This window comes from Myotis nattereri (genome assembly GCF_964212035.1).
Source record: "Myotis nattereri genome assembly, chromosome: X".
Taxonomy (NCBI): Eukaryota; Metazoa; Chordata; class Mammalia; order Chiroptera; family Vespertilionidae; genus Myotis; species Myotis nattereri.
The window spans coordinates 25,572,847-25,644,935 of NC_138078.1; the positions used below are offsets into that span (position 1 = coordinate 25,572,847).

The following is a 72,089-nucleotide window of genomic DNA, read 5'->3' on the forward strand; positions in this document are numbered from 1 at the left end:
TTTTTTATTGATTTCAAAGATAGGAGGGGAGAATGATAGACATAGAAACATTGATGAAAGAAAAATATCAACAAGCTTCCTCCTGCACGCTCCCTACTGGGAATCAAGCCTGCAATCAGGGCATGCTTCCTGACAGGGAATCAAACCCTGACCTCCTGGTTCATGGATCGATGCTCAACTACTCAGCTACACAGGCAAGGTAGGAATTTCTAATTATTATTATACTTGTATAGAGTAAAATGTATTCAGAATTATAAGAGCCTTGAATTTTACCCAGGACAGAATTAGAACCCTAAAGAGATTAATTTAGAGCAGGGTTCTGCCTTCTAGAGATAGTTTTGGGAAAATGTAGTACAGTTTTGTTTTTCATAATAATTGGGGTACACTACTTATAATCCTTCACTATGCATAACTGGCCCACACCCCACACAAATTTATAGTACTGTACTTGCCATTCATGAAAGTGAAAAACATGGTAATAAATATCTATACAACCTGATTCTTTTTTTCAGATAAACAAAATTTTGACATGGTTTTAATAGTCTGAATTTCCCTACAATCACTACTATGAAAATTGAAAGAAAGTTGTACATTGTTTTGTTTAGAATTTTACCAAGTTGCTTGCTATTTCAGAAATGCACATCACTCAGAGTGATGCTTCTGACATGTCTGAGTTGCCAACACAGCACACTTCTCAGTCTGCATTTGTAGCTACTGAATATGGTGATTCCCTTTATAAGTGAAAGCAAGTAACTTCTTCATTATCTTTTTGGTGTAATTGACCTGAGTACCAGCATACTGAAATACATATAGTTTGCATTATAAAATTACTTTACCTTTAATTATCATTACCATTACAGTAAAAAAATTATAATTTTGAATTAAAGATAGTAAAGGAAATATTGTAAGATTTTTTTCCTGAAGAGGTGATATTGATTTGATGAAACTAAGAAAGTAGAATTGTCCCAAACAGTTCAGAAAGATTTTACAAGATGAATTTCACAGCATCCTTCTAGAGAAAAAAAATTTAATTTCTCATCAAAATAATTTCTGATAAAGTTTAATTTTTGATAAAATTTTAGCAACTTCTGTCTCTAAAAGATATTTAGAACTTCTGGGACCTAAGTTACCCATCTGACTGTCTGACTAGCCCAATTATTTCTTTTTCATGTGTCAAACCCAGTGGTTCTCAATCAAGGGCAATTTTTCCCAAGAGAATTTGACAATAACTTGAGAAATATTTGGTTGTCACAACAAGTGGGTGCTACTGGCATCTTGTGGGTAGAGGCCAGGGTGGCTGAAAATATTCTACATTGTACAGGATGGCCCTTGACAACAAAAGAATTATCCAGTCCCAAATGTCAACAGTGCCAAGGTTGAAAAGTCCTGCTCTAACCGTTCTTTTTCCCCCCACAATATGATAACCCAAAAAGAGAATATTGAAATGGTTCACTCTAGGCCTCTTCCCTTAATGCAGGCTTGAACTAAACTTGGCAGGAGATTATTTTTAATTTATTTGAAAAGTTGGTGTTTTTCCATACTATTTAAAGTAGCTAGCCCCGGGGAGGCTATACAAAACAAGATAAAAAATGCTGTAGAATTGTATAGCTCCTAGTTATTCCTATGGCCTTTTTTTTATGTTCAGGGAGAAAGAACCATTACAAAATATAAGTGGTTCTAAAGGAGTTAATAAACAAGAAAGTATAACAAGTTACGTGAAAAAAATAAGGAATGGGAAGTGATGGAAATAAATAGACAAAGTACAGAAGGCATTGGAGAAGGAGAATCATCTAAATTTCTAAACCAAGTAAATATGGGAAGATTTGAAAATATTATTAAAATTCCAAGTTTCATATTGGTAATGACAATGCCACAAGGTTTAAAAAGAAAGATTTGGTTATCCTCTGTTGATCAAATTCATATGATGATTAGTTATCTAAAATAATACATAAAACAAAGCATTTGCCTTTACTTTAAATATCCAGGCTAATGTCGCCTCATTGGTGCCAAACAGGACTATCTACAGGATGGTTTTTAATAAGGAGGCCAGCATCACACAGCCCCCCTGCACCCCCCAGAGAGTGGAGATATAAAGAGAAAAAAAGATAGCAGCTTTTATCTTGGGTTATGATAATGTTCATATGCTATTCAACTATGAAAACAAAGTTGGTCAAATTTAAAAATAAATATGAGAAAAGCAAAGTGAAAGTTGGGAAATTGTTTAGACATTCTTATGAGAGGAAAATTACCTTCCTAAAACATCTTTCCATTTAGTTTACTCAGACATATAAGCATTCTTTGCTAATTGCAAGTGCATGTATTGTAATAGTCAATTCCTGAGTTGCACCCTAAATTTGTTTTGAATCTTCATTGTTTTCATATGGCTATAAAACACACAATTAACATTTATGTTGATAATAGAGTCCAATGCATGAAATTCAGCACAGGTAGGGTCCCTACTCCTGGCCAGCAATCAGGGCCGATGGGGGCATTCTGGCTGCTGGCCAGGGCTTTCCTTTGTTCCATGCCACCCCCTGGTGGTCAGCGCATGTCTTAGTGAGCGATTGAACTCCCAGTCTGCAGTCGAACTCCTGATGGGACACTTTGCATATTAGCCTTTTATATACATAGATCTACTAGACCAGTGATGGCAAACCTATGACACGTGTGTCAGAGTTGACATGTGAACTCATCTTTTTGGTTGATTTTTCTTTGTTAGATGGCATTTAAATATATAAAATAAATATCAAAAATATAAGTCTTTGTTTTACTATGTTTGCAAATATCGAAAAATTTCTATGTGTGACACGGCACCAGAGTTAAGTTAGGGGTTTTCAAAATGCTGGCACACCGAGCTCAAAAGGTTCGCCATCACTGTACCAGACCATAAGTCCAATGTTTATGCAATACTGAGAGACCGGTCATGTAATTCCAATAGTAAAGCTTCTCTTAATACACAAGGAGCACCCTCCCACACACACACACTCACCTATCATGTCCTAAACTGCCCACCTGACCATTGTGAAACGTTAGTGTTCTTATATCAATTTTAAAATATTACAGGAGGTATATTAAATTCTTGAATAATTTACTGGGCTTCAAAATCAAAGCTTTTGTGCTAAATCTTATGATTTTTTTTTCATTTTTAGAATCATGATACTCCAATAAAGAAAATTCTGGCATTTAATTTCAGAAAAGCTGTCAAGGACAGAATAAGCAAGCTAAAATAAATTAAAATGAATAAAGACATGACCATTGAATACAATGGCTGATCCCGGATTGTAAAACAATTGCTATAAATTATATTATTAGGCCAATTTCCATAAAGTATATAGAATGTAGATTTGATAATATATAAATTTGAAATTTTTTGACATTTATTGTGGTATTGTAGAACCTCCTAGGACCTAAAAAATGCACACTGAAATATTTAGGAATACAGAACTATAATTTTTGTAACTAACACTAAAATGATATATTAGAGTTCTCCAGCGAAACAGAACCAATAGGAAATTTTATGTATTGTAATATATATTTATACAATAATTTAATGTACATATATTATGTATGACTAGAGGCCTGGTGCACAAAAATTTGTACACTTGGGGGGGATGGGGGTCCCTCAGACCGGCCTGTGCCCTCTCGCAGTCTGGGACCCCTCCGGAGATAACGACCTACTGGTTTAGGCCTGCTCCCGGGTGGCAGAGGGCAGGCCCAATCCCTAGGTGCAGTCCCTGGTCGGGCTCAGAGCAGGGCTGATTGGGGAGTTGGGGCGCCGCCCTCTGTCATGCACAGAGCAGGGCGGATGGGGAGGTTGCGATGCCACCCTCAGTCATGCTCAGGGTAGGGCCGATTGGGGGGTTGGGGCACCGCCTCTTGTCACACTCAAGGCAGGGTCGATGGGGAGGTTGCGGCGCCACCCCCGTCACGCACAGAGCAGGGCCAATCAGGGGGGTTGGGATTCCATACCCTGCCATGCACAGAGCAGTTCGATAAGGGGGTGGGGAGCTCCCCACTGTCACTCACAGAGTAGGGCCTATAGGGGAGTTGGGCACCGCCCCCTGTCACACACAAAGCAGGGCGGATCAGGGGGTTGGGGCACTGCACCCTGTCACACTCAAGGCAAGGCTGATGGGGAGGTTATGGCTCTACCCTGTCACACACAGAGCAGGGCCCGTGGGGGGTGGTTGGGGGGCCGCCCTCTATCACTCACAGAGCAGGGCCGATCTGGGGGTTGGGGAGCTCCCCCCTATTAGGCACAGAGCAGGGCTGATCAGGAGGTTGGGGTGCCTTCCCCTGTCACGAACAGAGCAGGGTGGATAGGGAGGTTGTGGCCCCGCCCCCTGTCACACACAGAGCCACAGAGCGATCAGGGGGTTTGGGCGCTGCCCCCTGTCATGCTGATCCTGGTGCCGGGAGGCATATTACCCTTTTACTATATAGGATAGAGGCCTGGTGCATGGGTGGGGGCTGGCTGGTTTGCCCTGAAGGGTGTCCTGGATCAGGATGGGGGTCCCCACTGGGGTGCCTGTCCAGCCTGGATGAGGGGATGATGGCTGTTTGCACCTGGTCACACACCCTTCAGGGTGGGGGTCCCCACTGGGGTGCCTGGCCAGTCTGGGTGAGGGGCTGAGGGCTGTTTTCAGGCTGGTGGGTGACTGAAGCTCCCAAGTGCTCCTTTTTTTTTTTTTTTTATTCTGGGCCAGCTTTGGCTCTGAGGCTTGGCTCCAGCTCTCAGGCCTCAGCTGCTGAAAGCAGGTATCTGGTTTGTTTGGGTTCTATAATTGAAACACTGTTTCAACTCCAGCTATGAGATCCCGGCTGGCTGAAAGCAGGTATCTGGGGTTTTGTTTAGCTTCTATATTTGTAACATTGTTTCAAACTGCAAGCTCAGAGGCCGGCAGTGTCAGGCGGGGAACGTTGGAGTCCTCCGTCACGGAAGCAAGCAAGCCTCATGTTAGTTTCAAGCTGCCTGGCTGCCGGCCACCATCTTGGCTGGCAGTTAATTTGCATATCGCCCTGATTGGCCAATGAGAAGGATAGCGGTCGTATGCCAATTACCATGTTTCTCTTTTATTAGATAGGCTATCTATATCTATCTATCTATCTATCTATCTATCTATCTATCTATCTATCTAGATATATAAAAGCCTAAGTGATCGTCCGACTGTTTGACCGTCTGACTGGTAGCTATGACAGGTAAAGACCACCAGGGGGGCAGGTGCTCTGACTGGTAGCTATGATGTGCACTGACTCACCAGGGGGAAGATGCTCAATGCAGGAGCTGCCAAGCTGGGGTGACTTGGCAGCTGCAGTTCTTGGGTGACACACCTGGAATCAGAGAGGAGGTAGCCCAATTCCAGGGTGTGTCACCCGAGAACCACCCTCACACAATCTGGGACCCCTTGGGAGATGTTGGAGAGCTGGTTTCAATCCGATCCTTACAGGCCAGGCCGAGGGACCCCACTGGTGCACAAAGTCGTGCACCAGGCCTCTAGTAATAATAATAATAATAATAATATATATATATATAATAATTATATATATATACATATATATATAGTTTGTGTGTGTGTTTTTAAAATTATAATTTTATTGATTTAAGAGAGGAAGGGAAAAGGAGAGAGAGATAGAAATTTCAATGATGAGAGAGAATCATTGATTGATTGCCTCCTGCACATCCCCTACTGGGGATTGAGCTTGTAACCTGGGCATGTGCCCTGACCAAGAATCGCACCATGACCTCCTAGTTCATAGGTCGACACTCAATTACTAAGCCAAGCTAGCCAAGCAAGCTTTGAAAATTATTTATATGAAGATATTTAAGAATTGGCTCACACCATAACACTCATTACGGAGGCTGAAAAGTCCCATGATCTGCCATCTGCAAGCTGGAGACCCAGCAAAGCTGATAGTATAATTTAAAGCCTGTGTCTGAAGGTCTGTGAACCAGAAGAGCCAGTGATGTAAATCCCAGTCAAAGAGGAGGAGAAAAAGCAATGTCCCTGCTCAACCAGGCAGGCAGAAAGTAAAAAGGAGTGAATTCTTCTTTCTTCTGTCTTTTTGTTCTGTCCAGATCTTCAGTGGCCTGTATGATGTCAACCCACACTGGGGAGAGCAATCTACTTTACTGAGTCAAATTCAAATGCTAATATTATCTGGAAAGACCTTCACAGGCACACCTAGAAATAATGTTTAATCTGGGCACTCCTTGGCTTAGACAAATGAATGGATATAATTAACCATCACAAATGATTAGCAATAATAACAATTTTAATATTATTTTTATTATGGATGTTACTATGTATGATAATAATAATAGTATATGTAGCGAACTGTGTGGTGCTTCGCCAAAGCCTTGTCTTCATTGTCAAGGCATCCTCATCTGAGATGCTGAGAATATGAGCTGCCAAATCATGTAACCCTGTAACTCACAGGGAACTGAATTTAGCATCAAGGAAATGTACAAGATTAGAACCCCACCTCCCTCTCAGGAAGCATTCCTTAATCAATGACTGGATTATATGGTGATAAAAATAGCCTTTCCTCCTTTCCTCAATTTATGACAATGTTGAGGGCACATCTAGCTCCAGAGGTCTTTATAATATTAACTGAGGTTTCAACTAAGGTTCCCCTTTGTTCATTTGTCACTTTGTTCCTCTATTCAGTCCTTCTTTCTATATCAGTGATGGCGAACCTATGACACGTGTGTCAGAGGTGACACGCGAACTCACTTTTTTGGTTGATTTTTCTTTTTTAAATGGCATTTAAATATATAAAATAAATATCAAAAATATAAGTCTTTGTTTTACTATGGTTGCAAATATAAAAAAAATTCTCTATGTGACATGGCACCAGAGTTAAGTTAGGGTTTTTCAAAATGCTGACACGCCGAGCTCAAAAGGTTCGCCATCACTGTTCTATATTTACTTGCAGGAGCATGTTCCCAACAGGGGTATCTACCAAAAGATATATTAACAGATATTTTGCTCATAATTATCCTTACCATAGGCTCTTTCCTGGGAACTTTCCTGGGTACTAGGACATTTAGTACCAAGTACGGTCCTAGGAAGCTAACTCTAACAAGGGATTGTAAGAATATGTTACATGCTGGCCAGCAGGCAAGCAGATAAAAACACTACTAGAAGGTAGAGTTTAGCTGTTATGGTTATCCTCTAACATGCTGTAAAAGTATAATTGTTAAAATGTTTACCAATGGTAAACATAAATAGTATATTGGCAGAACAGAACACCCATGCAGGTGAAATATCTGCTGCTTAAGAGGTGTGAGAAAAATTTTCCATAAATATTATGAAATTGAGTAGCTGCGATTGTGTACTAATGATTCCTGGAAAAGAGATAACAACAGGCTTAGAGAGACTAGTCACCAATTCAAGGAAAATTGTGAAAAACAGAATAACTTTGAAGGTATTTAAGAAGAAGAATTTATTACAGCCAAAGAACAGACAGAGCAGACTAGTCTCTGGACTAATTCTATGAGTCATGAAGCATCAGAGGTTGAATTTTCACCCTCAGCAGGTTTTATATGCCAAAGTAAGGCCCTAATAGGAAAGATGGGGGTAGCAAATGAGCCTGACAATTATTCCACTCTTCCTTTCTAGAAATGTGTGCACCCCCTCCCCTTTCTTAATTTAAGACGATGCAAAGACCTCAAATGATTTCCTTCCTAAGGCACTTACCTTTCCACATTCTTTCCTGGAAACTGCAATATAGCAAGAGTCATATTCCAACATAATTTGTCTAGAAATGTTCTGGGCTTGTGCAAAGAAGAGAGGAATTATTTGTTGAAGGAACTGGCTAATATATGCTAGAAGCAACAAGGAGAATGTGTATGGACTAGATACTGAGGATTTTACATCAAGGAGAAGAACATGAAGTTGGTTAATGTGAATTTTATAAATATGTACTAGTAAACTCTATCTTGTGATAAAGGATTTCAATACCCTAGTAAGGACTCCCAGTAAAGGTATCAACATGCTGCAAACATGGCTCTTGGTATCTTGGAAAAAGTGAAGGGTTCCACTAAGCAAAGTAAAAATGCCTGAAGTTCTGTGACAGAGAGTGAGACAAAGGATCAAAATGCTCAGAGAAATGGGCAGGTTAGATAAATATCCTAAGGTTGGAAAACCCACCAGATGACTAAATGTCAAGGGAAAGCCTAAAGTACACTCCATTTTCCAAAGTGATAAAGAATGAACCTGTAGGAGAGGGAAGACCATCACTGAGGAATTCAGTATTGGCTGTCCTAAAGGGCAGAGATGATGATAGAAGATTCTGCTGTAGAACTGACCTCTCTGATAGCAATAGTAAAGATAGAAATCCAACATATCAGGCCAGACTGAGGTCCTTACCTGTCACAAGTGGGTACAGTTATTTCAATAACCAAGTGGCTTCCAAGAGTACTAAGGAAATATTTGATGGAATATGACAGTCCTAGTGTAATGATATATAAACAGCCAACACGATTATTGGTTAGTATACATAACCAAATAAAATCCAAGATGGATTATCAGGAGGCTGAGGGTGTCTGTTCTTCCAAAAATGTCACATTCCCTTGCATTTTCTGGAGCTGAACTAATGATCAGATTTGACTGTTACTGCTGAAGGAGAGACTATGCCTCTATGTGAAAGGATCCTGCACCATCCTAATAAGTATATTCATCACAATTTTCTTAGTCTTTCTGTAATGCTACCTATGACTACGTAGTAAGGTAATTGTGCATTGGGCAAGAAATATATCAAAATATTTCAAGGATAGTTGGAAATAGGATGATATTCAAGTACCCAAAGGGCCACCATTGGACAACTCTATATTAGTTATCTATTGCTGCCTACTAAATCACCCCAAAATACAATGGCTTAAAATAATAATAATCATTTATTAACTCTGGATTAAGAATTCACAAACAGCTTACATAAATAGCTTTGCTGAGGGTTTCTTATGAAGTTTCAGTTAAGTTTTAGCTCAAGATGCAGTCATTTCAAGGCAAATTGGATCTGGAGGGTACACTTGTAAGGTGAGTAACTCGCATGACAGGCATATTGTTGCTAGGCATTGGTGAAGATTTCAATTATTCCATATGTGGATCTACTCCAATATTGCTTCAGTGTCCTTTTGATATACTAGCTGGCTTTGGGTGAGTGATCCAAGTGAGTAATGGCAATGTCTTTTATGTCCTGACTCCCAGTAGCCACATCCTGCTGAGCTTTGTCACCTTCCAGCAAAATCTGGGAAAGAGTGAGTTGTGAGGCTCTGGGACAGGGGCTCTTATTCCCTTGCACAACCAACCAGAGAAGGGCTCTCTCTTCACACAGCCAAGTCTGGGTCTGTTGGGGCCTGATATACTCTGATGGCCTCACAATGAAGACTCATTGAGATCCCACCCCAACTCAGTGGTATGCGAACACCCAGTGGGTAACAGATAGATTTGGTTTACTGGGAACATTTGCTTAGTGGACTCAGACCCAGAACTGAAACTGAGTTTGAACCTGTATCTATCTCATAAATAATATTCAGCCCCACTGGTGACTCACTGGGAATCGAACCCATGCAACTCAAGTACCAGCAGAGACTTTTCTAGTGACTGAGCCTAACAATAAGCTGGCAGATGGAGGCAGGTGTAAGTGGATCTCGGGGTGCCTTGGGAATTTACTAACCTGCTCATGGGCATAAATTTTGTAAAAGCTGGCCTTGGTGTGCATCTTGGTCTTTCTCGTGCACACCCAGACCCAGCAGAGGCAGCCACAAACTGTGGATCACTTGTAGTTCCAATTCACTTACCCAGGGCCAGTCACAGGCAGAATATGACATTAGCCAGCACCAGAGTTCCTCCCAAGAGGTTTAGAACAAACACACCCAGTGGCTAGCTACAGAAAACATCAGAGAAGGATACAATAAGCTTCATAAAAGACATATCCAAATGGAAATCTCCACAGGCACCAGACTCTGCTGAGGCAAATTCTGCTTCATGTGGTCAGCACATGCAAAGCAGGTCTCATGCCATGATAAGGTTTAAGCCTCACAATCAACCAATCTGAGGGTTGATCCCATTCACAAATAGGCCAATAGTAATCGAGACTCAATTACAATAGGAAGGCCCACATAACCCACAGAAGGGACATTCCTGGAACACCCAGCTCAGGTGATCAAGAAGATGGCACCACTGGACCCCACATGACACCTGCTACATAAAATCAGTCCACCAAGTCTGGTCATCATATCAGATCTATCTAATACATAGAAAGAAACACAAAGCAGCAGCCAAAATAGGAAAACATGCCTCAAATTAAAGAACAGAAGAACTCTCCGGAAAAAAAAAAAGAGCTAAATGAAATGGAGATAAGCAATTTATGAGGATGTTTAAGGAACATATTGAGAATGTCAACAAAGAGATAGCAAGCATAAAAAAGGACATAGAAACCATAAAAAAGACCCCATCAGAAATTAAGAGTATAATATCAGAAATGAACAATACACTAGAAGTAATCAACAGCAGATTAGATAAAGCAGAGGATCCAATCAGCAATTTGGAAGACAAGCTGGCAGAAAACACCAAATCAGAGGGGTAGGAGTAGTGGGGCTTGGCGAGGAAGGTGAAGGGATGAAGAAAAAAACCTCAGGTACAGAAAACAGTATGGTGATTACCAGAGTGAAAGGGGCATGATTGGGAATAGAAGAAGGTATAGGGGGTATAAATGGTGATTGAAAGGTGGTTAAAAGAGACTTGACTTGTGGTGATGAACACACAATACACTATAAAGATGATATATTGTGGAATCGTACAACTGAAACATATAATTTTGTTAACAAATGTCAGCCCATTAAATTCAATAATTAAAAAAAAATTTTTTTCTCCAATTGCAGTTCAGTTTGGGTGTGTGCCGGGGTCCAACCCCAGCAGGTCCAGGGGTCCCCAAAGGTGTGGACGGAGTCGGCGAAGAAGGAATGACACGGAGACAGCGTTCGGTTGATCAGCAGCCTAGCCAGGATCTCCAGCCAAGTTCTGGTCTCTCTCCAGAGAGGTTCTGCTGTTAATTGTTTTGTTACATCTGTATTTATACCAGTTAATTTTAATCCTGTCAATTTCTATTACAAAGATTAGGGCGTTTCTTATCTCCATTCCAGGGAGTAAAGATTATGTAGCTTAAGCATGATTGTTTGTAGTTGAAGTGATTAACTACCTGCCTGGCACTTAGTTAAGGAGTTTCATCCCCTCCCTAACTTCAGGGAAAAATTCCTACCTGGGGAAACAACCTTTCTAGGAGAGGCATCCCCTCCCTGACTTCAGGGAAAAGTTCCTACCTGGGGAAACAACCTTTCTCGGAGAGGTGACCTTGGTTAAAACACACAGCGCTAAGGGGAGCAAACATATTAAGAACAGTATGCTATATACGCCAGGTCCCTTGAAACATATGCTGTGCAGATGTTTCTTTCCTGCAGCGACTGTGTCAAGCAGCAAGGATGGACCGGCTTCCGGCAGGTGTGTTTTGCTTCCCTGTCTTCTAATTTGCTAATTTGGTCCTCCGCTTCTCCCAGTCTACTGTTGAAACTTTCCACTGTGTTTTTTTATTGTAGCTACATCACTCTATTTCTTCTTGATTCTTACATAAGTTGTTGATTTTTTCATCCATCCAGTTTATGAACTGTATTACCATTATTCTGAATTATTTTTCTGACATATTGCATGCCTACATTTGACTTAGTTGCTTTTCTGGTGATTCCTCCTTTTATTTCCTTTGGGGGTTTCTTTGTCTCCCCATTTTTGCTCTCACCAAAGGATCTAGGTGTCGAGTCATTCAGGGGCTGCACCTTGGGTGGCAGTGGCTCCTTGGGTGGTGCTGCTCCATGTGTGGTTGCATCAGTGGCTACTCCTCAGTTGGCGGCAGCTCCTCGGGTGGGTGCTGTTCACAGCAGTGGTGGCTCTTCTGGCTGGCCGGGGTAGGTTGCTCATGCAGCTGCTGCTCCTCAGATGGGGGCGGGCTGCTCACAAGGCTGTTGCTCCTCAGACTGGGGAGGGCTGCTCACACTGCTGGTGCTCCTGGGTCAGGGAAGGCTACTCTTGAACTGCTGCTCCTTGGATGGGGGCAGGCTGCTCACGAAGCTGCTGTTCCTCAGATGGGGAAGGGGCGCTCACATAGCTGCCACTCCTTGAATTTGGGCAGTCTCCTCATGTGGCTGTTGCTCCTCATATGTGGGCAGGCTGACCACAAGGCTGCTGGTCCTTGGATGGGGGTGGGCTACACGCAAGCCTGTTGCTCCTCAGATGGTGGGTGGGCTCCTCACACTGCTGCTGCTCCTTGGACAAGAGTGGGCTGCTCACATGGCTGCTGCTTGTGTGGTCACATTTCCCTGGGCTGAAGTGTTGGTCCAGTCAGAAGGGAGCATGCTTCAGGACTCACAGGAGCCTGCACCCAAGGTGGCTGTAGTCTCCGTGACCATGGGACCACAGCCAAGGCAAAAGGTCCTTGGCATGGGTGTCTGTAGAGTCCTGTGTGTTATCTGAGAACACCAAAAATAAACTAAAAATGGATAAAGGTCTTAAACATAAGATGGGAAACCATAAAAATATTAGAGGAATCCATAGGCAGCAAAATCTCAGACATATGCCAAAGCAATATCTTCACTGATACAGCTCCTAGGGCAATGGAAACTAAAGAGAAAATAAACAAATGGGACTACATCAAAATAAAAAGCTTTTGTACAGCAAAAAAAAACCACATCAACAAAACAACAAGAAAGCCCACTGTATGGGAAAACATATTTTCCAATGTGATCACTGATAAGGGTTTAATCTCCAACATTTATAGGGACCTCATATAACTTAACAAAAGGAAGATAAACAATCTAATTAAAAAATGGGGGTATGGGAGGCCAGGGGAAGGTCAAGGGGGGAAAAGGGAGACATATGTAATACTCTTTGTGATACTTTAAGCAATAAAACAAAATTTAAAAAAATGGGCAACAGACATAAGTAGATACCTTACAAAAAAAGACATAAGGAAGGCCAAGAGACATATCAAAACATGCTCAAAGTCACTAATCATCTGAGAGATGCAAATCAAAACGATAATGCAGCACCATCTCACACCTGTCAGAATGGCAATCATCAACAAATCAACAGATGACAAGTGCTGGCAAGAATGCAGAGAAAAAGGAACCCTCATGAACTGTTGGTGGGAATGCAGACTGGTGCAGCCACTGTGGAGAACAGTATGGAGTTTCCTCAAAAAACTAAAAATGGAACTGCCATTTAACCCAGTGACCCCACTTCTAGAAATATATCCCAAGAAATTAGAAACATCAATCAGAAAGGATATATGCACGCCTATGTTCATAGCAGTGCAATTTACCATAGCTAAGATTTGGAAACAGCCTAAGTACCTATCAGCAGATGAGTGGATTAAAAAACTGTGGTACATCTACACAATGGAATACTACCCTGTGGTAAAAAAGAAGGAATTCTTACCATCTACAACAGCATGGGTGGAACTGGAGAGCATTATGCTAAGTGAAATAAGCTAGTCAGAGAAAGATAAATATCACATGATCTCACTCATTTGTGGAATATAATGAACAACATAAACTGATGAACAAAAACTGACCCAGAGACAGAGAAGCATTGATCAGATCGTCAAACCTCAGAGGGAAGGTAGGGGAGGGTGGAGGTAATGGGAGAGATCAACCAAAAGACTTGTATGCATGCATATAAGCTTAACCAATGAACACAGATATCAGGGGTGTGAGGACATGAGTGGGAGGGTGGCGGGGCCATGGGGGGATAAGGACACATATGCAATACCTTAATCAATAAAAAAAGAAAAGTTAAAAAAGTCATATATCATTACTTCCACTTTATTATTTTTGTTAGAAGCAATTTACTAAGTCTAGCCCACATTCAAAGGGAGAGGAATTATATTGCACCTTTTGATTGGAGGAGTGTCAAGTAAAACGTGGACATATTTTAAAACTGCCACAGACCTTTCAGAAAGGGATACTATGGGAGAGAGGTAATTAAAGGAATCCATGTGCCTACTTGATGATCATTTACCTGCCTCTTAATTACATGACTAAAATGAACTTGTATATCTATTCTTCAATACTTGAAGTAAGACCTACTGTAGTGAAAAAGGCCAAGTGAATGCCTCTGATATAATGAACCATATCAGCCAATATGATCTATCAAAAATACCTCATCCCAAGTGGAAATGGCTGAAATAAGTGGTACATTCAAAGACAAATTAATTAGCATAGCCCCTACAAATACTGGATTAGTCGTGGAGGAAAACAAATAGGAGACCCAATTGAAGATGTTGGGCTGGACATGGCATCTTTGTCAGAGAAGATTATTATGGAATGTAGAATGTGCTTTGGGGCTCCTACTCTAGTGAATACATCCCTATCATAAAGGCAGATCAGAAATGGTTCATATTCAATTAAAACTAGCATGAGTTTATATTAATGGTCTTTTCCCAGGTGTCAGTTTAACTATAATTCCCTAAGTAATAATAACAATCCTATCTAATAATAGACAAACATGGTAATTGACCATACCTTCGCTACACCTCCCATTGGCTAATCAGCATGATATGCAAATTAACCACCAACAAATATGGCAGCTAATTTTCATATTGCAGGCAGGGTGGGACAGTGCAAGCCACCAGCGCGCTGCCATCCAGGAAAGCCCCACCCCAAAAGCCCCAGAAGCCACCTGATATGGTAGTAACTCTATCAGTAAGCACTCTGAAAGTCAGTGGCATAAATGCACCAATTAAAAGACAGATTAAAAGGGTGAATCAAAAACAAAACCCACTTTAAATATAAAGACACGTATAGATTAAAAGTAAATGAATTAAGCTGCAGCTTGTTTTGCTCAGTGGATAGAGCATTGACCTGTGGACTGAAGGGTCCCAGGTTTGATTCCAGTTAAGGGCATGTACCTCAGTTGCTGACTAGATCCGCAGTTCCTATCAAAGCATGTGCAGGAGTCAACCAATCAATGTGTCTCTCCCTTTCCCTTCACTCTCTCTAAAATTCAATGGGAAAATATCCTTGGGTGAAGATTAACAAAAATAAAGTAAATGGATTAAGTAACATTAAAGAGATTATAAGAAGAATATATTCCAAATTTATTAGTTGTATAATGGTTATGTTTAAATTATTAACACCTAAGAAATTGTGTGAAGGGTACATATAATATGCTGTAGTATTTTATAGTGTTTTTATACATGTATGAGGTCATTTCAAATTAAAATATTGAAAAATTAAAAATTAATAAAATATTAATTAAAATGTATCTGCATTATGTGAGAAATCTAATTGCTTCTAGCATAATTTATTAAATTGTGGTATAATTTACAATGGTTCAACTAAAAAATATCTTAATTCTAAGTGATATAATAGAAAATATATAATAGTGCAGTTATAAGCACTTATCTGAAAATAAAAATTCAAAGAAGTGAATTTAAAGAAGGGATTTGCCAAAGAAAATATATGCACAACCCATGGACACAGACAACAGTATGGTGATGGCCAGAGAGAAGTGGGGGGCAAGAGCTGGTTAGAGGTGGCAAAAGGGGGGAAATAGGGACATCCTATATCCTATCTAATAATAGACAAACATGATAATTGACCGTACCTTTGCTACTCTTCCCATTGGCTAATCAGGGTGATATGCAAATTAACTGCCAACAAAGATGGTGGTTAACCGCCAACAAATTAACTATGTATGCAGTTAATTTGAATACGTAGGCGCAATGCTGGGAGGTGAAAGGGGAAGGATGGAAGAAGCTGCCTGCCACTGATGGTGATTGGAAACCCAGACGGCAGGCAAGAGCCGGGTGGAAGGGCAAAGGCGGCCCTGGGGGTTTTCAGAGAAGTACCTGTATTTTTCTTTTCAAAGTACCTGTATTTTTAATAATTTCTTGACATGGTAAAAGAATTTTACATTACAATCCAAGGGTGGTGGGGTGAGGAGAAGGAGGAGCAGAACAATCCAACAAACAAAAAGGGAAACAGAAATTCACGGTGGAAGGGATTTGAAGGGTGGGTAGGAACATTGCCCAACTAAAATGCAGGGAGTACGCCTGAGCGAGAGGTGGTCTGGCGGGGGTGGAAGGGACTGGTGATCGGTGTTAAAGGTGGCTCCTGGCGCCACTCCCCTGTCCTGTCCAGCAGTGCGCAGGCGCGGAGGGCTCCCTTGTCAGTTGGCACCGCGTGCGGGTTGCTTGCTCTGTGGCGGCGGCTGGTCTTCGGCATCATGAGCGGCTTCAGCAGCGAGGAGCGCGCCGCACCCTTCTCCCTCGAGTACTGAGTCTTCTTCAAAAATGAAAAGGGACAATATATATCTCCATTTCATGATATTCCAATTTATGCAGATAAGGATGTGTTCAACATGGTAGTTGAAGTACCACGCTGGTCTAATGCAAAAATGGAGATTGCTACAAAGGACCCTTTAAACCCAATTAAACAAGATGTGAAAAAAGGAAAACTCTTATGTTGCAAATGTGTTCCCTTATAAACGATATATCTGGAACTATGGTGCCATCCCTCAGACTTGGGAAGACCCTGGACACAATGACAAACACACTGGTTGTTGTGGCGACAATGACCCAATTGATGTCTGTGAAACTGGAAGCAAGGTCTGTGCAAGAGGTGAAATAATCCGGGTGAAAGTTCTGGGCATATTGGCTATGATTGACGAAGGGGAAACTGACTGGAAAGTGATTGCCATCAATGCGGATGACCCCGATGCAGCCGATTATAATGATATTAATGATGTCAAGCGGCTGAAACCTGGCTACCTGGAAGCTACTGTGGACTGGTTCAGAAGGTACAAGGTTCCTGATGGAAAACCAGAGAACCAGTTTTCTTTCAATGAGGAATTTAAAGATAAGGATTTTGCAACTGCCATTATTAAAAGCACTCATGACTATTGGAGAGCATTAGTGACAAAGAAAACTGATGGAAAAGGTATCAGTTGCATGAATACTACAGTGTCTGAGAGCCCCTTCAAGTGTGATCCCGATGCTGCCAAAGCCATTGTGGATGCTTTACCACCACCATGTGAATCTGCCTGCACAATACCTGCAGATGTGGATAAATGGTTCCATCACCAGAAAAACTAAGAAAATTTCTCTGGAATACAAGCTGATATTACTGCATCATACTCATCTGGAAGTATTAGATGCAAAAGTAGTGGCTTTTCTAAGCTTTAAATTTATAGAACTAATCTAACTAACAAAGGAAATTCTGCTGTGACCAATCCAATATATTTAGTGTGTTATCCATATGAAAGCATTTTTCATTTCAGCCAAGATAACTTTTAGCACATGCTTAAATATCAAAGCAGTTATTGGAATTTGGAAGTCATTTGTGAATAAATGTGCGAGATATTGGATGTATATGTTAAAAAAAATAAAAAAAAATAAAATGCAATTGGTTTGTTACTGAGTACTATTCATGGGAAGACAACATCCTGGCTCCTTCTCTATAGAGCATATTGGGAGTAAAAATGATGCATCTTGGTCGAAATATGATTGGGGTTGGAAGACAGACAGAGAAAGAAGAAGTCAGAAATAGACACTGAGAGAGTCACTGGCTGGCTGGCTGCAAATACTGACTCTCCAGTAGTGATAGAATAAAAAAGTGGGGGATATCTCTGGAAGATTCAAGAGATAGGGGGCAACTCTTTTATGGTTTTGACTTGCCCAGCAGATATCCACATACACACATGTACATGTCTATGTTTGCGTGCACACACATATACACATAACTGACTGCCCTCCCTGGAAGCACAGAAGAAGAAGAAGCTGCCAGAAGAAGAAGCCACCCACCTTTGGCCCGGGAACCAGCGCCTGCGGCTGGCTGTAGCCCAGGAGCCGGACAAGCCACCTGCCTGAGGTCCCAAGCTGCAGCGACCTGGAGAAGCTGCCAGCCCTGTGGTCCAGGGCTCCAGCACCTGTGGCCAGGGAAATAGTTTCCCTCTTCTCTTACTGCAGTCATTACTTCAATATTCCCCTTCTGAATTTCTCTCCTGTGCTGCAATCCAACTCCACTTTTCATCGGAAGGATACGGAACAGAGAGAGCAGTGTTAAAAGCTTACATTTTTAAGCCGGTAAGGTTAGTACTTAAACATATAAATGGAAAACTAGAGTCCTCCCTAAGGTCACAAAGGCTACAAAGGACAGGGACAGCGCATGACCTATTATGTCCAGCAATCCATATGGGGACTGAAAACTTTTCAATGATGACAATTAGTGAAGATATGAATCAACTAAAATAGTTGACAGGGACAATTCTTTCATCTTTGAAAATATCTACATCAAATCTGTTTAAAGAGATTTTCATCTGCATAATATAACACATTCTGAAAAGACCACCACCACCACCAATGTGGTCAGTGTTGTGCCGATAAATGTTTAATAACTGAGGGACACCCCCCGAGTGCCCAAATTTTTGTGCACCAGGCTACTAGTTATATATAAAAACTAGAGGCCCAGTGCACGAATTCGTGCACGGGTGGGGTCCGGCCAACCCAGCCCGGATCAGAGCAGATCAGGGCCAGGCCTGTCAGGAGGAGGAGATGGCAGGAGGTTGGAGGGCAGGCCTGCCCCCGATTGGGGTAGGGGGGCCAATCAGGGTCAGAGCTGGCTGGGGGGAGGGGTCGTGCAGGGGGTTGGCCAGCCACCCCGCCCCCCACCAGGGTGGGAGAGTTCTCTCAGGGGCAGGGCCAACTGGGGGGAGAGGCCGCGGGGGGGCCCATCCCCTGATCAGGCTGGTTCATTGGCTGCAGTGGACATCAGAGCAAACAGTGGTTCTGGTCATTATGGCATTCCAGTCGCTGTTTTTTTGTATATATAGATTAAGACCCCTAATGTTTGGCAGAAAAAAAAAATATATAGACTTAGACCATCTGGGCATTCTGCACATCCTTGTTCTAGTCCAATATATCAGACATCATTTCCCCTGGTACCCTATTCCAAGGTTAATTTATATGGTATGCCATGTCTGAAAAATCAAATACTTTATAAATCCAATAGTTGTGATGGCCTAGGACCTGCAGGTAGGAAGTAATCCTACCTTTTAGTAATCAGGTGTCCAAATTACACATTTACTCTCCATGGTCATTTACTATTTAATATACTTTAAGAGTTATCACAGATTATTTTTCAATCACAGTATATTGACTTTTTCATATAATTGAATTACATAACAATGTGCTTTTGGCCAGTTGTTTCTTTCACTGCATATCAGGCCAATGGTAACAACAGACATGGCTCTTCTTCAGAGAAAATTGTTGCCTACGATGTGTTAGCAGTTTGTTTAAGAATTGTAATGATAATTGCTCATTGAATGCTTTCATCAAATTATGTATGAGGAATAAAATAAAAATATAAACTACTTTTAGAAATTTTAATGTGTGAATATGAGAAAATATTTACCCTCAGTACTGTTGCATCTCTAGGTCAGAATGCTGGAATTATTCTAATTAATCAATTTATGGGTTTTTTTAAGCCTCACCTGAGGAATGAGGATATTTTTCCCATTGATTTTTAAAGAGAATGGAAATGAGTGGGGAGGGTGAGAGACAAGGAGGAGAGAGAGAAATATCAATGTGAGAGAGACACATTGATTGGTTGCCTCTGGCTTGCACCCTGACTGGGGCTAGGGACTCAACCTGCAATCAAGGCATGTGCCCCTGAGTGGGAATTGAACCCAAGATCCTTCAGTCTGCAGGCTGACACTTCAATCACTGTGCAAAACTGGCCAGGGCTCAATTTATGTGTTTTTACCAAACATATACTTATTTATTTTATTTTATTATTTTTTTTAATTTTCAGGTGTGATTTATTACTCATCTACTTGCCTCTATATTCACATGCCTCTCTCAACTTAATGACAACTAAGTTGAGGTCATTTTCTTTCTTTATTTTTAAATTTATCTTTATTGTTGAAAGTATTATAGAAGTCCCCTTACACACGCCCATTAACCCCCTCCACCCCACACTTGCCCCCCCAGGCCTACCTTTAAATGATCACATAATAAATACTTTCTAAGCCTTGATTCCTATGCTAAACTGATCTATAGAGAGATTTGAACAAGTTGACATGTTTATTTGGTAGACTGGTGATTCAAATATATTTTAACTAGTCATAATTTTACTCACAAATTGTACAGTAGGGTGGAAAACAATTTTATTTGAAAAACCTAAAGGGCAACTATTATGGTTGAATAACTTGTATGATGCACAAGTCTGCATTGCCGTTCACCTGAGAGTCCATATGAATTCTGGATTTCTGTGTGCCCCAACTTGCATAATTATATTTGGTGGCCTTATAAATCAAGACAGAGCTTGGCATTTTTCAGAAAGGGAAACTAAAATTATAAATGGAATGGAGGATATGTTTTACCAAAAGAAAAGGCAAAACAAACTAACACATCAATAGCAACAAACCAACAACAGCTCTAGAAAACTGAAGTCTGAGAATACTTTGATCTAGAAAATCACTAGAGTCATGGTTAGAATAATAAAATTGACATTAACCACCAAATTTCAGGACATTTAGAAGTAGAGTTTAAACCACGAAGATAATTATACATTCATTTAAGACAAATACAGAGTTGGTAGGATTAAGCAGAATTAATATGCATTATTGTTAAATTATTATGAAAGATTCAATTATTTTTCTACTTTTTCCTTTATGATTATTAAAATATGCACTGTCACACTCTAGTCTTTGGAGTCTATGCTAGAGTTAGAATTCATGCTCATATGACAATTATTTTCATTTAAAAATCTTAATAGTATTGTAAACTGTAGGTTGTGTAAAGAACACTCACAATTTCAGGAATTAAGATCATACATGAGACAGACTTTGACCTTGTTGGATGAAAATGATTTCAACTGTCAGGGAAATAAGGATGTAGAATATTTTACACATAGGTGTACAAAAGAAACACCATAAGTGTCTATGTAAAGTATTGCTCTAATTTTGACAAATAAAAACATATGTATGTCATGAGGATGGTGATAATTAGGGGATGGAATGCCAAAAGTATATGTTGATTAAAATGTTGCTTTTTTTATATCTTCAGATATGCATTCAACTAGTCTTTTTGAAGTTATAATTATTTTTATTAATATTATGCCTGGTGCCAGTGGGTGACAAATAAGTAATAAGTACTGCTGTATTGTTACAGGTAAGGAAACCCATGCTCAAGAAGTTGAAATAATGTGCCAGTGTTGACACAACTAGTGAAGGCAGAGTAGGGAACACCAGGTTCACAAACAAATGAGTGTGAATTCTCAGAGGAGAAAGTCTTTCTAGCCAAAATGTTGAGTTGGATGTGACTTTGAAGAGACGTATTCTTTAGCTTCCTAGGTCCCTCCTATTGTTGGCATCCCAAATATGCCATTAGCTTTCTTTTTTTATTGAATACTAGAAGCCCAGTACAGGAAACCTTGCCTGAGCCCTGAGCTGCTGCCAAGAGCCACCCTACCCCACTGCCAGGAGCTGCCAGGAGCCAGGCTTTTCTCAGCAGTACCTCCAGTCAGAACTGAGGACATTGGGCAAGCTGGAAGAGGAACACATGGTGATCATTCTAGTGAGAGACACTGCCTAGCGTGGACCTCTTTTCCAGCTCCACATTTGTGTCATAAAAGCAGTTATTTTAAAATCTGACCCGCTGCCTCAGTCCTACCCGCTTTCTTTGAATTTTCTGTGCCAGGAGCTGCAAGTAGCCCCGCTGCTTACGGGTGAGGGGTTGGGGGAGAGAGGGACTGAGAGGTAGACAATGCACCTCATGGTGACCAGTCATCGTTTGATCTTTGTGGTCCCTAATATTGGATATATATATATATCCTATCTAATAAAAGACAAATAGGGTAATTAACTGTACCTCCGATACGCTTCCCATTGGCTAATCAGGCAACCAAGATGACGGTTAACCGCCAACAAAGATGGCGGCTAATTTGCATACTGCAGGCAGGGTGGGACAGTGCCATCCAGGCCTGCTATCTGCGACCCGGGCAGCAGGTGGTCCGTATGGGACCCAACCCAGGGCTGGCAGGCGGCACCACAGCGATCCACCACCAGCCACTCCCACAAACAGCCCTCCCGTGGGGATCCAAGGCTGGCGGGTGCTAAGCACAGATCTGCCACTGGCTACGCCCACAAACGGCCCTAGAGCACCCATCTGCCAACACGCACACCCGGGCTGCCTTTGCCCTGCTCAAACTATGCAGCTGGGAGAGGGGAGTGGGGCCGCTGGGAGCAGGATGGGAATTTCCTGGGGTTTGCGTCAGGCAGCCCAGAGCAGAGTGTGAACTATCCCAACCGGTAGTTGCTTGCTCATTCACTTACTTGCTCATTCATTCACTCATTCACTCACTCAGCAAACCCTCTCAAGTCCCTGGCACCAGGCCAGGTACTGAAGTTGAAGCAGGATAAGACAGAGCTATGTCCTCAAGATGTTAGTAATTCAGTATGCAGCCAGGAGAGGGGCGCCAGGCCGCTTGGAGAAGAGCGGGAACTTTCCCAGGGTGGGCTTCGGGTGGCCTGGAGTGGGGCCGGAACTTCTGTCGTGTTGCCATGGCGATGCGGCAGAAGTTCCCCCCCTTAGCTGCTTGCTCATTCATTCACTCATTCACTCACTCATTATTCACTCACTCATCAAACCCTCTCAGGTCCCTGGCACAAGGCCAGGCAATGAAGGTGAAGCAGAATAAGACAGAGCTATGTCCTTAAGATGTTAGTAATTCAGTAGGGCGAAGCAGGCACATGAACGAGGCAGTTGTATGCACAGATACAGTGTACTGGGTCCAGTGAGGGCTGTAACTAACGCCGACTTTGTTCTCTTGATAAAATGGGGCCTCGGGAGCCAGGTTGCCCCAAGCCTGTAGGCCTATGCCTAGGCCAGGAGTGGCTGGGGTCCTGGAACATGACAGAGGGTGCAGGTTGGGCTGAGGGGTCTGGCCCCACCCCTCACCCTCAGCCTCGAGTGCACAAATTTTTGTGCACTGAGCTACTAATATATTATATATATATATATATATATATATATATATATATCCAAATATATATATATCCAAATATATATATATATATCAAAAAATATATATATATCCAAATATATATATATATATGTGTGTATATATATATATATATATATATATGATATTACTTAATAAAATTATATAAGTTCAGGTGTACAATTTTATAATAGACTCGATTAGTTTTTAATTCTGTTAAAAACCTATAAAGTGTTTAATAAATGTTTTAATTATGCATAGGTAAACCACAGGTGTTTTGTTAGTGATAAAATGAGGTGTCAGGTAAATCTTAATAATTGTGTTGATGACTCTATGATGACTTCTCCCTTCTAAACTGCTCCTCTCACAGCTCACTGAGATTATACAGGCTCAGTGAAACAGAGTGGGAGGTTGGACCAAGAATTAACAATTGGCTGAACCAAAAATTGTAATAGGAGAAATAAGTCACCTAACTCCCCAAGACAATAGACTGAGCTAATAGTTAATTTCTCTCTCAAAGATATGAAGGATCCTGAATGGAGACAATGTATAATGTAGCAAGACCCCCCAGATTCAGGGGCTGAGAAGAGTCCAAAAAACTTTGGACATTGTTCACTAAAAGTTATAGAGGTGTGATCACACATCATATCTTCTATCAAGGAACAAGGTTCCATGGGAAGGAGTATCCCTTGAGAACAGCAGTTTACTTAATTCCACTGATGGAAATGAGGAGTCTAAATTTGATGTAGTCTGTGGAGAAAAAGATGGTTGTGTTTTATTAATAATAAAGACAAGCGAATCAGTCCTCCTATCCGGCCAATCCACCCTTCTGCCTGTCATTCATATCCTATGAGATGTATCTTATATTATGAGTATAGGGACATTTGCACCTGCAATACTCAGCTCTAGGGTAGAAATCACCCAGTTAAAACCTGCCAGTGCCTGGCCAGCATGGCTCAGTGGTTGACTGTCGACCTATAAACCAGGAAGTCAAGGTTCAATTCCTCTCTCTCTCTCTCTCTCTCTCTCTCTCTCTCTCTCTCTCTCTCTCCCTTCCTCTCTGAAATCAAAGAAAATGCATTTTTAAAAACATAAAACCTGCCAGCAATGTGTATTTAATTGCAAATAAAGATGGGAAGGCTCCTTTGTTGGGTAAAATATTTCCTTTATAGAAATATACTATTCTGAAGTTGTGAAGCTAGAGACAACAAAGTGTCTTCTATTCTACACAATAATTTGTAGTGGCTCCCAAATTTGGTGTTCATGAGAATAACATGAATAGTTTGTCAAAAATACTGACAACCTACCACTCTGATTCAATATGTAGGATTTGAGAATAAACATCTGAATTAAAAAAAAACTTTTATGATTCAACTTTATGTCAAAATATAAGAAAATCCTAATCAATTTTATCTTCATTATTTGCAAAGTAATTTTTTCTGAGAACTTGAAGTCATGTGTTTTTTTTTTTAAAAAAAAACAACTAAATTTTATCTCTCTTTTTTTTCCTTCTAAGATTATAAGTGAAGACTACTCTTTCATGTGGAGGAATCAAGATGGCTTCTGTAATGTTGTGTCAAACTGAGAGCTTAGGATAAAGCAGTTTATTTAGGAAACATGTGGAGTGCCTTGGCGAATGCATTTGGGAAGCAATCATACCGTATGTACAGTTTTAAGTTGGCTGTGTTATTGTTGCTGTTGTTGGTGGTGGTGGTAGTGTTCCTATCCCAAGTCTTTAGTAAGGTTTCACAGACATTTATTTTACAACTCTGCTTTAGGAAACAAAAATCTAAACATGTGACCATGGGTGAAAAAAAGCAATAGGAGAGGAGCAATAACAGATCAGGGAAAATCAGTATCAAGCCAAGAGGTGATGTACAATTTAGAGAAGTAGAATCCCAAAAAGTGACAACCCAAAGTCAGGACTTCTTTGTGGAACATGCAAGAATACCTTTGGGATCTCTATAAAATCACTGCAAAGAGAATCTGGTAAAGTCTGATGTTCCAAAGTCAAGTGGCATGAGGGCTTACATTACCATTTGGGCATTTGATAAGGATGTGATTCTTAAATACTGGAGAAGTTAGGAAAATATGCATAGCATCTGTAATTACTTGGGGTAATGCTAACCAGTGAGGTGGGAGATAAGTTGTGAAGGAAGGTATAATGAAAATGTCACAACTTTGGTTTAGGATCTCATCAATCCCATAAGGAAGCAAAATTTGAACTTTTAGAAAATGCATTTGGCTTTTTAAATCACTACATAGATATGATGTTACATTCCATAAATTTGGTCATTGGTGACATAACACCAGCAGCTTCAAAGCCTGAGAGGTGTCATTCAAATCAATGCTACATGCAAGAGTATCACGATAACTCGCTTAAGTTTCACTACTAGTTAGTTTGTCAAATGAAAAGTGTGCATTCTCAATCTCGACTGAAATGTTGACATCTGCCTTTCCCTTATATCATTGAAGGAAAATATAAGAAAATACTTTTTCTTTTAGAGAAATCCTTCAGGAGGGACTCAGAAAAATTGTGAGTGGAGAGGAAAAATAGTTAGCTAGCCAGATCAAGCCAAATTAATGAGGCAATCAAAACTCAGTCTCCAATATTCATCCATCTATCCATCAATCCATCCATCATCCACCCATTCATACTTTCATTCTTTAAAATGTTTTGTTATTGTTGTAGTTGCTGTTCTTGTTTTTGCCTGCTCTGTGCTAAGCACTATTCTTAGTTTCCCTGGAACAATTTTGCTGTCCATCCTCCTTCCACCATAATCTTTATGATCTTATCTAACTTCATGGTTTTATAAACAAACTGTATACTGATGAGTACCTCCAGCTTGGCCTTTAGATTTCTCCCATGAAAGTCTTATATATTCAACCAATTCTCCAACATCTGTACTTATATATTTAATCAGCATCTTGCAGTCAACAAGTCCAAATTAGAACTGTTGAATTTCTCCCTTCTAAACTGCTCCTCTCACAGCTCTCCCCATATCGGTTAATAACAACTTCATACTAGTTATCCAGTCCTAAATCTTGGAGTCATCCTACCTTGAATCTTCTCTTTCTCTTAGACCACTGTTTCAAATATATCAGAAAATCCTGTCACCATTTCTAAACTGAGCCACCAACATAATCCTCCTGGATTATTTCAATTGCTAATTTCACATGCATAGTGCATATACATATGTATGTGTTCATATCATTCAACCAATAGCAGTGATGATACTTAGTTTCCATATTGTAAAACAGTTTAAACAACCAACCAACCAGTTGTCTACTATTTCATACAATGTTCAAAATATATGTAACTCCCTAAGATGATTTTCTGTTCTATTTATCTAATATTCAAATTTTATGTAACCATAAAAATATTCTAGATTTATTACATTCAATAAAGGGTGAGGAAAAAGTAAGCTTACAGTTTTTCATATAGAAAATAAGACAATAATTAATAAATAATAATACTTAAAATAATAATAACAATGAACTGTTTTGCATACTCACAGCTGTAAATCTACTTTTGCCTCACTCTGTATTCAAATTGTATAATGTCACATAAAAATTCAAGAATAAAAATTTAAGCAGGAGAGAAGAAAGTGGTAGTCAAAAAAGCAGACGTGTTTTGCACCTCCTTCAAGGGCCAGCCTGGAAAAGCAACTGAATCAGAGAACATCCACCCAGAGTTAATAAATTAGACACAACTGAGGAGACAATTTTCAATAAGGAAGGGCAGAGGATGCCTGGAGAATGGTAGGAGTGGGGATCTGGACTGGAAGGGGACGCCCAGCCCCCTGGCCAAGAGGGTGAGATGAAGGCTCATTGCACCAAAGCTACATCCCTTGGTGACAAGTGTAATACCCGATTGTGAAAAGGAAACCCCGCAGACCTGCTGACACCCAGAGAATATAGACCTGGGACCACAGTTTCAGAGGGCTGCACCCTGAAAGACAGCCTGAAAAGTGCCTGTGCAGCGTGGTGCTGGGATGGGGGGGGTGGTGGTGGAGAAATTTGCAGTTTCATGGTTGTTTTGCTTTCATTTTGTCTTTGATTTTATTCAATAAACCCAGCATATAGGACTTTCCAGCTGCAAAAATTCACCCAGAGCTCTGGTGAAGGAGAATCAACAATTTGTAGAACCAGAGGAGAGGCTAGGGAGGGAGGGAGGGCAATGAGACATGGCCAAGGCTCTTCCTAACCCTCCAAACCCAAGCAGTCATTTCTCCCCAGAGGAGCTAGCCCCTCTCAGTGGTCTCAAGGCAGGGAATACAACCTGCCACACCCTGCCTGCCTTTTGAGCTATACAAAGGAAACAAAGGCTCTGAATAGCCCCCAAGAGCCCTCAGTGGCTTGGTTGATAGAGGGACCGGTCTGCTCCACTATTCTGGGAATCAGACTGATAAAAGCTTCAGGTTGGAAACCAACCACACTGGTCTCCATACAAGGATCTCTCATCAACAAAGGCCAGAGTAATATTTTGGGCCAATTGTGGAGGAGTCGACCAGAGTCTGGAAAAATACATCCATCTGATCCATGGATAGTGCAATAGCACCAACCCCACCTAAAGCCCTGACAGAAACAGATGATTAAGTGATTAAGATTGACAGTTGGCAGACAGGCAAAGCAGGAAGATTGATCCTGCATGCTTTCAGCAAAGGCCTATGGAGAAAGACACAAGCAGAGAAGAAGTGGACCTCCAAAGACAGTGCCAGATAGTGGTCAGCACCTAAATACCTAACAGGGACCCCAAAATTGGCAGACAGAACAGAAGAGTGTGGTCCTAAACCAGCCCACATGGGGCATTAAAACATGGCTGAAGCAAACAATATTTTATTTATTTATGTATTTATTTATTTATTTCATTTTCTTTTTAATTTTCATTATTATATTTTTATCATTTTATAATTGTTATTCTATTTTCTTTTTCCTTTTTCTTCATCACTTCTCCATTTTTCATCATGTTTTTCTTCTCCTTTCCCCACTTTAGCTCTTCTTTCATTTACCCCTTGTTAAAAAGTAATATTCTTTATCTGTTTTATTGATGTATTATTATTATTGTAGTCTCTGTTGGCTTATTCATATATGTAATTTCCTCTTCCCTACTCCATTTCCCCTTCTCTTTTCTCTTCCTGCACTACTCATTTTTTTTTTCCCCTCTCCTCCTTTGCTCTTTTCTGCTCCTAATTTTAAAATTATTTTCAATTCCTAAATTCAGGCCTATCTGCTCTCTCCTCTATTCTCCTTTTAAATAAATATATAAATAATTTTGTTTTATCTTTTACACTTATCCACTCATTCTCTTTCTCCCTCCTCTATACTAAACCGTGGTCCTTCCCCTATATATCCAATTTATTAACCTTATTTTCGGTATTTAAGCTCTGCCTCTATAGATTCCGCCCCTTCCTTTTCTTTTGGGTGTTTTTTATTTGCCCCCTTTTGTTTATTTGTTTGTTTTATTGTGTTGTCTAACAATATTCTTTCTTTTTTCTCACTATAATTTTTGCTCTCCTTTCTCTCTCCTACTTCTCTTTTCTCTGGTGGTCACTTCTATTGGAGTTATAGTTGTCTTGAGTACATTTGTATTTTGTTCCTTTTGGTTTTGTGTCTTGTGTTGTATTTTGTGCTGTTCAATCAGCACCTCCATAATGCTTGTCACTATAGGGTAGAGACCGAGCCACATAAACAGACACTCTGAGAGGAGACTCCATCCATGAACAGGACAATAACATTTAATACCCAACTACAACAAGAGAACACAAATATCTCAAGTAAGATGAATACCTAAAATATACAGCCAAGAATGCCTGAGAGACTAAACCACTGTGTCCCACAAAACATCTACTACATAAGAAAAATTCATAAAATCTGGGTGGCATAGCAATTTGATCTAATACAGAGAAACAATCAGAAAGAAACAGCAAAGATGGGGAGACAAAGACACAATCCCCATATGAAAGAAAAGGAGGAAACACCAGAAAAGGAAATAAATGAAATGGAGGCAAGCAATATGTCATATAAAGAATTCAGAGTGATGATAATAAGGGTGCTGAAAAGACTGGATGAGAAATTCACCATTTGTGAGATTCAAAAGGAAATGAAGAATGACATAGCTGCAATAAAAAGCACAATGGATGCTTCTAGAGTAGACTAGAAGCTGAGGACTGAATCAGCAAGTTAGAAGACAAGGTAGAAAAAAACACCCAAGCAGAGCAGCAACTGGATAAAAAACTTAAAAAAGCAGCAGAGTCTAAGGGAGCTCTGGGACAACACAAAACAAACAAACAAAAAAAAATCCACATAATAGGGATGCCAGAAGGAGAGAAAGCTGAGCAAGGAAAAGAAAACCTGTTTGAAGAAATAGTGACAGAAAACTACCCTGAATTTTGGAAGAAAAAGTCACACAAGTCAAAGAAGCACACAGGGTCCCAAATAAGATAAACCCAAAAAGACCAACACCAAGATACATTGTAATCAAATTGGCAAACATCAGTGACAAAATAAGAATATTAAAGGCTGACAGAGAGAGACAGAAAGTTACCTACAAGGGATCTCCCATTATACTAGCAACTGATTTATCAACAGAAACACAACAGGCCTGAAGGGAATGGAATGAAGTATACAAAGTGATACAAGGCAAGGGACTGAATCCAAGAATACTTTATCCAGCAAGGCTATCATAAAAAATTGAAGGGAAAATCAGAAGTTTTGCAGACAAAAAAAAAAGGATAAGGGAATTTATTAACACCAAACCAGCACTGCAATAAATGCTAAAGGGACGTCTAAAAAGAACAAATACAAAGGGAAGATGGAACACAGGCATAAAGAATAAAAAATGACAAAAAATAATTACCTATCAATAATAACCTTAAGCATAAATGGATTAAATCCTCCAATCAAAAGACATAGGGTAGCTAAATGAATAAGAAAACATGACTCATATATACACTGTCTACAAGAGACCCATATTGGAACAACAGACTCACCCAGACTGAAAGTGAAGGGACGGGAAAAATTTTTCAGGCAAATGGAAATGAAAAAAAAGCTGGGGTAGCAATACTTATATTTGACAAAATTTACCTCAAAGTGAAGGCCACAACAAGAGATAAGGAAGGCCACTTCATAATATTACATGGCTCTATTCAGCAAGAAGATATAACTCTGGTAAACATATATGAACCCAGTACAGGAGCACCCAAATACATTAAAAACAAACAAACAAACAAAAACTTCTGGAAGATATCAAGGGAGAGATCATATAGTCATGGTAGGGGATTTTAATACCCCATTGACACCACTGGATAAATCCTTCAGACAAAAAAAAAAAAAAAAAAAAAAAAAAAAAAAAAAAAAAAACAGCAAAGAAACAGCATTCCTAAATGACTCACTAGATCAGGTGGAATTAATTCACATCTACTGAACATTCCTCCCCAAAGCTAAGGAATATACAATCTTCTCAATGCATCCAGCAATACATTAAAAAGATTATACACCATAACCAAGTAGGATTAATTCTGGGGATACAAGGCTGGTGCAATATCATCAAATCAAAAAACGTGATAGAACACATAGGAGACAAAGGAGGCAAGAGGATTCAATGGGGTCAAGACAGTCTCTTCAATAATTGAAAATTGGACAGATTCATGCAAAAAATAAATAAAACTAGATCACCAACTGAAAACATACAAAAAAATAAATGAAAAAAATGGATAAAAGACTTAAAGATAACACGGGAAATCATAAAAATCTTAGAAGAATCCGTAGGAAGCAAAATATCAGACATATGTCATAGAAATCTCTTTACTAATACAGTTCCTAGGGCAATGGAAACTAAAAAGAAAATAAACAAGTGGGACTACATCAAAATAAAAAGCTTCTGCACAGCAAAAGAAACCAATAAAACAACAAGGGAGTCTACTGCATGGGAGAACATCTTTGCCAATGTTACATCTGATAAGGGTTTAATATCTAAAATTTATAGGGAACTCATATAACTTAACAAAAGGAAGATAAACCAATTAAAAATGGGCAAAGAACCTAGATACTTTTCTTTTCCTTTTTTAAATATATTTTATTGATTTTTTTACAGAGAGGAAGGGAGAGGGATAGAGAGTTAGAAACATTGATGAGAGAGAAACATCAATTCAGCTGCCTCTTGCACACTCCCTACTGGGTATGTGCCCGCAACCTAGGTACATGCCCTTGACTGGAATCGAACCTGGGACCCTTGAGTCCTCAGGCCGACGCTCTATCCACTGAGCCAAACCAGTTAGGGCAAAACCTAGATACTTTTCGAAAGTGGACATACAGAAGGCCATGAGACATATGAAAACATGCTCAAAGTCACTAATCATCTAAGAGATGCAAATCAAAACAAAAATGCGTTAGCATCTCATACTTGTCAGAATGGCTACCATCAACAAATCAACAAATGACAAGTGCTGGCAAGGATGTGGATAAAAAGGAACCCTCGTGTACAGCTGGTGGGAATGTAGACTGGTGCAGGTATTGTGGAAAACAGTATGAAGTTTCCTCAAAAAATTAAAAATTGAACTTCCATTTGGCCCAGTAATCCCACTTCTAGGAATATATACCAAGAAACTAGAAACACCAATCAGAAAGGATATATGCACCCCTATGTTCATAGCAGCACAATTTACCATAGCTAAGATTTTGAAATAGCCTAAATTCCCATCAGCAGATGAGTGGATTAAAAAACAGTGGTGCATCTACACAATGGAATACTACATTGCTGTAAGAAAGAAATAACTTTTAGAATTTGCAACAGCATGGACAGACCTGGAGAGCATTATGCTCAGCAAAATAAGCCAGTTGGAGAAAGATAAATATCACATGATCTCATTCATTTGAAGAATATAATGAACAACATAAACTGATGGAAAAAATAGATCCAGAGACATAGAAGCATTGAATAGACTGTCCAACTTCAGAGGGAAGGCAGGGGAGGGTGGGGGGGTGTAAGTGATCAACCAAAAGACTTGTATCCATGCATATGACAATGATCAATGGACACAGACAATAGGGGGGGTCAATGGGGAAAAAAGGAGACATATGTAAAACTTTCAACAGTAATAAATAAGTAAATAAATATATAAATATAATTCAAGTAGTTATTTTTGCTTTTGCTCTTTCTTCTACAAGCTACGCCTACTCTCAATACCTAGGTATTCTGTTGAAACTTTAAGAACAAGTTAGTCTGTAGTAAAAACATACCTGTAGCTTGTCATCTCAGGTAGATTAAAAGACTCAATCCTTGCAAATGTTTTACAAGACTGAGTTTAAGTCCTATACATCTTTGATCTCATTCCCAAAGGCTCTTTCTTTTATTTACCTTTCTTCAGCCACACTGATCTTGTTGAACATCATTAACCAGGGATGACCTCACTTCTGGGCTTTTGTACTTTTAGTGTCCTCTTGTCAATAACTTTCCTCCTTTGACCCTATATAATAAAGAGGTAATACACAAATTGACCATCACACCATTGCACAAGATGGCCGCCCCCATGTGGTCAAAGATAGCCACCACAAGATGGCTGGCAAGGGAGGGCAGTTGTGAGCAATCAGGCCAGCAGGGGAGGGCAGTTGGGGAGGACCAGGCCTGCAGGGGAGGGCAGTTGGGGGTGATCGGGCTGGCAAGGGAGCAGTTAGGCATCAATCAGGCTGGCAGAGGAGTGGTTAGGGGTGATCAGGCTGTCTGGCAGAAACAGTTAGGTGCAACCAAGCAGGAAGGCAGCCCAGTGGTTGGGAGCCAGCAGTCCTGGATTGTGAGTGGGATGTCTGACTGCCAGTTTAGACCCGAGGGGTCCAAGATTAGAAAAGGTGCAGGCTGGGCTGAGGGACACCACCCAGTGCATGAATTTTGTGCACCATGCCTCTAGTTATAAAATGGTTTGCTCTCAGTTCCTTAAAGTTTTGCTAAAATGCCTCCCTCTTTGGAAGGCTTCTAGATGTAATGCCTCCCCCATTTCTTCTTGTTTTCTTTTTCACTGTAGTACTAATTATAACACATTATATTTTATTTATATATTTTTGCTGTCTATCCTGTCTGACCTGGAATGTCAGCTCCTCATGGATTTGTTTTATTCATTGCTAAGACCTTGTATCTTAATTGTTCCTGACATATTTGTTGCTAAATAAGTATTTCCCCATAAAATCAACCAATTAATTTAACCTTGAACAATAGTTTTCTGTATATCACTGTCATGATTGTGAAAGTATTAGAAAAAAGTCCAGTAAAATTAATTGAAAATGGGAGGTTACTAATTCATTTTTGTTTCCTTTCTTTTGTATTTGCTCTTGGGTAAATCTAGAATCTGTATGTGAGTGATGCATTATTAACTAGGAACAAAATTCCTACAGATGATATCCTTTGGAAAGTAAAACTTTTCAAGATACATTATCAATTTTCCTTCCTATTTAGACATTTCTTGGTCTTATTATATAAAATTGTACAAATAGAACTGTCCTGGCTGGTTTAGAGCAGTTTTCCCTCATCACCCCTTGACTCTTGTTCCACCATTTAACTAACATGACAAATTGAACAAAAGAGCAGATGGAGTTACAACCTGTAGATGTTTAATTAGTGTCTTCATTATTCAGAGACACTCATTTGTAATACTCTAGACTCCTTTCTATGATGCATAGGAGATGGTTGGCTAAGCCTGATAAAGTTAATATATTCAGATCTTGTCATTTTCCCCTGAATTTATTTTTTTGCCCTTAGATTAGAACAGTATTTTTTGTATAGACATTAAAAAGTTTGACATTTTATTCAAAAATTTTCAGACATCTTACAAATACCCAGGAACTCTTTCTCTGGATGTGCCCTGATATTGATATAACTTGAAAGTGATATTCTTTTTTGAAAGAAGTTTTTCTTCTTCCTAATAGGACAGTATTTTTATACATTTTAGTTTTTGATATAAACACAGAAGGATAGAAGTGGCAGAATATAATTGCTTTCTTTCTATACAATAACCCAAAAATGTTAAAGGTTTCAGTATTATAAAAACATTAAGTCTATTAATCCGTAACATATCTATGCCATCAGGTTATAGATTGTGGAAATTTTTGTTATTGCTTAAAAATTACTGTTGAATTGACATTCTTACTCTTCTTCCTGGCCATTTGCAATTATTTTTCATATTTCTGTTTGCATATTCATTTTGATGTTTCATTCCTTTAAATATCTATAAACATTAACATTGAGACTATTAACTTGAATTTTATAAAAAAATAGTTTTTGAAAGAGCAGCGGGACAGATGATATTTCAATTCTTTACTAAGATTTCCATGAGGCTTTGAATATTGCTTTTTTGGTCTGAATTTTTCTTCATAGTTTCTTCATACTTGTAAGAAGTATGATAAGATAGTATTTTGTAGGAAACAAAAATCAATAAACTAATTTATTAAATCTTATATTCTGCAAAATGAAGATAATGTATATATGATAATGTCTTCTGCATTTCTAATATATTTTGTGTGTTTTATAAATGGGAATAAAAGTATTTTATTTCTATTATAGCACTTACCTAAATTATGTATTTATTTACATATCTGTTACATGTTTTATGCTTAGAACTATGCCTGATCTTAGAACCTACTTCTTAATAAATTATACTGTGGTCATTGTATATATTATTTTTTAATTTCGTACTAGTTTTCTTTGTAAAACTTGTGTTAGGTTTAACCATTTACAGGTATTTTTGTTCTAAGGGACATACATTTATTTGCTTATTTTTTATCTTTGGTTTCAAACTCTAATTTTTACCTAAAGCATAGTATATAATTATTAAGCATCTTTCCATTATCTATTAAATTGGATTGACCCGTACTAGATTTTTATTCATATATTAAATACATTTTAATTTGTAATTTTAAAATCCAAAGTATTCTCCTTCTAGCAGGGAAAAACTGTTACAAATTTTATATTTTTAGATATTTTCTTGGTTAAGAGTTATTATTCTTTTTCCTTGAGTTTAAGGTTCTAAAAGTGATAAATTATGCCACATTCTTTTTTTGAGATGTCATTTTTAACCCCCTGAATGGGAAGGGACCTGAAATTTCATACATAAGATGAAACATAAATTTGATTCTGTGCATTATAATCTCTCATAACTCTGAAAAGAAAATACATTTGTATGCATTTGTAAGTGCCTAGAGGTTTAGTGTGACTTTATCTTTAAAGTCAACATGAGTGGATGGAAAGAAAATATTTCCTTTCTCAATATTCTGCTCACTAATGCCCATTTAAGCACATTCAGTAGGCTAAATATGCTTAAAATTTGATTTTGGAAAAAAAAGAATAGAAAATGAGCTACATAGTGTCTAAAATGGTTCAAAAAGACATCCTTGATTTCTCTTTGTTAAATAAAAATCATGATGAATTAGTGATGTCATTACATATCAATACTCACTCAACCATTCCTCCTCTAACATTCCCCAGAGAAGCAAAGAAAATGGCAGAGGAAAATAATATGCCAATCTTTGATGGCTTATCTTGGAACCTAAACCCAAATGCAAAGAACTCTTGGTTAGGATGAGTTAAAATCTTAAAAGCCTACTTTCTCTAGATAAGTACATTCTTCCATTTCTTTTCCCTTCTTCTGTTAATTTGACTCACTGAACACTAAAGCTCACAGTTGACCAGTGATGTGGCTTATTCATATACCATGGTGCCAATATGACAGAATGATTGTGATTCTATTTCCTGCCATGAACATTTTTTGAATCTGTGAATCATGACTTCTAGAAGAGATATTTCTGTTTTGTACCAGGTTTAAAATCCAGTTTCTGCATGCAACCAACATTTCTCTGCTCTGCTTTTTTGGCTAACATGCTTCTTGTTCTAATATCCCTCTACACTGTACAGTATGGAGTTTCTCATGTTGAGAAATATGAAGACATGAATGTTTTGTTTGTTAAGGTAATCCACAGATCATTTACCTGCCTATTATCAACTGACTGAATAGAATGATTACACCCACAATGCTTTATGCCACTCCCACTCCATACTTCAACCACATCAGAAATTACTAGTAATTATAGTATTGTCTGTTTATCCTTTAGTAAACCTTATCTTCTCTATAATGGGCCTTAAAGTCATAAACCAATTACTTCTCTAGCATTTCCTAATGGCATAAGAGACTGTCATCTAAAATTGCTTCAATAGTGTGAAACTCACCAACTAATGCCTGAAGTGTCTTGTACTGAAGTTCCTCATCTTACTTTCAAATTTTCCCATATTATCTTCAATGCCATTGTATAGTCATAAAGGGTAATGAGAGTGTTTATTTTGATGCACATTTGTAAATTTCAACACTATCTACACTAATAAAAGAGAAACATGCAAATTGGTGTCACTCTGCTACACGCACAAGCCACATCCACCATCCAATCAGGAGCACGTATGCAAATTAACCCAACCAAGATGGCAGCTGGCATGGAGCTGGAGAGAGCAGGAGGCTTGGGTTGCCCCCAGCAATGGAGGAAGCCAAGGCTACAAAGTTTCAATTATAGAAGATAATTTAATCCCAGATACCTGCTTCCCTCCACTCAAGGAGGTGCTGAAAAAGAAAAAAGAAAAAAAGGAGGGGTTGGGAGCTTAGACCACTCAGGGCTGTGACCAGCCTGCAAACAGCCATCAGCCTCTCATCCAGGTTGGCCAGGCACCCCAGTGGGAACCCCCCACCATAAAGGGGGTGTGGCCAGCCTGAAAATAACCATCAGCTCCTCACCCAGGCTTGCCACACCCTCATGGGGTGAGGGTACCCAGTGGGGGGCTTAGCCAGCCTGCAAACTGCCATCAGCCCCTCACCCAGGTTGGCCAGGCACCCCAGCAGGGACCCCCACCCTGAAGGTGGTGTGGCCAGGTTGAAAACAGCCCTCAGTTCCTCACTGAGGATGGCCACACACCCCCAGCGGGGACTTTCACCCCATGGGGACGTGGCTGGCCTGAAAACCATCACAGGCCCCTTGCCCAGGCAGCCCCATGCCCCAAGGGACCCCCCCACGCTGATCCAGGACACCCTTCAGGGCAAACCATCTGGCTCCCACATGTGCACCAGGCCTCTATCTATACTAATAAAAGGGTAATATGCTAAGTTGACTGGGAGACCTTCCAGGAGACCTTCCGGACATTCTTCTGGACAAAGCCATGGTAGCGGGGTTGAGGTAGAGGCAGTTAGAGGCCAAGAGGGGAGGGCAGTTGTGGGTGATCAGGCTGGTGGGGGCGGGGCCTTTGGGAGTAAGCAGACCAGCAGGGGGGTCAGTTGGTGGCAAGCAGGCCATCAGTGGGGGTCAGTTGGAGGTGATCAGGACAGCAGGGGGAGCAGTTTAGAGTGAGCAGGCCAGCAGAGGGGCAGTTGGGGGTGAGCAGGCTGGCACGGGAGGCAGTTGGGGCCGAGCACACTGGCACAGGGGGCAGTTGGGGGTGATCAGACTGGTAGGGAGCATTTGGGAGCAAGCGGACTGGCAGTGGGGGCAGTTGGGGCTGAGCAAGCCAGCAGTCAGAGTGGTCAGGGGAAATCAGGCAGACAGGCAGGCAGGTGAGTGGTTAGGAGCCAGCAGTCCCAGATTGCGAGAGGGATGTCCAACTGCCCGTTTAGTCGCGATCCCTGTAAACTGGCAGTAGGACATCTTTTGAGGGGTCCCAGATTGAAGAGGGTGCAGGCCAGGCTGAGGAACACCCCCTCCCACATGCATGAATTTCATGCACCAGGCCACTAGTATTTTCTATATTTTCCTGTAGAGTGTGTTTACTACACAATACCATGATAAACTAAGTATAGGATGATTAGAAAGCTTATACTGGATTACAGTTTCTGATAGGCTCATTATACTTTTGGTTCCAATTGAAAGTTTAGGGCATTTACTAGGACCCCTTCTTCCTTGGTGCGTTCTGAACATCAATTGTGTCGCCTTAACATTAGGAAATTGTTGAAACCTCCACTACTCAGATTTTAGCAGCTTTCAGCTTCATTTCTCTGCCTTTGACCCTGAAATAGCTTAATAATTATGCAAATGCCTTCAAGTGAAACTTGACTTTACACTTTGCTCTTTCTTTTTCATTAGGGATGGTGGCCTCTCAAGCCCTGGTGGCCTTGGTAGCCACACACTTCAATATTTGTGTATCCTTCTTTTTATTGAGACTGCAAAAATTTCTTCTGGCTCTACTTCCTTGAAAGAGTGGCACTTCACTAGATTTATAGCATCCTGCTTAATGCCAAGAATTGCATCTATAGGATTCAGTGGTAATCCAATGAGATTCCTATAAAAGTACATGTTTGAATATCTCTTTTTTCACAAACATGTTTCTTTTCTCTTTTTTTCACACACAGGCTACTCTATCACAGTCAGAAGCACAATCTCTGAAGTAAAGATAATCTCTTCAACAAATGATGTTGGGAAAACTGGACAGACGCATGCAAAAAGATCAAGCTAGACCACAAATTTACACCATATGCAATAAGACATTCAAAATGTAAAAAAGACTTAAATGTAAGACATGAAACCATAAAAATCCTAGAAGAAAACATAGGCAGTAAAATCTCAGACATCTCCTGTAGCAGAATTTTTGCTGATACATCTCCTAGGGCAAGAGAAACAAAGGAAAAAAATAAACAAATGGGTCTACATCAAAAGAAACTGTGGGGAAGCACAAGACTTTGTTGGAAAGTCTGTAAGGAGAATTCTCCGAAAGGTCGGGGCCTCTGAGGGGACCTTGCCAAGGGGACCTTGGCAGCCTCTACCTTGACTTTTCCAAACAAGTCCAAGCCCCCAGGTATTTTGCTGGAATCTCTATGGTTAGTCTTTAAGACTCGACCTTATAGAAGCATGTGCTTTTTCAAGAATACTTACCCTGCTCATTATATCTAGAGGTTAATTTTAGTCCAAGATGTTGTTACAATAAAAGCCTAAGAAGGCAGGTAATAGAGGCTGTTTTGGTGACTAATGCCAACTGGCCCCTTAACCTCTCTTTCACAGAAATGTGTGTCAGAGTAATCTATTCATCCATCGCTGAGGGTCTGCTGGTCAGTCTTGGCAAGAAACCAACATCAAAATGAAAAGGGAATCTACTGTATGGGATAACATATTATCCAATGATAATCTGATAATAAGGTAATCTCCAAAATATATAAAGTACTCATACAACTCAAAAAAAGGAAGACAAACAATCTAATTAAAAAATGGGCAGAAGACGGGAATAGACACTTCTCCAAAGAGGACATACAATTGGCCAAGAGACATATTAAAAAATGCTCAAAGTCACTAATCATCAGAAAGAAGCAAATTAAAACCACAATGAGGTATCACCTCACACATGTCAGAAGGGCTTCCCTAAATAAATAAAAAAATGACAAGTGCTGCCCTTAAGGGGGATGGAACCTGCACTCAGGCATGCACCCTGACCAGTAATTGAACCAGCAACCTTACGGTGCACAAGGCCACTCTTGCCAGGCAGCAATTGTTTCTTTATAGACATCTTTAAATGCTTAATTTTAAAGCTGCAATAATAGCAAAAATTATTTTGAGTAATTTAAAAGAAAATAAAATATGATCCCACTAGCTAAAAGCAATTTTTATTTTTGCATATAAACTTTAAGGGTTTTCTATGAACATAAATATTCTGCATAACTTTAGTCATAGTATGACAGACGTATAAAAGAGAATTTTAGCTGTCGCCAAGTGCTCAGTTGGTTGGAATGTCATCCTGTGCACCAAAAGTTTGTGGGTTCTATTCATGAGCAGGGCACATACCTGGGTGTGTGCAGGAGGCAGCCAATTGATGTTTCTCTCTTATACCCATGTTTCTCTATCTATCTAAATATCAATTAAAAAGTATTCTCAGATGAGGATTTAAAAATAAGTAAAGTAAAATAGATTTTTATATATCTATATACTCCATAATTGTTATATTAAAGGTTGCACAGAAGTAGGAAATTGGATGAGATTTGAGAATATGGGTCACACTTAAGAAAAGGGAGATAGTTGCCAAAGAAAAATCATTTTCCTGGATCTTTTGACCAAAATCTGTACTGTTCATGTGACATAATTTGCTGAACAATATATCTGTCAATGGTTATTTTCAATTTAATGCAATTCAAACTTTTTTTATTTATTGATTTGAGAGAGAGTGAAGAAGGGGAAGAGAGAGAGAGAGAGAGAGAGAGAGAGAGAGAGAGAGAGAGAGAGAGAGAGAGATATTGAGATTAACTAAGTGGTATCTCATTCATGCATTCATTGGTTGATTCTTGTATGTGTTCTGACTGGGGATGGAACCTGTAAACTTAGTGTATTGGGATGATGTGCCAACCAAATGAGCTACCTGGCCAGGACCAATTTAATGTAATTTAGATTATGCTATATCATAGGTAGAAATAGCTTATGGCTACTCTTAACATAAACCTAAATACAATGTCTGAAACATAATTAAGGTCAGTTCAAAGCTACTTTTTCCTCAAGAAGATATCAGTGACTTAGGCTTCTTCTGTCTTTCTGCCTTTGACCCTTTTTTACATGACACCCATATTCAAGATAATAAGGTGACTGGAAATATACCAGCCACCACATCTAATACTAGACAGAAGGCCATCAATTGTTTCTTGAGAGATTTCAATATTTATAACTTGTGTGTTCACGCATTTTATATATAAATATAGTTTAAAATTAAGTGTGTGTGTGCATAAATACATATATAATTTAACTAAAATTAAATAATTGTTTCTCAAGTAACACGTATATGTGAAAAGATGTAATTGAAGGAGAGGACTAAAAGAATTTGGTGAAAAAGAAGGAGTGGCCAAATTAGCTTAGGAAGCCAGTTACACTGTTCAGTATAAACCTTTGATGATAGCAGCCTGTGCATCCCAGTAGACTGGAGATGATGGCCTACACCTGAAGCCCTAGAGATGGTGCCGAGCCCCTTGAGCCTTGTAGATAAAGTAAAGATACCCAGTAATTTGAGGTTTTTAAAAAATGCTGGGATTGTCTCCCATAGGAAGCACTGGTATTGAAGTTGTTACTATGTTGAAAGGACAATTAATCGGGGCTATTTGGAATACCTTAACGTAAAGAAGACCAATAAAAAACATCCAGCTAATAATCTGTTATGGTAATCTAGATATAGGCTAATATACTTCAGAACAAGAACAATAGCAAGGAAAAATGAAAGAGACATAATTAAGAGGAACTTCTAGGGAAAAACAAAACTTTAAACTGTCAACAGCCTGTAAAATAGTGAACAAATTAAAAACATCGAAAATAACTTCAAGATATCCAGCCTTGATTGCCTGAGAAGAATAACACACTCCTGAGCTAAAATATACCAGTATTTATATTTTCCATTTTCTTCAGGAAAATATTTCTTAACTATAAAGAAGTAATACAAATTAATTCGATATGTTGCTTACAGGTTATGTATTTAATATATTTTATATTTAAAATGTTTAAATCTTAATTAATGAATCCATACTGGTTTGTACCATCTAACTGCTTTCAGCTTTCTCTACATGGGAAGATGTACCTTGTCAGCTATTTTATTCTTTGTTGTTAGAATAAGACAAGCACATCTGAAAGTCTCAAAAAGCCCAGCAAGTAGGTTTTAAGACATTCATATTTCTAAGAAGTGTCGAGACTATTGTTCCTAGTTCCTTTTCTGAAAATAGCATCATGGTAAATTATTTCAAACCTCTAACTGATTATTTTTCCTGTTGTTTGGATAAGAACATTTTATGCAGCAAGTGCATGCCTCTAAAAACCCATAGAGGAAAAGCAATCCTGCTTTAACACTTTCATTTTATTCCATAAGATGAATGATTTGTGAGTGAACTGGGGAACTTCTACAGAATCATTTTTAAAACTATTGTATTTTTTTTTAGATCATCACATATCTTCCAACAGTTATTGGGTACTTGGGAATTGGGAGAGTGAACTGTTTCATTACTATTTCAGTCTCTCTGAAGTTTAAAGTTAAAATATTAATTTCTTGATAATTAATAATTAGCATTTGGCCAAAAAACCTTATCCTATATAATAAGAGAGGAATATGCTAATTATCCATTAGGCTGTAACGTCACGACCAATCTACAAGTGGTGGAGAGCTAAAGGAGGGCGGGGCAGCAGGTGGAGAGCTACGGGGGGGGGGAGGGGGTAGTGGGCAGAGAGCTACAGGAGGGCGGGGCAGTGATCTATGAGCAGTGGAGAGCTACCAGCAGTGGTGTGTGGGTGCCTGCTGAGACAAGCCACGGTGAGCTACTCGCACACAGATTCATGTGCAGGGCCACTAGTACATTATAAGCAATTTCAAATTTATTTAAAAGTTCAGCATCTTATTTAAAGCTTTTATAGATTTATATTTTTTAAATAGTGAAATTTTCTTTCTGAGGTGATCATTTTTAAGCTGTAACTCCTAAGTAGTGTTTTATGTAATGCTTATGTCATAAAAACAAGGTTATCAGAAATAGATCAGGTGGAAATTTCCTGTGCCATGTGAAAAAAATTATTAATATCCATCTTAAAGAAGCAAAGACTATTCAATAAAATGAGAATGCCAATCACCCAGAAAATACAAGATTAATCACACATGAACTGTGAAGTAACATATTTGAAATATGCAGTCTTAAAAACCCAAATGGAACTCTATGTAAATACAATGGAGTTTTATATTATGCTATTTTTGTCTCAAAATTTATATATTTGCTCTTTAATCCATAAAGTATTTAGATGACTATCCATTATTTCCCAGTAGAGAAAAAATATTTTCAGAAGATCATCCCATTTTTTTTATTTTTTTGCTTTTGTTTTGACATCTGATTGTTATGGGCCAATAATATGGCCTATAAATGTCTGTTTGGGAGAATGTATTCAAGTTGTTTTTTGTTTTTTTTTTCTAGCCCTAGCCGGTTTGGTTTAGTGGATAAAGCATTGGCCTGTGGACTGAAGGTTCCCAGGTTCAATTCTGGCCAAGGGCACATGCTTGGGTGGTGGGGTTGTTCCCCAGTAAGGACCATGCAGGAGGCAGCCAATCAATGATTCTCTCTCATCATTGATGTTTCTCTCTTTCCTTCTTCCTTCCTCTCTACAATCAGTAAAAAATATATATTAAAAAAGATTTTTTTCCAGCCAAATTCAAAATTGGTATTTGTAAGTTCTATACAAATACAATAAATTAATATATACTCTCTTTAGAGAGTAAAAGCTTACCTTCTTACAGAGAGTAATCTCTTCTCCTCATCCCTTTCACTCATAAAAAATGTTATTATGTTGTGTACATCCCAAGCAACCATACTATTTTTTTCCTTAAGCAAGTATATTCAAATATATTACTATGATGATTCTGGTACTTTGGAGTTTTTGATTTATATATTTTATTGTTTTTTGGTTTGACACATAAAAACTGACAGTTTTATATTCTCCGTTGATTAATATATTATTATAGAAATATGCATTGGTTTTATACTGCTAGTGTAACAAATTACAATGAACTCAGTGGCATAAAATAATGTACATTTTTTATCTTATAGTTGTGTAGATTCAAAATCTGACACAGGTCTTATTGAATTTAAATCAATTGCATTCCTTACTGGAGACTCTAAGAGATAATCAATTTCTTTGACATTTCCAGCTTCCAAAGGCGGCCCTCTTCCTCCTTCTTCAAAGCCAGTAACGTTAAGACTCTAATCCTTCTTCTGTGTCACACCTCTCTCTAACCATAGCCAGGAAAGACCCACTGCTTTTTAAAAATTCTTTATTATGTAAAGTATTACGTGAGTCTCCTTTCCCCCGCCCCTCATTGACCTCTTCCCCACCATCCCCTCCCCCAAGCACAAGCCCTCACCCCGCTACTGTCTGTGTCCATTGGTTTTGCTCATATGCATGCATACAATTTCTTTGGTTGATCTCTTATCCCCTCACTCCCTGCCTTTCCTCATAGGTTGCACAGACTGTTTGATGCTTCTGTGTCTCTGGTTCTTTTTGTTCATCAGTTTATGTTGTTCATTATATTCCACAAATGAGTGAGGTCATGTGATATTTATCTTTCTCTGACTGGCTTATTTCACTTAGCATAATGCTCTCTAGTTCCATCCATGCTGTTGCAAATGGTAAGAATTCCTTCTTTTTTATGGCAGCATAGTATTCCATTGTGTAGATGTACCACAATTTTCTAATCTCGTCTGTTGATGTGCACTTAGGCTGTTTCTAAATCCTGACTATTGTAAATGGTGCTGCTATGAACATAGGGGTGCATATATCCTTTCAGATTGGTGTTTCTAGTTTCTTGGGATATAGTCCTAGAAGTGGGATCACTGGATCAAATGGAAGTTCCATTTTTAATTTTTTGAAGAAACATCATACTTTTTTGCACAGTGGCTGCACCAGCCTGCATTCCTACCAGGAACCCTCTGCTTTTAAGGACTGGTATGATTAGGTTGTGCCATCCTAGATAATCAAGATAATCTCCCCTTCTCCAGTTCCTTAAACTCAGTCTTTACTTCCAAAGTCTTTTTTCCCCCAGTTTAATAAACTAACATATTCACAAATTACAGGGATTGAAGCATCTGAAGTAACATTCTCCCATTTCATCATACTTGATGTTTCATTCTGGTAATGAATGCTGCCTTCATGACATGAATATTGATTTTTTGTATTTGTTTTGTGAATCATTTTTCATCCCTTATCTTTCAGTATATCTGTTTTATCTTTCTGAAGTGAATTTTTGGACTAAATATTTGCTTGAATATTTTCTTACTTTGCTTTCTGGCACTTAGGAGAAAGTAGCCTATTGTTTATTTTGTTAACTAATATAATTGATTTTATTTCTTTCATCTAATTTTAGGTATACCTTCTAATAATTTTTGTGTTTTTTTTTTTTAATACAAGAGAAAGGTAGTCATCTCCTAAATATCTGGACTAGGATCATTTTAGTCCATTAGGATTAATAATTTTTGAGGCTATTTTTATATTCATGATGGGGAACTTTGTTCAAGGATTGCATGTAGCAACTTATGCCACCTATAGGTCCTCTACATTGTAACTTTGGGTCTCTGGAATAACTAGGAAGCTGTATTTTTGGCCCCATGCTTTGGAGAAGGAATATGTTACTACAAATAATTCTAAGACCTACACTCTTTTTGTAGAAAACTCTCCACAAATGCATCTAAAATTTCCCACAAATATTGCCATGAAACACATTTTAGTTATTAAAACTTTCAGATTAGGAATATATCCCACTTCTAGCAATATATCCCAAGAAGCTCAAAACACCATTAGAAAGAATGTTTGTACCCCTATGTTCATAGCAGCACAATTTACAATAGCTAAGATCTGAAAACAGCCCAAGTGCCCATCAGTAGATGAGTAGATAAAAAAGCTGTGGTACATTTACACCATGGAATACTATGTAGCAGTAAAAAAAGAATGATCTCTTACCCTTTGAAACAACCTGAAAGGAACTAGAGAACATTATGCTAGGTGATATAAGACAGTTATAAAAAGACAAGTATCACATGATCTCATTCATATGTGGAATCTAATGAACAAAATAAACTGTTGAACAAAATAGATCCAGGGACATATAAGCATAAACACACTGTCAAATCTCAGAGGGAAGGCAGGGGCAGGTGGGTAGGTGGAAAGAGATAAACCAAAGAACTTGTATGCATATATGTATAACCTAAGGAGACTGACAATAGGGGGATGGGCTATAAAGGGTTAATTGGAGAAAAAAGGGGACATATGCAATACTTTCAACAATAAAGTTGAAAACAACAATTTTTTAAAAAAAATGTTTCAAGCAAGGAGTTGAGAGTAAGACAGATCAAGAACATGAATCCACGCCCTAACCGGTTTGGCTCAGTGGATAGAGCGGGTCCCAGGTTCGATTCTGGTCAAGGGCATGTACCTTGGTTGCAGGCACATCCCCAGTGGGGAGTGTGCAGGAGGCAGCTGATCGATGTTTCTCTCTCATCAATGTTTCTAACTCTCTATCCCTCTCCCTTCCTCTCTGTAAAAAATTAATAAAATATATTTTTAAAAAACCCATGTATCTGCAAATTCTCTTTCTACATTCACTCTTCCTCCAACCAAAATCAGGTTTCCATTCCAATGTTTTCTGCTAAATAAAATGGGCACTTTTCTGTGCTTATATGACTTTTTTTTGCTTCATTTTGTTTTTTTTTAACTTTCATGTTAACTATTTCTACCTACTCAAAAGTCCTTCACTTCTTACAGTCATATTTTTGTTTCTATACCTATTTTCTGTCACTTATTTAAATTCTTTATTTTGCCCAGTTTTATTAGATACTAGAGTCCCAGTGCATGAATTCATGCACCAGTGGGGTTCCTTGGCCTGGCCTGTGGGATCAGGCTGAAATTGTCTCTCTGACATTCTCTGAGGGGTCCCAGATTGTGAGAGGGTGCAGGTCAGGCCAAGGGACCCCACCAGTGCATGATTGGGGCCAGGAAGGGACACGGGAGGTTGGCCAGCCAGGGAGGGACCACAGGAGGGCTCTAGGGCGTGTCTGGTCTGTCTCACTCAGTAACCATTGACCAGACCTCAGCAGCAAGCTAACCTATTGGTCAGAGCGTCTGCCCCCTGGTGGTCAGTGAACATCATAGCAAGAGGTTGAGTGGCCTTAGCATATCATTAGCATATTATGTTTTGATTTGTTGAACAGACAACTGGATGACCAGACACTTAGCGTATTAAGCTTTTATTATATAGGATGATTGACAAAAAGTATACACACCAGTATTTAAACTGTACAATGTGGTGCTTTGTTATACATATACCTTATTTAATAATTGTCACAATCTAATATATCCATCACCTCACATAATTACCATTTGTGTGTGTGATAAGAAAACTTAATACCTACTCACTTAGCTAATTTCAAATATACAATGCACTATTATTAAATATAGTTGCTATTCCTTCTTTTGCAGTCCCTCTCCATGGCTATTTTTTGTCTATTAACATTACTTAGACTTATCACTAGATTTATTTCTTCCTCATTCCTTGGTTGTTTTTATCATCTTCCCTGTTTACAAAACTAGATTGATCCTGATTTGATGATTATCTGATGCAGAGATTGAGGAATTGCAGGAATGTAAAATGAAACCTATCATTCTTGATTGGGCAGTTTAATGAATTGCTGTTAGAATGACAGCAGAAGAAACAGGTTTTTCCAGAAAATAGCTGTCAGTTTTGATTATCATGAGTTTAAAATGCCTGTTATTCAGTTAGAGATATTCAGGTAATTGAAGCCATGAGACTAGATGAGTATATTGTAGAATATTCTGTAACTAGAGAATGAAAGAGAACAGAGTCCAAAGTTCTAAACAACACCATTATTTGACAGTTAAACAGAAGTGAGCCTCATAAAATGATCCTATATAATAAAACACTAATATGCAAATTGACCAAATGGCAGAATGACCAATAGGATGACCAGTCATTATGATGCACACTGACTACCAGGGGGCAGATGCTCAATGCAGGAGCTGCTCCCTGGTGGTCAGTGCACTCTCACAATGGGGAGGGGGGGCACTCAGCCAGAAACCGGGATCATGGCTGGTGAGCACAGTGGAGGTGGCAGGAGCCCCTCCCACCTCCACTGCAGGAGGGCTGTAAGAAGAAAGGGGTCCCGGACTGCGAGAGCCCTGGACTGTGAGAGGGATGTCTGACTGCCAGCTTAGACCCAATCCCTGAGGGGTCCCGGACTGCACGAGGGCGCAGGCCAGGCTGAGTCACCCCACCCCCCCCCCCAGTGCATGAATTTCGTGCACTGGGCCTCTAGTTAAGTTTGAGCGGTTAGAAAAATGAGAGAAAACTCAGGAGAATGTGATATAATGAAATCAAATGAGATATATGCTTGATACATGGAGTTTAGTTGCTTACCTAATAGCTATTCTCTCCTTCAATATAATTTTATAAAATCTAAATTGTGTTTAGTCAGCCATATAGCCAGAAAGGGAGGAAATATCTTCAGGCTCAGAGGATAAATCATAATTGATCTAAATAAAGTGTGCTAATCTCACACTTCTTTGTTGGTGATTATTTTATAGATTGGTCTGTGACAAAATGCTGCTAATAAATCAGGTGAAATCTTCTCGTTGGCTCTGAAGAAAGTCTAAAGTTCTTTGGTTATGTATGAGATAATTAGATGCCTTTTTAAGTGAAGCTCCTAATAGTGCCATTTCTTGTTACTTTTAGCCAAACATTTCTTACTTGATAAATACTTTGATTACTGAAAATTAGGTGGTAAAAACAATAGTACCTAAATTGTGAAATATAGACGAGTAAAAGAGGGCAAATGAGAGCAAGTGACAAACCAGTTATCTCTCTCTTGGACGCTGGTTACTCTTTGTATACAGAGAAAAATATATGGAAAAATTTATGCTTTTGTATTCCATGATTCAAATTATATGCCAAATAATGATAAATAATTAGAAAAACTGCGAGAAAATGTCAGGGTATCATCACATGTGATGTCTCTTTCTTAAAGCTTCAAGAAGAAAGAGGGCCGAAACCGGTTTGGCTCAGTGGATAGAGCGTCGGCCTGCGGACTGAAAGGTCCCAGGTTCGATTCCGGTCAAGGGCATGTACCTGGGTTGCAGGCATATCCCCAGTAGGAGATGTGCAGGAGGCAGCTGATCGATGTTTCTCTCTCATCAATGTTTCTAACTCTCTATCTCTCTCCCTTCCTCTCTGTAAAAAATCAATAAAATATATTTAAAAAAAAAAAAAAGAAGAAGAAGAAAGAGGGTGCCAAGGTTAAATATTTGAAAGAGAAGTATAAAAACAAGTTTGACTGAGAGAAGTGCTATCTATATCTTGAAATCTAATTTGGCTTAATTTGCTGTGTTGGAAAAATTCCATATTCAAATTGCTGCAAGAAAAGGCTTAGAAAACATAGGCTAACCAAAGACCAGCATTGTGATTTTTTTTCTGTTATATTCCCCCCATTAATCATTCTTGCTCAAAGAGGCAGAACTTGCTAGCAAAGATTTGACAAAGGTTAGTGTCACCCCAACTAAGGCCACTGCTGCAAATTGCTTGCTTCAAATTGTAGGAAGCTTGGAGAGGATTCAGGAATCTGTCTCCCCACCTAATCAACAGCTGTACTTGCAGAATCTGACTGACTGACTATTTTAGAATTCTGGAATCTGTTGAAGGCTTGAATATTACAGGGGGATACTTGGACAGTAAATTGCAGTTAATTTCAATCAATTTCAGCTCTTAGCAGAGTCACACCACCCACCCTCTACCCTCAGCTATGAGGCAGGCAGGTGCATGGTTTTCCTGGAGCAGCTTGCACACAACTGGCAGAAGCCACAGTGAGTGAAAAAGACTGTGTCCTCTAAATATAGGGATCTATGCTATCCTTGATTGCTGCTTCTGGTCACAGAGGTTCTGACAACAAAGGGAACAGCCATTATTGTTGCACTTCCCCGCAATATCACATGCTCTTCCCCACCAGATGAAGTGATTTGCAGATACTTTAAATAGCTAGTACCCTCCCCCAGACCTCTTCATTTATTGCTTTTTCCTATTTTAGAAGCCATATATTAAAAACTAGGACACTGAAAAACAACTATAACTATAGGAAAAATTAGAAATTGACCATACTTGTCTAGGAAAGGCTCATAAAGTTCCAGAAAAGGCATTAAGTTTACATGTCAGGATCTTGATAAAGGTAAATAGATGGGCAATTATAAAAGCTAGTATTATTGAAAAAAATAACTTGTAATTGCAATTTGTTTTAACTAATTTATGATATCAATACATTTAAAGAAAAAGATAATTATTAGTTTAAAACTTAATACATATTACTGAAACTTTGGTTTATAACTCCAAATTTTATTTTCTTCATAATTTAGAAATTACTTCATTTAAAATAATTATTGGTTTATGTTTTGTGGCACACAATTTGTAAAGATGTAACTTTATTACATAAACAACTAAAAGGAGTTGGACCAGACCTGTAAAGGTGCCTAGTTTTTATATGTTATTGACATTAAACTTGTATAAATTTAAAGCACAGTGTTATAACTTTAGGATGTTAAATGTAATTCTTATGGTTACTACAAAAAATAGTTAGATAATACCAATATTTACACAAAAATGAAAAAAAGGAATTTAAACATTTCACTACAGAAATCAACTAAACACAAATGAATAGAGTAATGCAGGACATGAAGGACAAAATAATAAAACAAACTTACACGGCATATAGAAAACGAACTCCAAAATGATGAAAGTAAGTCCTTCCTTATCAGTATTACTTTAAATGTAAAAGGATTAAACTCTCTAATCAAAATACAGATTTGGAAGAATGGATAAAAACATATGATTCAATTATATGCTTTCTATAAGAGACTACTTTAGATGCAAAGAAAAACAAGTTGAAAGTGAAATGGTGGACAAATAAATTCCATTCAAATGATAACCAAAAAAGACCAGGGATAGATATATAAATATCAGAAAAAATAGACTTTAAAAAAAGATATGAGTCATAGAAGGACATTATCCATTAATAAAAGGCACTATACAGCAAGAATATTTAACAATAATATACACTTATGTACCTAACACACATCAAAAATATATGAAATGAAAGCTGATGGAATTTAAGAAAGTAATAGACAGTTGTATAATAATAGTTGGGGACTTCAAACCCCATCATCAATAATGAATAGAGAAACCAGACAAAAGTATGTAAGGAAATAAAATACTTAAACAACACAATAAATTACCTAGATCTAACAGACATATACAGAACACTCTACCTAAGAACAGCATACACATTCTTATCAAGTGGACATGAGACACTTCCCAATATAGACCATAGATTAGGGCAAAAATTAAGTCTAGTCTGGCTGGTGTGGCTCAGTGGTTGAGTGTCAACCCATGCACCAGGAGGTCCCTGGTTTGATTCCCTGTCAGGAAACATGCCTGGATTGTGAGCTTTCTCCTCAGTAGGGGGCATGCAGGAGTCAGCTGATAGATGATTCTCATTGATGTTTCTATCTCTCTCCCCTTCCTGTCTCTAAAAATAATCAATAAACATACATTTAAAAATGAAGTCTAGATATATATAAAATATATCATATGAAATGTCTTCTCCAAATATAATTGGATGGAGTTAGAAATAAATAACAGAAAGAAAACTGGAAAAATTTACCAGGGGAAATTAAACAAATTACTCTCAACCAATGGAACAAAAAAAGAAATCACAAGGGAATTGGAAAACACATAAAGATAAACCAAAAAGGAAAACACAACATATCAAAACTTATGGGACACACTGAAAGTAATGCCAAGGGGGAAATTTATAGCTATAAAAACAGAAAATATCTCATCAACTACCCACCTATGTAACTTAAAGAACTGGAAAAAGAAGAACAAATAAAATATAAAGCTAGCAGAAGGAAGGAAATAATAAAGAGTAGAACAGAGATCAATGAAATAAAGAATTTTGAAAATATAGTAAATTAATGAACATAAAAGTTGGTTTCTCAAAAAGATAAACAAAATTGACAAACCTTTAGCTAGATAGATTAAAAAATAAAAAGAGAAGACTCCAATAAATAAAATCATAAATGAATGTGAGGAAAAAACTTAACAAAGAATGTGAAGAACTTATATACTGAAAACTATAAAGCATTATTAAAAGAGATTGGAAAAAGACACAATATAATGGAAAGATATTTTATGGTTGAAAAGAATCAAAATAGTTACGTCCATCTTACCCAAACAATATACAGATTTAATGCAATTCCCACTAAAATCCCAAGGATTTTTTTTAAAGAAATGGAACAGAAAAATCATCAGATGTGTATGGAACCACAAAAGACTTCAAATTAACAAAGTGATCCTGAGAAAAAGAACAAAGCTGGAAGTATCATATTACCTCACTTCAACTTATATTACAGGGCAACAATAGTCAAACCACCATGGTATTGGCAGAAAAACAGACATATAGAACAATGGAACAGAAATGAGAGCCAAAAATCAAAACCATATGTACATGGACAAATAATGTTTGACAAAGGGCCAAAAACAAGCAATGGAGAAACAAAAGCCTCTTCCATAAATGGTACAGAGAAAATAGGAAAGCCACATGCAGATGAATGAAACTAGATTATAGTTTGTCCCCATGTACAAAAATTAATTCAAAATGGATCAAAGACCTACATTCAAGAACCAAAACAATAAACTGCATAGACAAAAACATAGGCACTAAACTTATGGATCTTGGTCTTAGAGAAGATTTTATGAATTTACCCCAAAGAGAAGGTAAAGGTAAATGAATGGAATGACATCAAACTAAATAGCTTCTGCACAAAAGAAAATGACAACAAAAAAGCAAACAAACAAATGGGAGATAATATTTGCAAACAACACCCCAGACAGGGGGTTAATATCCAAAATATATAAAGAACACATACAACTCAACACCAAACTAACCAACAATCCAATTAAAAAATGGCCAGAGAACCTGGACACCTCTTCTAAGAAGACATACAAATGATCAACAGATATTTGAAAAGATGCTCAACTTCACTAGCCATTAGGGAAATGCAAATCAAAAGTACTATGAGATACCACCTCACTAGAATGGCTATTATCAACAACAAAGTATTAACAAGTGTTCGAGAGATTTCAAAGAAAAAAGAACACTTCTTCACTGCTGGTGGTAATGTAAACTTGTACAGCCACTATGGAAAACAGTATGGAAGTTCCTAAAAAATTAAGAAGAGAGTTACCATATGATTCAGCAACCCCATTCCTGGATATGTACTCAAAAAATTGGAAAACATTTATTTACAAAATATATGCACCCCTATGTTCACTGCAGCATTATTCATGGAGGCCAAGACATGGAAACAGCTGAAGTGTCCTTTGATAGATGATTGGATAAAGAATATGTGGTACATGTATATATTGGAATATTATTCAGCCATAAGAAATTATGCAATACTGCCATTTGTGACAACACGGATGGACCATGAGAATATCATGCTAAGTGAAATAACTCAGTTTAAAAAGCTAAGAACCATATGATTTCACTCATATGTAGCATATAAATCTCAAAGCAACAAATAAAAAAATGAAAAAATAAACAAAACCTCATAGGAACTGACAACAATATGGTGGTTACCAGAAGGAAGGGGGGTTGTGAGGTAGTAAAGGGTAAAGGGAGTCAAATACATGGTGACAGAAGATGATCTAACTTTGAGTGATAGGCATACAATAAAATATACAGATCATGAATCACAGAAATGTATACTTAAAACCTATGTAATCTTATTAACCACTGTCATCCCAATAAATTTAATAAAAAATGGAATAAAAACATAAATTCTCTGCTCTGCCAGCGTGGCTCCATGGTTGAGCATCAACCTATGAACCAGGAGGTCACGGTTCAATTCCCAGTCAGGGCATATGACCAGTTTGTAGGTTCAATTCCCAGTGTGGGGCATGCAGGAGACAGCCGATCAATGATTCTCTCTCATTATTGATGTTTCTATGTCTCTCTACCTCTCCCCTCCTCTCTGAAATCAATAAAATATATTTTAAAAACCATAAAATCTTAATGTGAATAAAAATAAATGAATGTAAAGACATTAGTACTAATTCTACAAAATAAAAAAAAGATTACTTCATAACTTGGATGAAATGGACAAATTCCTAGAACCACAAAACCTACCATTACTAACTTGTGAAGAATTGAAAAATTTTAATAGACCTATAACTATAAGGAGATTGAATTAGTAATCCTAAATCATCTGATAAAGAAAAGCCCTGGATCTGATAGCTTCAGATCCTCTCGAGATACAATATTCCAGTTGCGCCCATGTGACAACGACAGCGCCCCTCGGAGGGAGAGAGCCAACATATGGGGAGCAGGGAATTCTGAAAACCAAAGCGATGAGAGAGATGCTAAGCCTTTCCTTCATGTGTCTGACACCACTCTTCAGGCGGCCTGCAGGCTGGATGTCTGCTGGACCTTTACCACTTGATGTCCTGGCGGGCTGCCCTGGGCCCTATTAGGCAGTGTGCAGGGCTGCCTGGGCCTGGGGGGGAATCTCCCCTCCACCCCTAGCTACTCCTAGTACAGCTCCTGCACATGGGCGCTGGTCTCCGGGGGCCACACCAAGATTGCAGCATAGATGCCTTCCATCTGCTGCACAGTGCCCTCTCTGCACACCCATTGTGCACCTGGGTCTGGCCCCTGCCGCTTAAGCATGCCCAGCACAAGCCAGGACCTCCATGAACTTGCCCCTCTACATCTTCAGGACCACTTCTGGATGCTCCGAAAGCCATAAGCAGCCTCAAAGAGTAGCAGAACCTCTCCATCTCTTTCAAGGGTGACCTCCTGGAAGTCTTTGTTCCTCAAGGTGTGATGGGTGAGCACTCCCACGTCCTCAATGAACAGTTCCTGGGCCATGTGCCTGAAGATGTGTGCCTGTTACCCGTTGGGGCTGGCATCCTCGTGGAGCCTCACCTCCTTCTCCTTCATGTCTCCAAACAGAGTGTCCATGGTGGTGTCATCCGAGGCAAGGTCACTTTGCTCCATTATCTGGACAATTTCACCTGAGGTTAACAAGCAGTCAGCACCCTGGGAACTGTGTGAAGCTGTGGGAACATCTCAAAGGGCCTCCAGTTTCTTGTCATAACATGGGGCCACATTGACGTGGAAAATCTTGTCTGCGGACAGGTTTTGCTGTCTGGTAAAGTAATCCTTCACCAGAGAGCCCATGATCTGCTGGGGAGATTTGGTCATGCAGAGGTGGGGGGTGATGGGGTGACCCAGTACATGCTCTGCATATCGGTCCCAGCCAGGGCAGGCGGAGTTCAGCATGGGTAACCGGGGCTCTTCCTCAAGGTGCTGGCCATACCGATGCTCAAATTCCTTCTGACTCCCCAGGATGCTGAAGTCCGCAGCTATCTTCATGTCAAAGACAGTGAGCCCCAAAGCTTTTGAGAAAGCCACAGAGCCTTCTGGGATGCATCAGTGACACTGAGGCTGAATTTAGCAGCAAAATAAGGCAGAGACTGAGGACACATGGACACTGCCAGCACTTTGTGCTGTGAGGTATCATATTTCTTATTAAGGTTCAGAACATAGAAGAAATCCTTGGTGTTCTGTTCAGAAACTTGGACTCCTTCCTCTGCGGTCACACAACTGTCAAATGCCAGGCAGTCACTCAGAAATATCTTGGCAGCAGCCAACTTATGAATTCTCCCTTCTCTCCATTCTCTTGGTCATCGGTTTCTGTTTTTTTACTACATTCCTTCCGTGTGCAGTGATCACACTTCATCTGGAGCGGGGCAGACAGGGGCCGGCTCCAGTGACCTGGAGGAAGCACAGGGAGAGCAGTCAGTCACTGCTGGTTACCCCTGGCTCTGCCGGTGGTAACCTTTCTTCCTTGTGGAGCATCTAGGGAGGGGAAGTGGCCACAGTGCCTGAGACTGAGTCCCAGGAGGCCTGCAGTGCTTTCAGGATCATGCCAGAGGCGCTGGTCTGTTGGTGCCTGGCCTATCCTCTTCAGAATGAACCTTTAGTACTACTAAGGGAGCTAGTCTAAGGGAGGGGAAGTGGCGCCAGCACCCGAGGCTGAGTTCCAGGAGACTGGCAGCTGGTCCGTTGGTGCCTGGCCTGTCCTCTGGAGAGTGAACCTACAGGACTACTAAGGAAGCCAGTGCCCAGTTCTGCCAAGCCTCCACCACCGATTGATTGGAGTCTGAGGGCCAGGAGGAAGGACTAAGAGGCCTGCCTTCCAGCTGCTCGCCAGTCTCTGGGCCACTCACTCCAGTTCCCTGTTAACCATTCTTTGATCAATGGGAGCCTGCAGGCAGGGGGAGGGACCAAGCAGTCTGCTTTCCACCTGCCAGCTCAAAATGTTGCTGCTGCCATGGATTCATTGGAGCCTGAGGGATCCCAGTTTCCCCATTAGCCACCCCTGATCAATGGAGCCTGAGGGCTGGGGGATGGACTAGTCATCCGTTTGGTCATTATGGACCCTGCATTTTTATATATTAGGATAGTGAATTTTCCAAAAAAAAAAAAAAGAGAAATTTAAAAATAATCCCATTTACCATTACATCAAAAATATTAAGATACCTAGGCATAAGCTTAACTAACAATGTAAAAGGCCTGTACACAGAACACTAAAGGACGTTGAAAGAGAGAGAGAGAGAGAGAGAGAGAGAGAGAGAGAGAGAGAGAGAAAATATCAGACATATTCTGTAGCAGTATCTTAACTAATACAGCTCCTAGGACAATGGGAACTAAGGAGAAAATAAACAAATAGGATTACATCAAAATAAAAAGCTTCTGTACAGCAAAAGAAACCATCTACAAAACAACAAGAAAGCCTACTGCATGGGAGTACATCTTTGGCAATGTTACCTCCAATAAGGGTTTAATCTCCAACATTTACAGGGAACTCATACAACTTAACAAAAGGAAGATAAACAATTCAATTTAAAAATGGACAAAGGACCTAAGTAGAAACTTCTCAGAAGTGGACATATGGAAGGCCAAGAGACATATGAAAACATGCTCAAAGTCACTAATCATCAGAGAGATGCAAATCAAAATGTCAATGAGGTACCACCTCACACCTGTCAGAATGGCTATCATCAAGAAATCAGCAAAGGACAAGTGTTGCCAAGGATGCGGAAAAAAAGGGAACCCTCGTGCACTGTTAATTGGAATGCAGACTAGTGCAGCCACTGTGGAGAACAGTATGATGTTTCCTCAAAAAATTAAAAATGGAACTCCCATTTGACCCAGTAATCCCACTTCTAAAAATGTATCCAAAGAAATTAGAAGCAACAATCAGCAAGGATATATGTACCCCTATGTTCATAGCAGCACAATTTACTTAGCTAATTTACAATAACTAAGATTTGGAAACAGCCTAAGTGCCGCTCAGCAGATGAGTGGATTAAAAAACAGTGGTTCATCTACACAATACACTACTATGTTGCTGTAAAAAAGAAGGAACTCTTACCATTTTCAACAGCATGGATGGACGTGGAGAGCATTTGCTATGCCAAGCAAAATAAGCCAGTCAGAGAAAGATAAATATCACATGATCTCCCTCACTTGTGCAATATAATGAACAACAAAAACTGATAAACAAATATAGATACAGAGACAAGGGCAGGGGAGGGAGGAGTTAGAGATCAACCAATGGACTTGTGTGCATGCATATTAGCACAACCAATGGATACAGACACTAGGGGAGTGAGGGCATGTGGTGGGGGTTAGGAACAGCCAGGGAGAGGTCAATGGGGGAAAAGGGAGACATATGTAATACTTTAATCAATAGAGAATAAAAAATATTGGTGAAAAAAATAAAACCAATAGAAACATATGTTTTAAATGCATGAAGCAAAACTGATAGAACTGCAAAGAAAAATGCAATTATCCACTGTTATAGGCTTCAGCACCCCCTCTATCAGTAATTGACAGAATCAGCAGGCAGAAAGTCAGTGAGGTAACAGTTGAACAGAACAGCACCATCAATCAACTGGATCTAACTGACATCTATAAAACACTTCATCCAAAAAACAGTAGAATACACATTCATCTCAAGCTCACGGGAATAGTCAACAAAATAGACCACCTTCTGAATTATAAAACACACCTTATCAAAATTTTTAAAACCAGAAATCATACAAAGAATGCTCTCAGACTACAATAGAATATAATTAAAAAATAACCAAAATATAGATGGAAAAAGTCCAAAATAATGGAGAATAAACAACACTCTTCTAAGTAACATGTGGGCCAAATAAGTCCTAAGAGCAATTTTAAAATATTTTGAATGAATGAAACTGAAAATACTACTCATCAAAAGTTATATGATTCAGTAAACAGAGTATTTATGGGAAAATTTGTAGCATTGAATGCATATTGTAGAAAGGAAGAAATGTCTAAATCCAATAATTTAAGCTTACACCTTAGGAAAGTGGTAGAAGAGCAATGTAAACCTAAAGCAAAGAGAAGAAAAGAAAAAAAATAAATATAGAGGAGAAATTATTAAAATTGAAAACAGGAAATCAATAAAGAAAATCAATGAATCACAATGCTAATTCTTTGAAAAGATCAATGAAGCTGATAAAATTATAACCAGGTTAACCCAGAGAAAAAGGGTTATAAATTACTATCAGAAAAGAAATAACATCACTACCTATCCCAAGGATAATAAAAGAATATTCTGAACAATGCACACAAATTTGATAACCTAGATGAAATATACCAGTTCCTTGAGAGATACAGTTATCAAAATTCTCACAAGGAGAAATATATAATCTGAATAAGTATACATCAATTAAATAAATTAAATTAATAATTGATAACCTTCTAAAATAGAAAGCATGTTGGATGGTTTCACTAGTGAAGTCTACCAAGGAAGAAATTATTCAATGCTATATAATCTCTTCCAGACAATAGAAACAGAGGTCATCAAACATTGCCCTAATACCAAACCCAGATAAAAATATTCCAAGAAGGGAAAACTGCAGATCAAGATCTCTCATGAGCACAGATGCAAAAATACTCAATGTTGTATTAGCAAAATTACTCCAATACTATATAAAATAAATACACACTATAACCAAGTGAGTTTTATTTCTGATATAAAAGTCTGGTTCAATATTAAAAAATCAGTTAATATAATTAATCCATCACATCAAAAAAGAGTGTATCCCTCTAAAGGCAGAAAATCAATACAAATCTTTTTAGTCAGTTATGGTACATATTGTGGACCAAAAGCAGCTGTGAATTCCGTCTCCCTACCCCTTCTTGAATGAAGTTGCTTTATTTCTTATCCACAATTGTATAATGAATATAATAAATATATATAATTTTATTTAGTACTAGAGGCCTGGTGCCAAGAAATTCGTGCACGGGGGGAGGGTGTCTCTCAGCCTTGCCTGCACCCTCTCTAATCTGGGATCCCTCACGAAATCCAGAACCACTGGCTCCAATGGCTCCTAAGCACTTACCTGCCTGTCTGATCCCCCTAACTGCCTATCTGCTCTCCCCTCCTGGCCTAAACCCCTAAACTCCCCATCTGCTCTCCCTTCCTCTCCATGCTTTCAGACCCCAGCGCAGGAGTGCTGAGAGCTCTCTGTTAAGGCCCCGTCCCTGTCTTGATGCCCCCCTTCAGGGCCCTGTGGTGTGTGCCTCCGATGGGGTGGCCACCCCCAGCAGCAGCTCATGTCCCGGTGGGGCAAGTCCTGGCCCCCGGCCCCACCCACCAGCTCCTGTGCATGCACAACCTGTTGAATGGTCATGACTGGGACACCATTAAGACCGATTAGCATATTACCTCTTTATAGATATAGATAATTTTATTGATTTCCAAGAGTAAGGTACAGGGAGAGAGAGATAGAAACATTAATGATGAGAACGAATTATTGATCTGCTGCCTCCTGCACGCTCCCCCCCCCCCACACACACACACACTGGGGATCAAGCCCTCAACCTGGGCACGAGCCCTTGACTGGAATCAAAACCGGAACCCTTTAGTCTACAGGCTGATGCTCTATCCACTGAGCCAAACCAGCTAGGGCAGTAATATATATTTTTTTCATGCAGAGGAGCCATATTGGGACTTAATAAGTGTGATAATCAAACATCATTTAATTCAAGCTAGATTTGGTAACTAGATGAGTCTGTGGGCACTTCTCACTTCGAGAGAGTATAAATGCCTTGAAAAAGGTAAGCAAAAATTTTAATATGTATATATTGGTAGGAAGAACCTGTATAAATTCTGAACTAGGAAATAAATATACATATCACTGTTGAGGATGTTCCAAAAAGCCCACCAGCCTTCCTTATTCTTAGTTTATAGAAATCAATTTTGTTCAAGTAGCAATATGACTGTCATTCTCCAAGCTTTAGGGAAATCATGAATGACTTAAAGCACTACTATTTTGAGAGTGATCCTTTTCAGAGGTAGGAAGGTAAGTCACTAATATACAGAGCCATAATATAAAGAATACTGTTGATTTAGGGTGAATGTATACCCTTTTTTCCTTTCATTGAAATTTATTTAATAAGAAGATGATTCTTGGAGATGCTTCAGTCATGTGCTACCATTGCTAAGGCATTTTCCCAAGTCTGGAAACATCCAAATGTTATATAATAATTAAATGTCTTTACTGTAGAGTTTTGTTTTCTTTACTTATTAATTAGGATAAAAATTACTCTGCTATAACATAGATAAACATATATATAGTAGCTCAGACCAGATGAAGTTTTATTTCTCTGTACAGTCCCGTGATACATGGACTTTCCAGGGTGCTTACACAGCTTGGTTCTACAATGCCTTGAAAGAAACTAAGTTTATTCTATTTGTTCCTTTGCTATTCCCTTCCCATTACTATTGTGTTGCCCTATGGCACATCAATCAATATCCTAGCCAATAAGAAGAGAAAAAGAGCAAGCTGAGGTAAAGCAATTTTATTTTTAAAATAATGTGGAGACAATGTTGTACACATCATTTTTACTCATACTATAATAGCCAAAAGTTAGTCAAATTGCCACATGCAGCTTAAAAGGCTTTTGGAAGATGTAATCTCTATCAGGGAGTTCATGTATTTCTGAAACTTTGTGTGGATTATTGGTTTTCTATTCCTCAAAATATAAAAATGGAAATAACAATGGATAGTTTTTTCATCACTGGTTGCATTTGAAACACTTTTCAAAAAAAGAATCAGAACAGTTAAGTGTTTCTGAGATTTTTAACAAGTAATGAAAATTAATAAGTTTTACCTTTAAGAAGTTCTTTGATTAATTTAAGAAAAATAAGTTCAATAAAAATTCATAATAGAAGCCATACTATAGTAATTAACTAAAAATTTTATAAAGAATTTTGAAATTAATAAATAAATATGGGCACGTGAATTTAAGTTAATATTTTTAAAATGTATTTGTATTGATTTCAGAGAGGAAGGGAGAGGGGGAGAGAGATAGAAACATCAGTAATGAGAGAGAATCATTGATGGGCTGCCTCCTGCATGCCCCACACTGGGATCAAGCCTGCATGCAAGCCAGGCATGTGCCCTAACTGAGAATGGAACCTTGACGTCCTGGTTCATAGGTTGATGCTCAACCACTGAGGCATGCTGACCAGGCTAAGATTAATATTGTAAAGGATGGAATGAAAAGCATGTCCCAATGTTGGGAGATAGAACCAAATATTCACATAGTAAATTCTGTTGTCAGATATTTAAATGTTTAACTATGTGTTCTTTCAACAAATACCAACCTGTAGTGATTTTCCCCTTTTCATGTATTATTGATATTGATAATGTTTTATTTATAATAATTATCTTTGTGTAGAAAAGAGATTGAAATAGATTTGAAAATCAATGTTTTGCTAGCATCATCAAGAAGCTTGGGAGACATTCCAATTAATTATTTCCAGATTCAATTTTTTTTCTTTTAATTTTTTGTTGTTGAAAGTATTACAGGTCCTCCCTTTCCGCCTATCAACCTCTTCCAGCCAGTTTCCATCCTCCCCCCTCCCCACAACCCTCAATACCACATTGTCTGTGTCCATGGGTTATGCATATATGCATACAAGTTCATTGATTCTCTTCCCACCCACCCTCTCCTGTCTTCCCTCTAAAGTCTGTTCATGCTTCTATGACTCTGGGTCTATTTTTAATCATCAGTTTATTTGGTTCATTAGATTCCACATATGAGTGAGATCATGTGATACTTATCTTTCTCTGACAGGCTTATTTCACTCAGCATAATTCTCTCCAGGTCCATCCACGCTGTTGCAAGTGGTAAGAGTTCTTTCTTTTTTATTGCCATGTCGTATTCCATTATGTAAATGTACCATAGTGTTTTTGTTTGTTTGTTTGTTTGTTTTTATCCACTCATCTGATCATGGGCCTTTAGTTGCTAGAAATCTCAAATAAAACCATATGATCCTAGAACTTCTATGTGAGAAAGTTATAGATATTGTGCAATTGATATTTTTTATTTTTCTTGTTCCACTCTATCAAAATTTTAAATAAACGGTATGCACTTATTTATATATTTTTGTGTTGGTAATATCTGTATGACATGTAATGTTGCCCAACTCCCATTTTTTATTTCTGGTTTGAAAATCTGTGCCTTCTTTCGTTGTTTCTTGCTTAGTTGTGCCAAATAGTTATAACTTTATTAGAAATTCTCCCAAAAAACTTTTAGCTGTGTTATTTTCTAAATTCTATATTATTTTCTATTTCACTAATGGTTGCTTATATCTAACTTAGTTTCTGTCCTTTCTCTGCTCTCAAGTACCTTACCATATTATAAATTTTAACATTTTATTCTTTTCTAGTGTATACATTTTAAAGCTATTATTTTCTTCTATATGCTGCTATAGCTGCATCCTGTAAGTTTTACTAAGACATTTTCAGTGTAACTTGGTTCATACTATATTCTACTTCAAATTTTATCCTCCTCTATAAATCTTGGGTTTTGTGGAGGTGTAGTCCTCAATTTTTAAATTGTTGGAGATTTTCTTGTCATTATTTTGGTGTTTTAATTATTTCTTTATTCCACAGAGCAAGATAATATACTCAGTATGATTGCAGTCCTGTGAAATCTATTGGAATCTGCTTTACAGCTGAACATATAATTAATTTTTAGAAAATCTATAATTGCTATCATTTTAAAAATATGCACTTTATTTGTAATTTTTACATATTTATTTTTAAACTTTATTTTTATTATTGACACTATTATAAATATTCCCATTTCCCCCACACTTTCCCATCTCCACCAAGCCCCAGACCCTCTTACATCTGGCCATCACCACACTGTGTCTGTGTCTATGCAAATATGTCCTTTGGATAATCCCTTCACATTCTTTCATCCAGTTGTCTCTTCCTCCTCCCCTCTGAGAGCTTCCAGTTTGTTTCATATTGCCATACCTCTGTTTCTCTTTTGTTCTTCTGTTTATTTTGTTCACTAGATTCCACATATAAGTGAGATCCTATGGTATTTGTCTTTGTCTGACTAGCTTATTTCACTCAGTGCAATAATCTCCAGGTCCATCCTTGCTGTCGCAAAACATAAGATTTCCTTTCTTATGGCTGAATACTATTCCATTGTGTGAATGTACTACAACTTTTTTTTATCCATTCATCTACTAATGAGCACTTGGAATTTTTTCTACAAGTGTTCTGTGCAGTATTTTATGCACATATCTTGAATAATGTTCTCTAATTGACCTGATTTTTTGTACACTTACTACAATTTTGCCTTGCAGGTACTGAGAAACATTTGTTAAAACAAAACAAAGCACTCTTATTGTGAACTTTTATGTTTCTCTTTTTACTTTTGTCATATTTCTTACTTTATATATTCTTATAATGTATCACTGAGATCATATGAATTAAGGATAGTTATATATTCTTAGTTGATTATTTTGTCATTATGAGATATCTCTATAATAATTATTCTTGATTTTCAGAAAATTTCATCTGAAATTTGTAGAGCTGTACGAATATCTTTACTTTTCTGTGTTTTCACCACATACATTTATTATTTTTATTTAAAATTTTATCTTCTTTATACTTAAAGTTTGCCTTTTTAAAGCATCAAGCAGTTAGGATTTTATCCAGTCTGACAATATTTGTCTTCACAATGGATGAGTTAGACTTTAAAATTGATATAATTTCTGATTTATTTGCATTCATTGAGTTCTCTGTCATTTTCATTCTGCTATATTTTCTATCAAGTGATTTTTTTTGTTTATTTTTGTGTTTGGATTTTTTTTTCTTCCTTTTTTGGTGATAATTGCATTTTTCAATTCTAAACTTTTATTTGATTCTTCTTTGTATATCTAAATTTTTCCTGAGCTATCCTTTTCACTCATTAGTTTTAAGAAAGTTTGTGATTGCTTCCTATATCATTTTTATAATAGCTATTTAAAATCTTTGCCATATTGTTTCCGACATCTGTGTTCACCTGACAGTTGCATCTGTTCCATGTGCATTGATATTTGTCTCACTTATGCGTCCAAGATATTTTGAATATATTAAACATTTAGTCTTGTTTAAATCCTAACAATAAATAATGTTGATCCTTTCAAGAAGGCAATCAACCTGGCTAATATCAAGCCACAAGTTACATCCCACCTCCTGTGGACTGCAGTTCCAATGACAGTTTAGTATTCAAACAATTTGTAGGGCCGTTGTGATTTGGCTACTATTGAGTGTGTTTCCTTCCACGACTCGCGTGGAGTAGGGTTCGGTATCTGAAAGAGGAGCCGTACAGCAAATGAGAGAAAAAGACACAAGATAATTTTGCAATATTGGGGGACCAGGCGGCAAGTCCCGAAGGACTTCTTCTCTCCCTGTGCTCAGGCCTCACCAAGCTTTTATTCATCTGGGATGCACCCATAGCATAGCCCTAGGCAGGTGACCCCCTGCAACAGGCAGACTAGCCCATCAGCAAGGATTTACGTAATAATAAATGGGGGAGCAGTTTCAGCTACCACTGTCTGGACAAACAGAGTTGGCGCCTAGCTCCGAGCTTTGGGAGGGCTTCAAAGGCACCCAGCCTTCGGGGGGTTCTCTGTCTATGCTTATCAGATAGTGAAGGCAATAAACAGTTTCCCACAGCTACTGTGTGCCATCAATATGGAATCTGCACCTTGATCTATCAATTAGTTTACTTTTCAAAGATTTTGCTGTGCTGAATAGGATCAGATCTACTGCATGAGTCATTTAAGAATGAGCCCAGGATATCACAAACAACAGCATGGGGTCACTTTCCCAAACTTCACCCTCTTAGTGATATCTCCTCTTCTCAGCCCTTTGTCCAGAGAGTTACACTTTGATTTCATGGCTCTGTTGTACACTTTTCTGAAATGTTACTTGTATGAGAGGGTCCAAGATGTAGAAAGGAAGACAGTTGAAAGAAAAAAAAGAAACAATTTTTATCTCCATACTCTTGTAAGCACAAACCCATTGAACAGAGACGAAAGTTTTCTATCCATCAGAGTTTTGACTCCTGCTGCCACAATCACCATAGAATTACTTGGGTACTGGAGAGAGAAAGAACAGGGTAAAAGAAAGAGGGATTTTTAGACTTTTTCTGAACTTTAGGAGTCCCCTTTCCCTTTTCTCTAGCCAGAACCATGGGGCTTCTTCTGGAGGAATCTTTTCTGTACTCTGACACCTCTTAGATTCATTGAATTCTGACTGGGAGATTCTGGTGAATTAAAAATGGTAAATACACCACCAATTTAGTGATATTTCCAATTCCAGTATTCTTCTCTAACTTTCCTGCTAGTATTTACTTTTGGAAAGTTCAAATGATTGCCCTACACATTATATCCAGGTGTTATAGCTGTATACAGTGAGAGAAATGCAATGGAACAAGTTAAGCCCATCTTACCATAATTGAAAGTTCTGAGGGTATTTTACTTTAAGCATTCTATGAATCTTCCTATTCTTTGGCAATCTTCTTCCCTTCCTAAGTTCTTCATGTATTTTCTTTGACTATTTTTCCATTATTGAGGAGAAAGGAAACTGACATGGGCTAACAATGAAACTGGACATGGAATGCAAATTCAGAAAAAATGGAGACATTCAATATGTAGCTAACAAAAAAAGTGAAACAACCTGTAGTGGTGCAATGCCATCTAGAACCCTAAACAGAAGGGGAAGAAGCAGAGTAAAATATTTTAAATGTAAAAATACCAGAGCAGGGCAGACCTTTAAATCTTATTGGAAATTGTATTAGTACTTTGGTCTACCTAAGCAGCTCATTAAAAATTAACAACAAGTTGAAATTGACACAGTGAAAATCTCAGCTTCATAAAAAAACAACAACAAAAAAAAACCACAGTACAATATTGTGGATTCTCACAGCTATAAAGAGAATAGTATTTTGAAGCAATATGAAAGTGTATATTCAATGAAGAGATACATTTCAGAAATTATGATGAAACAGAGGTTTTGCTTAGAACAGGAAGACATATCTACACTAAAAAAAGACAAAGATGCTAATTGACCATACCTTTGCTATGTCCTAAGCCATGGCCACGAGCCAATCAGAGTGACTATATGCAAATTAACCCAACCAAGATGGCAGCCGGCAACCACAGAGCTGGAACAAGCAAGAGGCTTGGTTTCCCGGGTGATGGAGGAAGCCAAGATTCCCAACTGCCCTGAGCCCGCTGTGGTCTCTGCTCATGGCAACAAAGTTTCAATTATAGGAGACAAATAAATCCCAGATACCTGCTTTAAGCCAGCCTCCACTGGGGCTTGAGTGGCTGGGGGTTGTGGCCAGCCTGCAAACAACCATCAGCCCCTCACCCAGGCTGGCCAGGCACTCCTATATAATAAAAGTGTAGTATGAAAACTGACCCTAACAGCAGAACAACTGGGAATGACTGGTCACTATGACCCACACTGACCACCAGGGGACAGATGCTCAATGCAGGAGCTGTCCCCTGGTGGTCAGTGTGCTCCCACAGGGGGAGCTCTGCTCAGCCACAGGCCAGGCGGACGGCTGCCAGTACAGCGGTGGTGGTGCGAGCCTCTCCCACCTCCTCAGCAGCACTAAGGATGTCTAACTGCAGCTTAGGCCTGCTCCCCCCTGGCAAGTGCACATCCCCTGAGGGCTCCCTGGCTGCCAGAGGGATGTCTGACTGCCAGCTTAGGCCCAATCCCCCAGGGAGCAGGCCTAAGCCAGCAGGTGGTCATCCCCTGAGGGGTCCCAGACTACGAGAGGGCACAGGCCAGGCTGAGGGACTGCCCCCCGACTGCACAAATTTTTGTGCAGCAGGCCTCTAGTTGAGTAATAATCTTCAAAAAGTTCCAACAACTGTAAAATTTTCAGGTTTATGTTAATGTTCCAGTCTGATATTTTGCAATAAAAACAAAAGTAATATTAATTACAAAATATTTAAGGCATTTTATTTTCATTATAAGATCAATAAATAGAGAAAATGCTAAAGTGAATTGTATTCTAAAAATGCACATAAAAAATAAAAATCTAGTAATGCCTAGCCCCACTGGACTTGGCATTTAAATAGAAATTATTGTTTTAAAAAGGCATTATAATAGCAGTTTATAGGCATTGGGTGTGAAGGCAGGCCTGAAGATCACTATATATATATATATATATATATATATATATATATATATATATATGAAGATCACTATAGTAAAAAGCCTTCAAGAATTTTATATATATATATATATATATATATATATATATATATATATATATATATATAAAACCTAAGCGACCAAATGCCCAAACGAGCAGTTGACCAGTCACTATGATGCACACTGACCATCGGGGGCAGATGCTCAATGCAGGAGCTGACCCTGGTGGTCAGTGCGCTCCTACAGTGGGAGTGCCACTCAGCTGACCAACAGGCGCCAGACACTGGGCTCATGGCTGGCGAGCACAGCTGCAGCAGAATGAGCCTTTCACACTTCCACAGCTGTGCTACTGAGTGGCAGTGGTGGCAGGTCCAGAGGGTCCAGGATGAGCGGGAGCTGTGTGGTGCCTGGCCTGGGCTCGTTCTCTGGCTCCTCCACAGCCTCTTGCCACTTTGTGCACTACTACATCCCATGGGGGATGTCGGACTGTCAGGGATCAGGCCGAAACCATCAGTCCGATGGTCCGACATCCCCTTAGGGATCTTGGATTGAAAGAGGGGGCAGGCCAGGCTGAGGGACCCCACCAGTGTACAAATCCATGCATCTAGCCTCTAGTCAGTAATATAAGCAAGACTATAGCATATGTCTGAAATCACATTAAAATCATCATGAAAATGAATAACATTTTTCGTGAAGTGTTTATACTTGAACATTGTGGTCATCACTAGAAAACAATACTATTAATTTTACATTCCTTCCCTTCTTCTCCTTTAAACTTAAAGATTCAACAGTGGTATTTTTAACTACTTTGGGCAAATTTCCCTGTAGAGCTTTTCCTTAAAATGTTTGAAAAAAAATTCTTGAAGGCTTTTTACTATGTGTTTGTGTTAGTGTGGTAGGTGATTTTTCTGTCATTATATTGTTCAGCAATTTTTGATGGTCTAGTCCAGATGTTTATGCTCAGAACAAATTAAAGAGGAGTTAGTAATTTAAAAATTATGATTAATCCATGTGATTATTTAATAATCATAATGATATTAAAGCACTGTAATTAGCTTTTACAAATTTACTTCTTTTATTAAGACAATATAATTAAATTCTATAAAGAAGCTTTGTGAAAAATACTAATTTTCTGTTACAAAATAATACAGAGTTCTATTAATTATGTTTTCAATTACTGTAAACTTCAAGAGGGAGGAATAGTATTGCCCTGATCAACTCTGTGAACTCATATATCATTTAAACCTATGAGGACCTATAAATATAAGATGAATGCTTAAAGAGGGGATTATATACTTTTTTGTTACCAGCCTCTACATTTCATGAAGATGTATTTCTCACATTGGGAATTACAATTACTTTAAGGAAGACATGTTTACATGTAACTCTTGGTTGAATAATGTACTTATTATTATGAGGATAATTCATTGACTGGAATCCGAGGAAAAAAGAAGGCAAAGGCCAAAGGCATGATAGTAGGTATGATGGCTATATTTTATAAAGTACAAAACAAGGACTTAAATTATAAAAAAATGGATGGTTATTCATAATAATAGTTGTACACCAACTGTAACTTTGTAATGAGTAATTTTAGTGTAAATGAAACTGGAGTGTGGTTAGCAGGCTATATGAATAAGCACAGAGAAATAGTCCTCTCAAGAAGCTAAATTTTATGTGCAACTTTCATATTTTCACAATTGTCCACTAATTTATTGATGCTTCATTTGCATGCCAAGTGTAAGACATTTGGAAGAAATATGAAAGATTACTATCATATTCAATCTAATTTTACAAGTATTCATGAACCTACTTATGCATTTTGCATTCTCTAGAGAATACAAAAGAGATAATGAAAACTGCCCTAGCCCTGAAGGAATTTTTAAACTACCAGAGATAACACATGGCATCATTAAATGCTGAAAAAACTGATGCAAAGTCTGGGTACTATAGAATTTCTGACTGCAATGAAAAAAATGGACTGGGATAATCAGGAAGTTTTCATGAGAGTGACATTTTTGCTATCATTGATATAAATGTCTATACAATCAACATATTATATTACCATCTATGTGTGAGATTCTGTTCTGTATGGTTCAGAACATATGAGAATATTGAACCATGTATTCAAAGATTTTGTCATTCAAGAGAATAATAAGACAAGTTCATAAATAACTGTAATATAAGGCAGAATGTTATATGTTACAAATGAAATAAATATGCAATAAAATATAAGAAAGTTCAGAAAATGTAGTTATCAAGTAAATAAAAGAATCAGAAAATGATAAGGCATTTAAAACATGACATTTCTAATGGTGTTGAAAGGAAAGGTTATCGGTGGCTACTGAGAGTGGCTAGCTCCTCTCAGGAAAAATAGCCATTTCTGTTTGGGATCCTATGATCCTGGCTGCTGCTGTTCCACATCTTCGCACAATGCTGCCCACCCCAGCCTCTCCTTGGACACCTCAAGTCAGCATCTCCTTCCCTGCAATAAGCCATGGAAGAATAAGCCTTAATCCTGCTATATCTGAAGACCACCTTCCCAGGTCTACAAATTTGGGACTAAAATTTGGCCACAAGAATCAAGAGGAAGGGAAGAGATTGGTTGCTAACCCAGAGACACCAGGTCTGGGACAGCACGACTACTTGGAGTCCTGCTTCTCACGGAAAGGTCCAGTCTCTACAGAAGATCCAAGCAACAGCAGCCTCCTGATCACCACACCCTCTGTCTGAGGAACAGCAGCTGTACATGAAGCCTTCCCCAAACAGCCAGAAGAGCCACCACAGCTGTCAACAGAACCCACCAGAGGAGCTGCTGCCAACTGAGGAGCAGCTGCTACCACAACCACCCGAGGAGCAGCCACAGCCTGAGGAGCCACTGCTACCCAGGGAGCAGCCACTCAATGACTCAAAATCTAGATATGTCAGTGAGAAAAAAGATGGGTAGACAAAGAAACTTCCAAAGGAAAGAAAAGGAGGACACGTTAGAAAAGCAGCTAAGTGATACAGAGGCATTTAACATGACAGAAAAAGAATTCAGAATAAGGGTCCTAGAGTGCATAAACCGGATGGAGGAAAAAATCAACAACTTATGCAAGAAGCAAGAAGAAACAAATGAAAAAATCAATAACTTATGTAAGACCCAAGAAGAAATGAATAGCGATATAGCTGCAATAAAAAACACCATTGAAAGTATCAATATTAGACTAGGAGGAGCGGAGGACAAAATTAGTGAATTAGAAGACAAGGAAGCAAAACACACCCAAACTGTACTGCAATTGGAGGGAAAAATTAAAAGACAGGAGGAGAACCTAAGGGAGCTTTGGGACAACATGAAACAAAACAACATACGAATAATAGGGTTGCCAGAACAACAGAAAGAGGAACAAGGATTAGGAACCAATTCGAAGAAATAATATCAGAAAACTTCCCTGAGGTGGGGAAGAAAAAAGTCACACAAGCACAGAGAGTCCCAAACAAGGTGAACTCCCGAAAACAAGGTCTCTTCCCGAAAAGACCCACATGAAGACACATCATAATTATTATGGAAAATGTTCAGGACAAAAAGAGAATCTTAAAGGCTGCAAGAGAGAGACGGAAAGTTACATACAAGTGATCTCCCATTTTATTATCAAAAGATTTCTCAAAAGAAACACATTAGGCGGGAAAAGAATGGATGGAAATTTACAAAGTGATGCAAAGCAAAGGACTGAATCCAAGAATACTCTATCCACCAAGACAGCAATGCAAGAAATGCTAAAGGGACTGCTTAAAAAGAATAAATAAAAAGCTCAGAAAGGAAAAAAGCCACACACAAAAAGAAATGGTTACAAACAAGTACCTTTCAATAATAACTTTAAACGTAAACGGACTAAATGCTCCAAACAAAAGACATAGAGTAGCTGAATGGATAAAAAGAAAGACCCATACATTTGCTGTCTACAAGAGACCCACATCAGAAGAAGGGACTCACACAGACTGAAAGTGAAGGGATGGAAAAATATCTTTCAGGCAAATGGAAATGAGAAGAAAGCTGGGGTAGCAATACTTATATCAGACAAAATAGACCTCAAAGTGAATGCCATAACAAGAGATAAGGAAGGCCACTTCACAATGTTAAAGGGATCAATGCAACAAGAAGCTATAACCCTGGTAAACATATCTGCACCCAATGCAGGAGCACTAAAATACATTAAAAAAACTCCTGGAAGATATCAAAGGAGAGATCGACAACAATACAATCATAGCAGGGGACTTTAATACACCACTGACAGCACTGGATAAATCCTCTAGAGAAACAATCAGCAAAGAAACAGCAATCATAAATGACTCACTAGATCAGATGGACTTAATTGACATCTTCAGAATACTTCACCCCAAAGCCACGGAATACACATTCTTCTCAAGTGCTCATGGGACATCTTCAAACATAGACCACATATTGGATCACAAACAAAGTCTCCCCAAATTCGAGAAGATTAAAATCATACCAAGCATCATCTCAGACCACAAGGGCATAATATTAGAAATAAACTACAATAAAAACAACCCAAAATACTCAAACACTTGGAAGCTGAATAGCATGTTATTAAATATTGATTGGGTTAACAATGAGATCAAAGAAGAAATTAAAAACATCCTGGAAACTAATGACAATGAAAACACAACAATCCAAAACCTATGGGACGCAATGAAAGCAGTCCTGAGAGGGAAGTTTATAGCTCTACAGGCCTATCTCAAAAAAACAAGAAAAAATGGTAGTAAATCATCGAACACTACATCTCAAAGAATTAGAAAGAGAACAACAAGAAAACCGCAGAGTGAGCTGAAGGAAGGAGATAATAAAGATTAGAGCAG

General features: G+C 38.7%; 2 pseudogenes across 2 annotated transcripts; one reads left to right on the top strand and one right to left on the bottom strand.

Moving 5' to 3' along the window:
- Positions 1-16,277: 16,277 nt before the first annotated feature.
- LOC308511135 (inorganic pyrophosphatase-like) lies at positions 16,278-17,403 on the top strand (annotated as a pseudogene). The gene has a single exon. The product of its transcript is annotated as an inorganic pyrophosphatase-like (transcript).
- Positions 17,404-54,195: 36,792 nt separating this feature from the next.
- Positions 54,196-55,408, bottom strand: LOC308512150 (nuclear prelamin A recognition factor-like; annotated as a pseudogene). The gene has a single exon. The product of its transcript is annotated as a nuclear prelamin A recognition factor-like (transcript).
- Positions 55,409-72,089: the final 16,681 nt, after the last annotated feature.